The 72,089-nt window shown below is 40.3% G+C and overlaps 3 protein-coding genes across 5 annotated transcripts in view; 1 reads left to right on the forward strand and 2 right to left on the reverse strand.

Annotated features, from left to right (window-relative positions):
* The first annotated feature begins 2,238 nt into the window (after positions 1-2,238).
* On the forward strand, positions 2,239-36,847 carry LOC139449659 (thiol S-methyltransferase TMT1A-like). The gene is made up of 2 exons (XM_071231140.1): positions 2,239-3,394; positions 35,892-36,847. The coding sequence occupies exons 1-2, from the start codon at positions 2,915-2,917 to the stop codon at positions 36,135-36,137; spliced, it is 726 nt and encodes a 241-aa protein (XP_071087241.1). The 5' UTR covers positions 2,239-2,914; the 3' UTR covers positions 36,138-36,847.
* A 10,750-nt stretch (positions 36,848-47,597) lies between these two features.
* On the reverse strand, positions 47,598-52,742 carry LOC139451056 (uncharacterized). Its single transcript, XM_071232858.1, has one exon. The coding sequence runs from the start codon at positions 52,740-52,742 to the stop codon at positions 47,598-47,600; it is 5,145 nt and encodes a 1,714-aa protein (XP_071088959.1).
* A 2,278-nt stretch (positions 52,743-55,020) lies between these two features.
* Positions 55,021-72,089, reverse strand: part of LOC139450616 (uncharacterized) — a 24,527-nt gene continuing 7,458 nt past the window's right edge. Inside the window, exons 4-10 of one of the 3 annotated variants that reach the window (XM_071232399.1) lie at positions 71,416-71,594; positions 69,430-70,347; positions 67,208-68,650; positions 66,520-66,656; positions 64,471-64,598; positions 61,237-61,314; positions 55,021-60,017 (exon numbers count right to left, since the gene is read on the reverse strand). In XM_071232399.1, the coding sequence (XP_071088500.1) occupies positions 59,857-60,017; positions 61,237-61,314; positions 64,471-64,598; positions 66,520-66,656; positions 67,208-68,650; positions 69,430-70,347; positions 71,416-71,594 (3,044 nt within the window). In that variant the 3' untranslated portion in view covers positions 55,021-59,856. Of the gene's footprint in view, positions 60,018-61,236; positions 61,315-64,470; positions 64,599-66,519; positions 66,657-67,207; positions 68,675-69,429; positions 70,348-71,415; positions 71,595-72,089 lie in introns of all 3 variants that reach the window. The other 2 variants (XM_071232398.1, XM_071232400.1) reach the window with 2 other exon arrangements.

Here is a 72,089-nt window from a genome sequence, read left to right on the forward strand (position 1 = left end):
CCATGCTATGGACACGTGCCGCAAACGTATATACACCCTGACTGAGGTATGGGACCATTAACCCTGCATGATGCAGATGTACACGACAGTGCTTAGCACAACACACTAGGGTATCTCATGATCTAGTGCATATGAAGGATGCTGCATCAGTATATGGTGTTGCACATTATCATGCCTGTTGAACGGAGCGCAATAGCTCGATGAGTGTGTGAGATGGGTTTAAGGCCGCTTTGAACACGGCGTGTCAATGGGGGAGGAATGCTGAAGTGGTGCACGTCTTAGAGGTCACAGTGACTTGATATTTAACGCCGAAACTGCAGTGTTCCAGACATATAGTAGTTAGTATTACGACTTGACTTCCATACTGTTATTACAGCACGAAAAACCATATAGTAACATGTTGTTCCAATGAATGCGTATACATATACATGTATACGGGCATGACGACACAGTGCGATAAAAGAGACAATTCCCTTCCCATCTGTAAACGAAATCTCTACCAAAAGCAGCGTCGAGTGTACGATTCCGACATAGCGTTAGAATAGTGATGATACTAGATGTTCTAGAAAAGGTGAGATTGCCCTGACCCACCGGCGCCCCGTCACAAACACATGGCAATGCAAGTCAATTATTCACCTAAAATACACGGAGACATAGCGTAGGAGTCCAAATAGGGAATTGCATCGGACATCATTTTTGTTACCGCTGCGTCATATGACTCATATTTTTTACTGTGTCCTTGAATGTTGTAACCTTGATCAATCAACTTGTGAGCAAGAGTCATATGACGCTCTTTTTAAATCCTGAAAAAATCAAGCTCGACTGTACCTAAAAAAATGTAAAATATAAACACCAAAGGCTGGAGATGCAAGGGTTATTGCTCGATAAAATAAGTCTTGTGGACAGTGTTTTGTCACACTGGCTTCTTATCCACAGATATAAATATGAAACGGATGAGGCGGTCTCACTTGTCTCTGTTATTTTCCTTCAGGTGGGTAAATCAGTGGAAGGGAACTGGCTATTGGATGATGATTGTACGATATACCTAAAGCTGTAGTTACCCGCCTTGGCCAAATTATCTTTAGACCATGCCAATCTCAGCAGAAATTCTTTTCAAACGCATAAAGGAACAGTTCCACAAAAAGGGGAGCACAGTTGGTGCCCATTTGGATGCCTACATCTTGCCTAATTATCCTACCCCCAAATTTTACTTTGACGGTATCGTACAAGGTTGTATATTTTATTGCTGAGCGGCATTTCATAATATTCCAATAACCGCGCATATACATGACCAAGGTCATGGTGACTTAATGCAACGCATTTAGACATTGAAGGCTGCTTCTTCCCTGAACGGTATGTCGTATAGGTGCATATTGTTCCAATAAACCCGCACATGCGTGTAAAGGGATGGCGACATAATGCTCACGTTTTGCAGAAGATTGCCAAAAAGATTATAACGACGCTTTGTGTAATTCAGTAACATGTTGTGCAGATACAGGTGCAGGTAGAGATGATATGGCCTCAGGGCAAGACATGGAAGAAACAATAGGGCGTTGTGCCATTGAGACATGAACAAGTTTTACCGATCTTTCACCACCTCATGGTTAATCTCACACTTAAAACTGGAACCGCTGTACCCATTTCCCTTTCATATATATTGGAGGTAACGTGAGGCAACGTGCATGCAAGTGTGTGTGTGTGTGTGTGTGTGTGTGTGTGTGTGTGTGTGTGTGTGTGAGAGAGAGAGAGAGAGAGAGAGAGAGAGAGAGAGAGTAGTCCGGACTAATGTTGATTTTTTAGTGCTAGCCCACTGAGATACAATGCCGCAGTTTAACATGAATACCCCTCTCAGACACAGTATACTGACTCCGAGCCGACTAGCCCTTGTATCAGCCCCTTAATACCGAGCGCCAGGCAGGGTAACAACAAGTACCATCTTTTAACTTCTTTTGGTATGACGCGGCCGGTGATCGAACCCCGGACCGTCCGCTCTCCGGGCTGACGCTCTACCACTAGACCACGGAGGCGGTCTTGGACAACGAATAAAGTATTCACGAATAATACCTTCATAGGAATCAACTTATGAATAGATTTTGTAATATGTGTACTTTAATGGCTATGGGTTGTACAATTGTGAGCATGTGCAATATGTTTTTGTTACAACATACACGGAGATCCTTGCCTTCCTCTTTAATGTCTAACAGCACGTCATCATCAAACAACGGGCGTTGTCGACAACCCTCAGGAAATTGCAACGCGATGTCGGTGCGCAGCCAAAATACTTGAGCAGGGCTAAATGATAAAGTGCCACAACTCCATTATGTGGTTCGCGCCACTATATTCCACTATAAGCTGATACAAGAACACTGTTCTGTTCTTGACTGGAAAGAACTCTCCTAATAAGAAACATGACATCGGTAAGACATCACTGCGGTAACCACCATCGGCTGATTGAGTGAGATCACCATATCAAAGGGAGGGAAGCGAATGTGGAAGGCATCAGTTGGCCTTCTCAGCACAAGAAGAAGACCCGCACACACGCGCACGGAGCAGCAGGAGGGACGGGGCAGAGGTGGCGATCAAATTTCTCCGATTTCGATAAGCCCACAGAACGCCGGCTAGCTAGCAATATATATTTTCCTTAGGCCGAGAAACCCAGGGTGCACGTGTGTGTGTGTGTTTCTCGGAGCAAGTCTCGCTACTTCTTGACAAGCGAGATCGTGAGGCACCTGGCAGCAGAGGTCTCAAAACCAGGGTGTTTGACGGGAGTAACTAGAGATACAGTTCTCTACAGATTTCGATAGGCGTTTTCTGGCTGGAGTGTTGTTTTTCGTTCACATATCCCGTCACCCGCAGCTAAAGGTAATATCCAGAACGAGCCGCCCTTGACTTTGGATTAAACGATCCAGGCAAGATGGTTTCCGTAGCAGGGAAGATTTTCATAATAATCCTTTTTATTATAGGATTTCTTGTATGGTATAAAAAGTACAAGACAAGTCCCTGGTATCTCAACAGGTTGTGGAAGACAATGGACGATAATTTAAGGAACACTAAGATTCTATTATTTGCAAGCCTTCACCAAATGAGAGAGAATCTCAACAGAGACCTATTGATCCTCGAGGTGGGGTCTGGAGGGGGGACGAACTTCAGGTACTACCCTGACGGAACCAGAGTCGTCTGTCTCGACATCAACGCAGAATACTTTAAATTTGTTGACGAGAATCTTAAATCTCAAAATACACAAGTGGATGTGAAGGATGTTATATGTTGTAATGCCGAAAACCTAAGCCAGTTTGCGGATAATACATTCGACGCCGTAGTTTCCACGTTTGTGCTGAGCTCCGTACGCAAGTCCACGAGCGCTGTAGAGGAAATCAGGAGAGTTCTCAACAAGGTAAGTTAAACACCTAGTAATGACTAAACCTAGAATTGAGGGGCTGTTTTGTTGTTGTTGTTGTTGTTGTTATTGTTGTTGTTGATGATGTTCAACGTTGCACTGAGCAATGTCCCAGCTATATGATGGCTTTCTGTTGACGAACACCTGGTGTCATCACTGATTTGATAATGTTAATGTGATATGGATGTGAGGACATGCTTATCTTTTCAAAAACACCTGGTGTCACCACCGAATTGATAATGCTAATGTGAGTTGGATGTGAGGACATGCTTATCTTTTCGAGAACACCTGGTGTCACAACCGAATTGATAATGCTGATGTGATATGGATGGGAGGACATGCTTATCTTTTTAAAAACACCTGGTGTCACCACCGAATTGATAATGCTAATGTGAGTTGGATGTGAGGACAATCATGCTTATCTTTTCACGAACAACTGGTGTCATCACTTCAGTTATCCATTCATATGATTGTCACGACAGTTTTGCGATTTACTTCAAAAGATGGGCGGTTAAAGCGTTCGCTCGTCACGCCGAAGACCCGGGTTCGATTCCCGACATGGCTACAATGTGTGAAGCCCATTTTTGATGTCCCCCGCCGTGATATTGCTGGAATATTGCTAAAAGCGGCGTAAAACCATACTCACTCACTCACTACTAAAGAAACCTGCTTCGTCGGATAACGGTTATTCTCTGGCATTGACGTCTTATATTTCCAGGTAAGACTTACCACGTTATCAACTAACAATCACGTTACGTGTGCACCAGGATTGTAACTATTTTAGTATTCATCGTTAATGTATGCCCCCCACAGCATAATGCACTTATATTATTGATAGCCTTGCCATGTAATATCGATGTAAATTAACGAGGATAGTAGTTTATTTTTTTACTGTCGTAAATCATGCTATTAGATGGTCATGTTTGACCATCGGATTATTGATATTTTTCTGGACCCCAATGAACAGTCACGTTTCTTCCACGACATCCGGTATGGATGTCCCAAGAACCCATGCGTGTTGTATGCGTAAGAGGCATCTAAGTGAAACGGGTGGTCAGGCTTGATGGCTGGGTTGAATACATGTCATAGTAACCCGACTTCATAGGGTGCTGCTCATAACATCAACCACTTGTTTGTCTGGTCCACGGTAATGACGTGATTTAACTTGAATATTGCTGACTGTGGAATAATCAGTGTTTTTTCACTCACTTACTTAACAGCAAAATCACAATGATATTCCCACGTTCTGTGAGATGGACGTTCTTCAGCGAAACAGTATATGTAGTTACGTGAGAAGCTTTTAATTGGTCGCACTGCTTCGAGGGGCCACGGGTGGCCGAATCGTCTAAGGCGCCGCGATTCACTGTGCAGAGTTGCGTCCCTTGGGCACGCCAGAAACCTATGATTGTGAGTTCGAATTCCGGTTCGCCCCGATTATGTTTCAAGGTTTGTCAGCACCATACCCGTGCTCGTGGGTTTCACCAAAGTGGTAAACGTCTGAGACCTGCATCACTTCGGGCTTTCATCCCACATTAAGCTGACACGCCTTGACATAACTAGAATACTGTTAAAAGCGGCGTTAAACCCGACTCACTCATTCACTCATGCACTGCTTCGAGACATACCTTTGTTTTCTCTAAAATCAATTTCAGGACTTCAATGGAGCAGTTATTGTTTTGTGTACATCTGGAGGCAAACGTATTAACTGAAATATTTTCTAGAAAACAAATCGCTGCTCCATAAGATTAAACGTAAATGTATTATTATAATAATTAAGTAAGGATAAGAATAATGTTTCAGTGTAGGGTCCAACACCGTTTTCAAGATTGCTTGATAACGGTGTTAGTAACTACACCGAAACGTCGCCCTTAATTGTAATAAAGAAGTTGTTCATCCATAAATTCTTATCCTTACTTAGTACTCCAACTTCTGAATGCCTATAAAAAACTATAATAATTATCTGGATGAGTTACAGCACTCTAAGTACGTATGACACTTTTCATCATAACAAAAGCGTAAAACAAATAAAGACATAAGCAATTCTATCTTTTAAAAAGGTAAATGTACTTTCAATTGTATGCTAAAGTTACACGACATAGGTTAGCCCTCTGTGACGCTTATATATCCCTCTATATCACTACCAGCTCCGAACAGCTTACATAGCTCACCGGTACATTGGCGAGGCTTTGACATTTACCGGCAGATAACTGAAAGAGCATTGTCTGCCGTACTTGTATAGATGACGCAGTGAGGAGCTCGGCTCTCTGGCACTGGGCTTGGCATATCTCCTTCACCATCAGTAGAAGGGACAGATTGCTATCGCTACAGGAACCACCTATCATTCCGGAATCCGGGTTTCTAATAAAAGTAAGCCAGTATTGTCTTACGACTGTGTGTAAGGTGTATGTCCTTATGATCTTCATGTACCTGTGTATGGTACAGAATTGGTTTTATCTTGCCGAGTGTATATAACAGTCAATGAATTCTTTGGGTTTGTAGGGAAAGTATTGTTAAAACTATCAGAATGACTTTGTCGAAATTTATTATATGACAAAGCCGTGAAATTTATAAGGACATACTATTATAAAACTTATGACCTTTATTGACACTTGGGGGGCACGGTGGCCCAGACTTCTTAGGCGCTGCAATTCGCTGTTCATAGTTTCGTACCAAGAGTACGCAAGAAACCTATGCTTGTGGGTTCGAATCCCGGTTCGCTCCCATTATGTTTCTAGGTTTGGCAGCACCTTCCCCGTAACTGTCTGTTTCGTCAAAGGGGTAAACGTTTGAGACCAACTTCACTTCGGGCTTCCTAAAAATATATATATAATGCAGTAAAATATGGTTATAACGAACTCAAAGAGGCCACTACCTTTAGTTCGTTATAACAAGTTATAACATTTAATAAGTTTGTTATAAACATATGTATAGCATATATACAGTTAATGGCCGGGACAAAAAAATAAGTTCGTCATATCCGTCAGTTTGTTATGGGCGTGTTCGTTATAAACATAGTTTACAGTATATTATAACTGGACTACTGAAACCCAACTCGCTCATTATATAACGTTTGAGTTATTGTGTAGTTTGTAGTTATGGCCGGTTCCAATGACATTTCTGTCATGGCCTAATGTCACATCATTGAAGTTAGTTCCATTCAAATTCTATGTTTGTTTCGTTGGACGTAAAAACAAAACAGAACAGTTTTCACTTGGCCATCCTGACATTTTTGTTATACCGTTTTTACTGTGATTTTGACCGTTATGTTCTTGGACATTTTTACATATGGTCCTATTGACTTGCCATCCGAAAAAAGCCAAGACTATCGGAATGCAAATACCTTTTGGTGTCCCAGCGCCAAGATCACTTGCCGTGATGGTTGTTCAGACACAGAAATATGTCGTGTTGTTTGTGTTTCGGAACATCTAGAGGTACTCAAGGGTCGTATATATGTCTGTTGGAAGAGCCGGAAGGCATAGTAGATGAATGATAACGCACTTCGTTGTACTCGCGAGATAGACGATCATCTTCATGAGACATGTACACGTATATTGATGCACTCTGCTGATGTCTTCTGCTGGCAGGTCATCGACATGAGACAAGCATGGTTACGCTCTTCGTTGTACTCGCGAGTTGGACGATCATCTAATAAGACGTGTACATGAATACTGACGCACTCCGCGGAAATCTTTATGTGTTAGGATGTCATCAACATGAGACATGCATGGTAACGATCTTGACAACTTGAGATCAGTATTTCGCAGCACTTCGCTGTTCTCGAGGGTGGTGAGCAGTTTTCACTTGGCCATTCTGACATTTATATTATACAGTTTTTTCTGTGATTTTGACCGTTTATGTTCGTGGACATTTTAACATCTGGCCCTATTGCCTTCCTTCTGGCCGAAAAAGCCCAGACTATTAGAATCTAGTTCCGGGATGTCATCGACATGATACAAACATGTTAACGCTCTTCGTTGTACTCGCGAGTTGGACAATCCTCTCCAATAGACGTGTACATGGATATTGATGCATTCCGCTAAAATGTTTATGTGTTAGGATGTCATAGACAAGAGACATGCATGGTAACGATCTTGACAACTTGAGATCAGTATTTCGCAGCACTTCGCTGTTCTCGAGTGTGGTGAGGTTATAGATATGAGACTTGTATGTTGCTGCGCTCCGCTGTTCTTGAGTGTGGTAAGGTTGTAGAGTTGTTGCTGTATTGCGCTGTTGGCGTGTCATCACTTACCCGCGGCATCCAGTACAGGACGTATGTAATTACTGCAGGTATTTCCCGGCTTCGTTACATGCTAGTTACCAGTCAGTGTTTCAGTCAGGGCAAGATTAACGACCCCAGCCCTAGGGGAATCAACAATGCCATGTCACTGTTGTCAGGGTTACTAACCTGCATTTTCGTAGTACTTGCAGCATCTAGTTTGTTGCAGTGTTTTAAACATGTTGCAGTTGGATTTTAAAGCTTGCAGTGGTGTATCAAAGATATGACGTTGCATATTTTGCATTTGAATCAACACGACTCTTGGGATTTGTTAAAGAAATTAATTTTACAATATTTAGTGCAATGGTTTTCACGGAGGGTCTTGCATAGATATTATTGTATGAGTGTCATACACAAGCTACAAAACGAGTATGAGAAGGTTTACATTTTCAGATCGAGAACGGACAAATACTTCCGTGTTTAACTTTATATCAGCATGGTAGACAAAAGAATGTAGACATGTTTCCACCCACACTTTTACAATCAAACGTGGTGAAGAAAATGTCAGAAATACGTTTGCATGTAGGGCGCGTTAATCATTACTACATATGTGCTTCGCATGCATTTTTACCTCGCTTTTCTTGTCGGTGATAAATGGTAGTGTCAAGGAAAGCGTAATTTTCTCATTGACAATACAGGCGCTAAATGATCAAAGGTAGTACTACGTTCTTATGATTTGTTTTACGTGTAAGTGTCATCGTCTCATGCATCCTATGGAAACAGTTCTCAAACAGTACATCCAGGACCAAGACACCTTTCAGACAGCAGGTTCATATCTTTTGAATAATCTACCTTTGCACATTCGCTAAGTTCAGGAACTTGCAACCTTTAAGAATAATCTGAGAACATGAAGTGTAGATACTTGTGTATGACATTACTCGGACTCAAAGTGCTGTTGAGCTGTATTTTTCTGGATATTAGCGATATCTAAATGTATAGTCATCATCATCATCATCATTATTAATATTAATATGTACAGGTTAAAATACATAATGCAGCAAAGAGGGTTCGACAATCGAAATCAAAACGGTACTTGAGACCATCTCGAAAAATATATGCAGTGTTTTGTTCCAACATCTTAGGGGGCGGTCGGGTAGCCTAGTGGTTGAAGCGTTAGTTCGTCACGCCGAAGACCTGGGTCCGATTCCCGACATGGGTGCAATGTGTGAAGCCCATTTCCGATGTCCGCCGTGATATTGCTGGAATATTGCTAAAAGCGGCGTAAAAACACACTCACCAACTCACTCACTTCAACATCGGTGGTATCTCAGACATTAATCAAACAATAGGTACTTCCAAAGAACGGGTAATGTTTATCTTTTTGTTAGTGTATATATTATATTGGATGGTTACCTCTAATTCTTTTAAAGATCTTGTAAGATGATACTTTCATATTTTATCAACAACATCTTTGCAAACCGTTTCGGAATACACTTTCTTGAAAAGATTCGAGAAAAACATCTCTGGAGCAACTCACTGCGAGTGTTTGGACACACGTGGCCTGGTTGTTTATGGCGCAGAAATTCGCTTATTAGAGGTTTTTTTTCCCTTGGAGTACAAGCATAAGCTGGTTGTATTTTTTACGAAAGTGGTCAGGTCAATGACCTGTGCCATATTGTCTCTTTCCGCCAATTTAAAGCTTTCACGTCCTGCCTGAGAATAATTTTCAAATTGGCAATGAAGCCTAATCACTTAGTCACAATATAAGCGATCATTTAAGCACATAATTCATTTCTCCATGTGACATGCTGTCAATTAATTGTCAATCCGTCAATATTCTGTTACCCCTTCTCTGCGAAAATATTCTGTGACCCTTTCTCTGCGAACAAATTCTAGACACACCGTGTGTTGAAATCTCGAACTTGCTTAGATCCAAAGTAGACGAATGTTATCTTAAAAGTGAACGCAATATCAGAAATGGAAACCATGGCATTTCCAGAGGAACCCTATATAGGTTGTGTGAAGGGATTGTTGATATTGGCGAACAATGTGTTCCGTTTATTGACATTTCTTTGTGTTCTCATGGACGATGAACAGTCTAGTCTTTTATGCGCGTATTATGTTGATTGTAACAGAAACACAATAATATGGTAACACGGCAACCCTGTCACCTTCAGAACTATAAATTCTTTCATGATGGTCGGTTGTCTCTTCATAAGTCGTGACCTCACCCTGTATGATCAGGGTTATACCCAACCACGGCATTTACATGCAAGTGCCTTGCTATGAAAGATTACATTATGCATCAAGATATTATACATCAAGACATCTTTGCCAAGAAGCACGTCGCTCTTGCATGACACTGATAGCACTAAAGGTCATCCACATTCAACAAGCCAGCTTCAGCCGCCGCTCTCTGTGTAAGTTCCATGGCTTGCTACACGTGTACAACACTCTGGTAACCTCCCATGCATACCATCAACGTCACAGTATTGTGCCGTTAGCTATTTTCTTTGGCCAACAGTTTGTTCAGCGAGTTTGGATGTTCTCCTTAGTCATAGCTGTTATGCAACCACGCTGACCTTCCTGCTGGAACAACGAGTTAAAATATCATAACATCTCTTTTGCTAGTGCAAAACATAAAATAACAGTGTTTTGCTTTAACGACAGTACCTGCTACAACATATTTAGAATCAATTTTCCTATCTAATTAACTGTAATCCCTGCACCACACATGCTGAATCCCATGAATCTCACTCAGGTACACAAACGCCAACTGCAGCTGGCTCAAGATCATCCATGCCTTCCCCAAAACAGACGATGAACAAACGTTTTACATTCTTGTAAAAATACAATCTTGCTTTGGATGCATCAACATATGGTTTTATTTATGAATTATGTTTGTTGTGAACAAATTGTTTCTTTGAATTTCCCGTTAAGCATGAATAATAAACTCGGCAGAGCATGTTGGTCTAATTGCCTAAGCACAGTTCAGTTTCACATAGTTCATGTTTGAACCTACCAACTTCCTGTGTCAAATTGGAATCTCTGAACTCCAAACATAGTCATCCCAATCCACCATTAAGTTATCTCACACGCATCACATGTCACCTTCACACCCACTCCTACTATGTAGAGGGTATTCACGATTCAAGGATATTATCTGTCTATGTGTTGACAATCACGTTGGATTTACTTCAAGTGTGTACAGTCCGTCTGCAGATGTACTTTCACACATGCACACCAATTAACTCTCAATATATGGTACAGTCCATGTGCAAATTCATACATACCCATCATGTTCCAACATTGTCTAAACAACATCACACACCATACTCCCACTCACTCCCAGTATAAAGGTGTCAAATTGATAACTGGTAATACACTTTTCATAATATTAAGAAATCTCTCGTCCATTGAACGATTCCGACAATTTCATGAACCTGATATGTGGTCGCGTATTGGAAAGTCAAAATGATCCCTGTTGTCTTTTACATGGTTTATTTTGTCACTGTGAATGTTTACGCACAGATGTAAATATGAAACAGATAAGGCTGCTGCATTGGTCTCTTTTATTCCTAGTTCAGATGGGTAAATTAGTGGAAGGGATCTTGATATTTGATCATTATTTAATCAGATCATCGATATGCCCGAAGCCTTATTTCAAACTCCTTGACCAAATCCCCTTTTTCATTTTGTCAATCCGGGAATAAATTCTGACTCGTATGCATTGAGAAACAGATCAGCAAGGTAGGGCTCACAGTTGGTGACCACGAGCATGGCCACGTCGTTTCGAATATCCTCAGTCAAATTTTACGTGATGTTATCTGTGAAGAAGACCATCATTTAACATTTTGTTTTCTCAGGAAACTTCAGATAACTTTTGCTTCCAGTTGTCCTGCACCTTTGGAGATAGAGATGCAGCTGTACATATGGTCACCATGTGTAGTGACAATTGCCATGTGGATCAAGGAATGAAGTTTTCCCATAACTTTGTCGTATGGGATGGTGCTGTACAAAGTTGAAAATTCATATGTCTTTACATAATTGAACTTGGTTCTTTTCTGAGATTGCAAAACATCGAGAAATCTTTTGATGTCTGAGAATCCACATGGTATTCATTTCACTTGTCTCAAATAATTTCTCTAACTGACAAGAACGTCTTTCACGATTGTATTTAGGATTATGGTTAATATTTGAGATATGGATTTGGTGGTACATTTGATGGACCCAGCAATATACCTCTCTTTGTGCGTTTCTTTGGAATCAAGAAATCAGTAGAAGAGAGGAATTGGCACGTCTTCAGGGTTTTAAGTCAAATGCTGATGGTACTGTTCCATGTGTGCATCAATTAACACACTGGACTTATAAGTTGTATTATTTTATATGACACTTAAAACATGTTCTGTGATACAAAGAACTAATGCTGTGATGCTTGCATACAATGGTTATGTTACTCGAGGCCTTGCCAGTGGGAACGACTCCATTTGTTTCATGTAGGGCAGACATACCTTGGAAGGCGGCTGGCTGGCACAGACTGAGTTTATTCCAATGCTGTTTCCTTTTTTTCGAATTTTTGCATTCTACCAACATCACCCTCCTGCCACTCAGTACAAACCACACCCATACTCCAATTCTATACCTACTGTCTGTGTGAACCTGCACTTCCTGTACCACTATTCCCACACTACCTTTCACTCAATGCAAACATACTTAATCTCTCACGCACTAAGCTCCCTCTCACTCCAGCTATAATAATGTAAACCTGCAAACTCTTAGTATACAAAAGCACTCCAACTATAAACACACAATGCCATTTTGAAAGTGGTCAAATGTAACAAATGTTATTTTGGGGATAACACTTTCTGAACCCACACTGCCAGATTGAGGCACCTCATCGCCTGCACACAAAGTCAGCGATCTAACCGATTCAGCCACCGAGGCTTCCACAAACATAAAAGTCCGACAACTGGTAGTCTAGATCACGTACTTTGTGTACCCCTCTGACAAGTGTAATCCCGGACGGGACTCAACCTCCATAATTACGAGAATCTGTACTTTACTCAGAAGGAGTTACCTTAGATATAACATTTGTTACACTCCAACTATATCGATGTATTTGGAACTCTCACTTACCACATTCCCGTTAGGCCATGTCGAGCCTTCACTCATCACGCTCAAACCATGTCGAGCCCTCACGCTTCGTTTCACAAATCACGGTCCCACGACAAAAGGTCCGTTTGTCTCCAAATGAGAACGATGCATTGCCAAATAATTCAACATCAGGAATGCTCTATTAAATGTCAATACAGTACATAAACATGGGCTCAGGTACGTTAGAATGGGTGATTTCATAGAGTTGTGGTTTGTAGCCCTGGAAGGAAAGGTCATATTCATCCGTTACAGTTACGTCACCATATCTCCTTTAAGGCTTATAGACGTCGGGGCCTTACTGTCTGGACCCTGCATACTGTGATATGGTGGGTTGTCCATGATAATTAGGGACTTGGCAGCCAAAGCAGGGACGATGTATTTTTCATTCACTGACGAGCACAGCCAGCATGGAGAACGATAAGTCTTTCGCCTCTTCCAACTGATAACCTTCTCCCAGATTCCTAGCAGGTGGTTGGTTGGTTTGTTGTTTTACCCGCACTCAGCAATATTCCAGCTATATGACGGCGGTCTGTAAATTATCGAGTCTGGACCAGACAATCCAGTCATAGATATCATGAACATCGATCCATGCAATTGGGATCGATGACATGCATCAACCAAGTCATCGAGTCTGACAACCCGATCCCGTAAGTCGCCTCATACGACAAGCATAGTCGCCTTATTTCGGCAAGCATGGGTTGCTGAAGACCTATTCTACCCCGGATCTTCACGGCTGTCCTAGCAGTACCCACTGGGTACCCACTGCTGGCTGTGTGAGACTCATTTACCAACGTCTCATCAAGGAAAACAGACTCATCCTTCTTCACGTTTCTGCTTGATGGTTCGGAGATGATAATTTCGGAGACGAAGGACGTCAGATCGTTTACATAACACAAACGTATTTGCACCACTCATCTTTTTGTATCTGTAACCAAATATATGCAAACATTGTCTCTAGTTTGTATTTCGTAACAATTAAATCATCTTTCATGGTATTTCTTTAAGAGCCTTATAATGACATGCACTTATTTTGTTCATGCAGTTTAACAATTGCACGTTTCAGGTATTTATTAATGGCATAAAATGGACTTCCTCTTTCTGCCTCATTTAAAAGAAATCATACACATTAAAAATTAGCTCCCGCTATAACCAAGCCTCACACACCACACTGCCACTACAACCAAGCCTCACACACCACACTCCCGCTATAACCAAGCCTCACACACCACACTCCGACTACAACCAAGCCTCACACCACCACGCTCCCACTATAACAAAGCTTCTCACACAACGCTCTCACTACAACCAAGCCTCACACACCATACTCCCACTACAACCAAGCCTTACACACCACACTCCCACTACAACCAAGCCTCACACACCACACTCCCACTATAACCAAGCCTCACACACCACGCTCCCACTATAACAATATGAAAGGTACTGTCTATGTGAACTTTACACACACTCAACCCCAGCATCTATTGAGGACCTACGATCATGTAATCTCCACACATTATTACCACCATCTGTTAACTCTATTTCTGTTCCTCCAGACTGACCCCGGAGGTAGATCAAAGAATATGAAGTGCTTCTATATATGCGCCAGTCAATTTTGCATGAGAAATAGAAGATAGATATTGGGCACCGCATTGTCAGATATATAGATTATAGCTTCCACATGACAGGCCTTTGGTTCTGTCTGAATACATATGTCGGAACTACACAGCCACGAATACGGCTTATCATAACAGATAGACAGAGCCAAGTATTTCCGCTTGTAAAAACACGACAACTGACGGGATGAAAATAAGCTATTTCAGAAGCTATTGGCCGTGGCACTTCTCTATCCATGTGCTGTCACTCTGATTATAGAGACGAAGTGTTGTTGAGAAACTTGATCACCGTATGATGTAGATATAGCTTTCTGTCAGATCCCTTGTAAAAACGTGCCCCTACCACATTCCGCCCTCAAGGTTTCATGTCGTTATTGCACGGAAACGTACCATTGATGGTCTTCTTTTTTTGGAAATCGTGGTGTTCCTGGTGCTACGGGTACGACAGGACATGCTTATTGTTTTCGCGAACACGTGGTGTACGTCATCAATGATTGTCAGTGATCCATTCAGACTGTTTTCACCGTTATTGGCCCTTTGCGTTCAATGAAATCTGTTTCGGCAAACAGTCGAGGATGATCAGTCTCTAGCGTTGATGTTATCTATTTTAGTTTAGTATTAAAGTTTAGTAGCTTGGCTACTGTAATATGTGATAGATGATGCTTCATTAAGCAGTTGTTTCACATTCGTATCCTCCTTCCTTCCCTCTGTCCCTCCCTCCTTCAATTATATTTGTTGGTTTGTTGTTTAACGCCGCACTCAGCAATATTACAGCTATATGACAGCGGTCTGTAAATAATCGAGTCTGGTCTAGATAAAGACATCATGAGCATCGATCTACACAATTGGGAAACGATGACATGCATCAACCAAGTCAGCGAGCCTGACCCACACGATCCCGTTAGTCGCCCCTTACGACAAGCATGGGTTGCTGACGGCTAATCATAAGATACTCTATATGATATAAATAAATGTAACATCACACGCAGCTGTTAGATATTCCATCACATTACAGTCACATATTTTTTGCAAAGACGTGTAGGTAATATTTGATTTTCGCTCTATTTCTACTATCATTCAAAATTACGGGGTGTTACTTTGGAATGCAGTAACGTTATTATGCAAGGATGGCACTATGTGTTTCAGTGTCATTTGAATCACTTTGTTGAATGTAGAATGCAAAGAAAATGTACATAAGCAATGATTTCAAAAAGCACCACTCGAATGCAGAATGCAGAGATAATTGGAAACAGTATGACAACGATATATTTTTTCGCTGAATGCCATCTTTTACAATTTACAATTACAAACTGTAAATTTTGAGGGAAGCATATTCCATGCTCTCTTTATCTCAGTAAATCAAAGATGAGGAGGGTTGAAACGAGTTTTAACGTCACGTTCCAGTGAATCATAGTTTTCATACAGATTTTGCAGTTTTCACTTAAACACTTTTTGTGTTACTAATAAGTAACATCTGCCTATATGCCATGGTAATGAATGATTAGCACGGCTCGTTTTTGAGTGTATCAGATATAACTACAATTTCCAAGGTATTGGCATCTATAGCAAAGTACGGTTCTTTCCACACTAGTAATTTCAGGTATATAATTAGGGACAAGATGTAGATGTACACCAGCATTACCCAGTGAAAGTGATAGTCTCTATATCCTCATGAAAGTGTTTCGTGAAAAACGAGAAACACATGACTCATTCTGCAGTGTTTGTGTTCCTACGTTAACCCCCATGAACTCAGGTTGCACACATCTGTTTTCATGTTAACCCTTGTGAGTGTACCAAGTAGCTGTTGTAAGCTGAAATGTCCTGACGCCGATGATCGAGATCACTCACTAATTGACAGCCATGGTACCTCTTCCAGCTGTTTGTTGGTTCTCTGATTTCGGAGAAAAACAAGCCTACAGTGTGTCCAATGTAGGTTGAATACCTGTAAACCTACTTCGGACGACCGTGAGCGGGACGTTTGGAATTAAGTTCTTACAGGTTTCAAATCGGAAAATTCAGTTGGCTTTAATTACCTTAATTCAACCTCGATCAAATGAAAAAGCTAATTGAAATAATTGTGTGTTTTTTGTGTGCAAAATAATATTTCCTCCTCTTCTGTTGGAATCAATGGCAACAGACATGTTTTTTTTGATTTATTAAGAATACTACACTCATTCGCGTTAGATACCACATTATCAAAAGTAGTGGACTTTCTATGATATCTGAACTCACATTCGCTCGGTCAGACAAATAGAAAGTTTTCAAGTTTCATGAAAATGGTATCTGACGAGACTGAGTGTGGTATTTTATTTATTACTCACGTAAAATATGTATTTAAGTGTACATACATAACAATTTTCGTTCGTTGACATTTCTATGAATAGGCATTAACAAAATGTTCATGCTGTTGGGTGTCTAAACATGACAGCAGCAACGCTTAAGATATTTCTTTAACAATTTCTTCAACTTATAGCAATTCAAGCGAATTGTTATCAGTACGCAAGACAGCTGTCAGAAAACTTTGAACATCGGAACAACAAACCGAACATCGGTCACTCAAAGCGCCGGAATCTCGGCTGAACAATCAAAACTGGTTTCCTTGATCTATCAGCTGAATTAATATCGTGTCCGCACCATTTTGGAAGAGGGATATCAGAGTGCTAGCAAAAGACGTTCATGTTAACTGTTCGACCCTATACTGAAGAAGTATAAACCAACGAACTCGAGTCTGCTTGTTTGGCGATGACGAAGGGTAAGGTCACCATCAGAATAAGAAAGACAACAGTGATCCTCTCACAACGTTTTACGCTAGAGATCAATATGGAATGTTATTGTTCATATGTACATTAATGATGTTTTGGCACCAAAATAAGAAGCCAGGCACACTTCCACGGCGTTTGCGAATGATTTGTATCTGAACTGTTCACTTTGAGAGATCTGATCGTGCAGTCGTGTACGTCCATTCCAAACCAAACACCATCGGAAACAGTGCATAGGTTTCGGAGGTGATACTGATGGCACAAGTGAAGCATCCAACGTAAGTCTAGATATCTGTCGAGATAGTTTAAACTCACTTCATTTCGGCACACTCAACGTTTTACATTAAACCTGCATATCAAGTGTTGGGGTGCATCACGCTCAAAGGGACCCCTGATCTATCGGTGGGCGTACCTGGCAAATGTAGATACAGCTCGATTACATAATGTATGTAGTAGATAGATGCAAAACTAATGTAATATACAATGCTAATGTTGAAACAAAGTGTTTGTAAATGGTTCTTGTTTTCATGAGATTCCTTCTGTTTTGCCTCTGAGCGGTAAACAGTATTGTAAAATCGAATGACGTTTCATGATTTTTTTATGAATGAAAAAGGTAGTTCCAGTATGACAGAGGTCACGGTTACTCCATTAAAACGAATAATACGAGGTCAACCTTGTACGACACACGCACGACGTACGAATCTCACACCTTTGTCGTCACCAGAGAGTAATATAAAAAAGACCTACACCTAGGCTTTTAGTTAAAATACTATAAAATCATATAAATTTCACAGTTATGGCGCAAGACCAGTTATAGCGATGTAACATCAAATGGATCTTATCATAGCTGTAGGCTGAATGGTCTAATTCAGGGATCAATGTATTACACTTAAGTCACAATTACACCGGGTGGTCGTTCTTTGATGGGATTCCAAGCTGTAATACCACCTTGATGGCGTCGTGGCTGACATCAATGATATCAACCTAGAATGTGATGTTTTTCGCTGCCTCTACGATTGCTAGTCATGTATCACTTCTATATTGTCAGCTATGATATCATTTCAAGAAGTCAGCTGCCTCTGTGATTGTCAGCTATGATATCTAATCAGGTAGTTTGGAATTTCGCTGCCTCTTTAAGCGTTAGCTATGAGGTGAGGTGAGGTGAAATGGGGTTTAACGTTGCGTCCAAGATTATTGCACTTATATAGCGACTGCATGTACGTGTTTGTGTGGCTGCTTGTACTAGTCCGGACTGATGCCGATTTATAGTGCTAGCTCACTGAGATACTATGCCGCAGTTTAACATAATTACCCCACTCAGACACACTATACTGACTCCGAGCCGATCAGTCCTTGTTTTAGCCCCTTAATGCCGAGCGCCAGACAGGGTAACAACAAGTACCATCTTTTAACGTCTTTTGGTATGACGCGGCCGGGGATCGAACCCCGGACCTTCCGCTCTCCGGGCGGACGCTCTACCACTAGACCACGGAGGCGGTCCGTTAGCTATGATATCCCTCCCGGAGTTTGCCAGTAAGCATTGTTAATCTATGACATTTTAGAGTCCGGGGACATGCTTACCCTTTTCGCTAACACCTGGTATCATCACTGATTTTCGGTGATCCATTCATATAATTTTCACGGCTGTTTTGCCATTTCGCGCAATGGAATCTGTTTCGCTGGATACTCGAGATTGGGCTATTCTCTTGCGTTGGCGTTGTACATTTATCTGATTGTTAGCTATGATATAAGACCAAGGTGTGATAATATGGTATGCAATAGTGTTAAATTCGACGTTAAAGTCTACTACGTTCTTAATAACAACCTACCGAATGGAATCGTTTATTCAATCATTTGGAAGTTATTTAAAAGTGTTCCTATCGTGCAGAGGTAGACCATTTATGTTGTGGCTGGCTATACAACATCACATTTATGACTGACGGGAAGTGTTTGTAACATAAATTTCACCTGTCTTGGATTCGCTGACCAATGGTCTTGTGGACTTTACACGAACAATCACTGATTTTCAATGAATCATTGATTCATGTAATTATAATATTCACCTCTGTTTTGCCTTTTATGGACAGTGGGATCTATTTCGGCGGATAATCGTGACTGGTTATTTTCTGGCGTTGGCGTTAAATATTTACTTTGCTATGGGCATTTTCTGGACTTTCATTAACATGTTTCTGTGTCAGTTCAGTATGAATCTTGATAATGGCTGATAATGTATGTACGTCAAGACATTGAAATGGTCCTAATTCTTCCTGGTACAGTAAATGCCAAACCCACTGTTGCAATTTTCGTTCCAGAACAGTTGTTGATAACACTATAAGGTCAAATCGCCAAACAAGAGGCCCTCGAATAATTATCCCCCACACTGACACGACCTCACGCTCTGTACAATTGACCTTTTAGCACGGAGAACTTGTGGTTGATACGCTGAACGTTGTTACCTAGATACCGTTCGTCAAGTACATGCGTGGGCCAAGCGTAGTGGCCGTGGTCAACTCTATACTAAACTCTAACCTTTAATCAATTGGCTCCAGATGCCTACAATCAATCATCTCAAGACAGGTCATCCTTAACACAGCCTTTTCTTTAAACCCTGGAAAATGGACAAAGCTTCTCTGTATCCCGATTTGTGCTTCCAAGGCCAATTAACAGGGTTCAAATGGCAATACCTGGGTCAAGAGATGATAGATCTGGAATTGATAAACAAATTCCGATGTGACTTACATTTTTATTGTTAAGGGATGTCTTGCTTTATTTTTTTGCAGGAAATGTAATTGATTTTTAGTTAGAAGTTAGAACGGCGGGCAACCGATTCATACAAAATAAAAACAATGTTATAAAATGTCACTTGGAACAAATGAATTAAACACGTGGGCCTAGTATCTAGGCGAGGAAATATTTCATATTGCTACAAAGTGTAAATGTTCCTGAATCTCATTATCCTAAATTAAGTTACATTATGCATTTGAGGAGTTATAAATATAAGCTTTTGAATATTTGTGAAAGCCAGGGTGCCGATTTACTTAAATTGTTGATTTCTTAATTTGCAACTCGTTTGAAATTTCTTAATAAATAAAAAGAATTGTGTTGAATATTATTAATCAGTTGTAAAATTTGGATAAGGTTACTCGGCAATGCCTCGCTTCCGCTGTAACTCACGTGCTTAACATATGGAAACTAGTAACTAGCCACTAGTCACCCTCCCAGAGACCAGAGGTTTTGTAATATATGTATAACATACGCAATGTGGAGAACCTACATATATTGTTATTTTGTAACGCATATGATATCCTACAACAACAGTGTATTCCCTAAAGGTTTAATTTCCATCGCACACTATCTAAGTTTAATATTTTAATATTCTAACCGAAACAAATGGTTAATTAGAAATACAGCCATGTTTGTGCATTATGCATTATGCTGTCTCCATACTGGTCGAACCATGGGCCATAAGCCTACACAAGTACTGAATAAGGATTACAACACGTGGGCCTGGTTAGGAGTAAAATTATGTTCTGCACTGACACATCCAGAGGAGGAGATGATGCTTGATTGCCTTCTTAATGTGTAACATACAACCTTTATCACACAAAGAATCATTCTTGGCAAAAAGGTGTTCCAAAGGGACTCTACGCGTGAAAACAGACGTTCCCTGCACTCGCCAAATCTTTAGGATGCTCACATTTCTCAGCGATAAACACACAAAACGGTGTTCGTTCTATACTTAGACAGGGAAGAAATCCCCGCTTTTCTAGATGTGTTTTTCCTGTGTTTTTTAGCGTAACATAAATATGCATTTTGTCGTGAATTATTAAGCTAACTAAGAACTTCGACACATCGTACATAGCGTTATGGGTGGGCCCTGTATTTCCAATGTTGTCTGTTAGGATTTGTATTGCTTGGTGTAACACAAGCTGCAACCCTCTGGCGTCTGGTGTCAGTAACTCAGCTCTGCTGTCAGAGTTTCCACTCTGGCGTCTGTTAGTGTTTCTCGTCTGGCGTCTGACTGTCAGTGTTTTTTGTCCAGCGTCTGACTATCAGTGTTTCCTCTGTCAGTGTTTCCACTCTGGCGTCTGTTAGTATTTCTCGTCTGGCGTCTGACTGTCAGTGTTCCTTTTCCATCGTCTGACTATCAATGTTTCCTCTGTCAGTGTTTCCTCCTTTGGCGTCTGTGTGTCAGTATTTCCACTCTGGCGTCTGTTCGTCAGTATTTCTACTCTGGCGTCTGTTCGTCAGTATTTCCACTCTGGCGTCTGAGCGTCAGTATTTCTACTCTGGCGTCTGTTTGTCAGTATTTCTACTCCGGCGTCTGACTGTCAGTATGTCAACTCTGGCGTCTGTTAGTATTTCTCGTCTGGCGTCTGACTGTCAGTGTTCCTTTTCCATCGTCTGACTATCAATGTTTCCTCTGTCAGTGTTTCCTCCTTTGGCGTCTGTGTGTCAGTATTTCCACTCTGGCGTCTGTTCGTCAGTATTTCCACTCTGGCGTCTGAGCGTCAGTATTTCTACTCTGGTGTCTGAGTGTCAGGAGGTCCACCCTGGCGTCTGACTATCAGTATTTCCACTCTGGCGTCTGAGTGTCAGTATTTTTTGTAGCGTCTGTTTGTCAATGGTTCGACTCTGGCGTCTGACTGTCAGTATGTACACTGTGGAGTCTGACTGTCAGTATGACTGTCCACTCTGGCGTCTGAGCGTCAGTATTTTTTTGTGGCGTCTGTTTGTCAATGGTTCGACTCTGGCGTCTGACTGTCAGTATTTCCACTCTGGCGTCTGACTGTCAGTATGTCCACTCTGGCGTTAGTTTGTCAGTATTTCTACTCTGGTGTCTGAGCGTCAGTATGTCCACTCTGGCGTTTGTTTGTCAGTATTTCTACTCTGGTGTCTGAGTGTCAGTATGTCCACTCTGGCGTCTGAGCGTCAGTATTTCTACTCTGGCGTCTGACTGTCAGTATGTCCACTCTGGCGTCTGTTTGTCAATGGTTCCACTCTGGCGTCTGACTGTCAGTATGTCCACTCTGGCGTCTGACTGTCAGTATTTCCACTCTGGCGTCTGACTGTCAGTATTTCTACTCTGGCGTCTGTTTCCAGTATTTCTACTCTGGCGCCTGAGTGTCAGTATTTCTTTGTGACGTCTGACTGTCAGTATTTCCTCTGTGGCATCTGACTGTCAGTATTTACTCTGTGGCATCTGAGTGTCAGTATTTCTTTGTGGCATCTGAGTGTCAGTATTTACTCTGTGGCATCTGAGTGTCAGTATTTCTTTATGGCATCTGACTGTCAGTATTTACTCTGTGGCGTCTGACTGTCAGTATTTCCTTTGTGGCGTCTGACTGTCAGTATTTCCTCTGTGGCATCTGACTGTCAGTATTTACTCTGTGGCATCTGAGTGTCAGTATTTCTTTATGGCATCTGACTGTCAGTATTTACTCTGTGGCGTCTGACTGTCAGTATTTCCTCTGTGGCGTCTGACTGTCAGTATTTCCTCTGTGGCGTCTGACTGTCAGTATTTCCTCTGTGGCGTCTGACTGTCAGTATTTCCTCTGTGGTGTCTGACTGTCAGTATTTCCTCTGTGGCATCTGACTGTCAGTATTTCCTCTGTGGCGTCTGACTGTCAGTATTTCCTCTGTGGCGTCTGACTGTCAGTATTTCCTCTGTGGCGTCTGACTGTCAGTATTTCCTCTGTGGCGTCTGACTGTCAGTATTTCTTTGTGGCATCTGACTGTCAGTATTTCTTTGTGGCATCTGAGTGTCAGTATTTCTTTGTGGCATCTGACTGTCAGTATTTCTTTGTGGCATCTGACTGTCAGTATTTCCTCTGTGGCGTCTGACTGTCATTATTTCTTTGTGGCATCTGACTGTCAGTATTTCTTTGTGGCATCTGACTGTCAGTATTTCCTCTGTGGCGTCTGAGTGTCAGTATTTCTTTGTGGCATCTGAGTGTCAGTATTTCTTTGTGGCATCTGACTGTCAGTATTTCCTCTGTGGCGTCTGACTGTCAGTATTTCTTTGTGGCGTCTGACTGTCAGTATTTCCTCTGTGGCGTCTGACTGTCAGTATTTCTTTGTGGCATCTGAGTGTCAGTATTTCTTTGTGGCATCTGAGTGTCAGTATTTCTTTGTGGCGTCTGACTGTCAGTATTTCTTTGTGGCATCTGAGTGTCAGTATTTCTTTGTGGCATCTGACTGTCAGTATTTCCTCTGTGGCGTCTGACTGTCAGTATTTCTTTGTGGCGTCTGACTGTCAGTATTTCTTTGTGGCATCTGAGTGTCAGTATTTCTTTGTGGCATCTGAGTGTCAGTATTTCTTTATGGCATCTGACTGTCAGTATTTACTCTGTGGCGTCTGACTGTCAGTATTTCCTTTGTGGCGTCTGACTGTCAGTATTTCCTCTGTGGCATCTGACTGTCAGTATTTACTCTGTGGCATCTGAGTGTCAGTATTTCTTTATGGCATCTGACTGTCAGTATTTACTCTGTGGCGTCTGACTGTCAGTATTTCCTCTGTGGCGTCTGACTGTCAGTATTTCCTCTGTGGCGTCTGACTGTCAGTATTTACTCTGTGGCGTCTGAGTGTCAGTATTTCCTCTGTGGTGTCTGACTGTCAGTATTTCCTCTGTGGCATCTGACTGTCAGTATTTCCTCTGTGGCGTCTGAGTGTCAGTATTTCCTCTGTGGCGTCTGACTGTCAGTATTTCCTCTGTGGCGTCTGACTGTCAGTATTTCCTCTGTGGCGTCTGACTGTCAGTATTTCTTTGTGGCATCTGACTGTCAGTATTTCTTTGTGGCATCTGAGTGTCAGTATTTCTTTGTGGCATCTGACTGTCAGTATTTCTTTGTGGCATCTGACTGTCAGTATTTCCTCTGTGGCGTCTGACTGTCATTATTTCTTTGTGGCATCTGACTGTCAGTATTTCTTTGTGGCATCTGACTGTCAGTATTTCCTCTGTGGCGTCTGAGTGTCAGTATTTCTTTGTGGCATCTGAGTGTCAGTATTTCTTTGTGGCATCTGACTGTCAGTATTTCCTCTGTGGCGTCTGACTGTCAGTATTTCTTTGTGGCATCTGAGTGTCAGTATTTCTTTGTGGCATCTGAGTGTCAGTATTTCTTTGTGGCGTCTGACTGTCAGTATTTCTTTGTGGCATCTGAGTGTCAGTATTTCTTTGTGGCATCTGACTGTCAGTATTTCCTCTGTGGCGTCTGACTGTCAGTATTTCTTTGTGGCATCTGACTGTCAGTATTTCTTTGTGGCATCTGAGTGTCAGTATTTCTTTGTGGCATCTGAGTGTCAGTATTTCTTTGTGGCATCTGAGTGTCAGTATTTCCTCTGTGGCATCTGACTGTCAGTATTTCTTTGTGGCATCTGACTGTCAGTATTTCCTCTGTGGCGTCTGACTGTCAGTATTTCCTCTGTGGCGTCTGACTGTCAGTATTTCTTTGTGGCGTCTGACTGTCAGTATTTCCTCTGTGGCGTCTGACTGTCAGTATTTCTTTGTGGCATCTGAGTGTCAGTATTTCTTTGTGGCGTCTGACTGTCAGTATTTCTTTGTGGCGTCTGACTGTCAGTATTTCTTTGTGGCATCTGAGTGTCAGTATTTCTTTGTGGCATCTGAGTGTCAGTATTTCTTTGTGGCATCTGAGTGTCAGTATTTCCTCTGTGGCATCTGACTGTCAGTATTTCCTCTGTGGCATCTGAGTGTCAGTATTTCTTTATGGCATCTGACTGTCAGTATTTCCTCTGTGGCGTCTGACTGTCAGTATTTCCTCTGTGGCGTCTGACTGTCAGTATTTCCTCTGTGGCGTCTGACTGTCAGTATTTCTTTGTGGCGTCTGACTGTCAGTATTTCTACTCTGGCGTCTGACTGTCAGTATTTCCTCTGTGGCGTCTGTTTATCAGTATTTCTACTCTGGCATCTGAGTGTCAGTATTTCTTTGTGGCATCTGAGTGTCAGTATTTCTTTGTGGCATCTGAGTGTCAGTATTTCCTCTGTGGCGTCTGACTGTCAGTATTTCCTCTGTGGCGTCTGACTGTCAGTATTTCTTTGTGGCGTCTGACTGTCAGTATTTCTACTCTGGCGTCTGACTGTCAGTATTTCCTCTGTGGCGTCTGTTTATCATTATTTCTACTCTGGCATCTGAGTGTCAGTATTTCTTTGTGGCATCTGAGTGTCAGTATTTCTTTGTGGCATCTGAGTGTCAGTATTTCTTTGTGGCGTCTGACTGTCAGTATTTCTTTGTGGCGTCTGACTGTCAGTATTTCTACTCTGGCGTCTGATTGTCAGTATTTCCTCTGTGGCGTCTGTTTATCAGTATTTCTACTCTGGCATCTGAGTGTCAGTATTTCTTTGTGGCATCTGAGTGTCAGTATTTCTTTGTGGCATCTGACTGTCAGTATTTCTTTGTGGCATCTGAGTGTCAGTATTTCTTTGTGGCATCTGACTGTCAGTATTTACTCTCTAGCGTCTGACTGTCAGTATTTCTACTCTGGCATCTGAGTGTCAGTATTTTTTTGTGGCGACTGTTTGTCAGTGTTTCCTCTGTGGCGTCTGTTTTTCAGTGTTTCGACTCCGATGTCTGACTGTCAGTGATTCCTCTCTGAGTCTGATTTTCCGTGTTTCTGCTCTGGTGTGTCACTGTCAGTCATAGCCATTTTGGTGTATGGCTTCCAGTCACTCACAACTGGTGTATTTCTGTCAATGATTTCATGTTGCTGTAAGTGACACCACTCTGGGGTCTGTCTGTCAGACACTTCACGTTTGTGTGAAGCTGGTGTCAATAACAACATTCATGGAACTTTCTTTATCTGTTCTCAGCGATATCCCTGTCAACAATATTGCAGGTGCGTCGTTAAGCAATATTCACTGACCCACTTCCTGTCAGTGACTTTTTTAACGTTCGACCGTCTTGTACTGTAGGGTACTTGTACTATAGGGTACTTGTACTGTATGGTACTTGTACTGTATGGTACTTGTACTATAGGGTACTTGTACTGTAGGGTACTTGTACTGTAGGGTACTTGTACTGTAGGGTACTTGTGCTGTAAGGTACTTGTACTATAGGGTACTTGTACTGTAGGTACTTGTACTGTAGGGTACTTGTACTGTAGGGTACTTGTGCTGTAAGGTACTTGTACTGCAGGGTACTTGTACTGTAGGGTACTTGTACTGTATGGTACTTGTACTGTATGGTACTTGTACTGTAGGTACTTGTACTGTATGGTACTTGTACTGTATGGTACTTGTACTGTAAGGTACTTGTACTGTAGGGTACTTGTATTGTAGGGTACGTGTACTGTATGGTACTTGTACGGTATGGTACTTGTACTGTATGGTACTTGTACTGTAGGGTACTTGTACTGTAGGGTACTTGTACTCTAGGGTACTTGTACTGTAGGGTACTTGTACTGTACTGTATGGTACTTGTACTGTATGCGACCTGTTGACATGCCGTCACTGATTTTCGGCTGTCAGTGTCGTGCCTCTGGTGTAATGGTGTTAATGACTTACGGTGACCGTCTGACTTGCACTGTTCTCTGGTACTCTGGTACTCTGTCTGTAACAAGACCAGATATCATGCCATGACGCTGGTATTCAGCTGTATCTTTACCCTAGGCCTGGTGTCATGGTGTGGATGACTTTACCGGCTGTCGCAAATGATACGTCTTTTTCGCTTTGACTTACTGATGAATGTTCTGCGTTCACTGCAGAAACAATGTCTATATTGTAACTGTGTAGTTGGCACTCTGAGAAAAGGCAATTTTTTTCTGATTGTTCGCCTGTTCGCAGGCGATAAATGGTCGGAAACCGATCAGGCGTTTTTGGCTTAAATTGTAGAACAACATCTGAATGTATCCGCAGCCGATAATGATGTGTTTTGTATAAAAGGGAAAGGTAAAGCTGATGCAGCAGCAAAAGCTGCTTCTGGGCAAACAGTAACACTCACTGCTGATTGTAAGCCAGTTATTAGGCAATATGTTAATCAATGATGGCTGTCATATTATTCAACCAATCATAAGTCTTAACAATATCAGTGTCACCTGTCGTAGAGGTGATGACGTTTTAAACGGATACTGTATATGACATTCACATTTTTTCTCATGCTTTCCTTTTAAAGGGAGATGATTCTCCCATGTGTATTCCTTGTAAATGTCAAGTTACCCTGAAAACACATTCTGTTAGACTGTGTGGATACTGCATGAATACGTCAGACGTATTTGAATGTTTGTACTTTGTAACAACGTTTTGCTCAAGTCAATACCCAAAGATTATAGCTTTTTTTTTAAAGAAATCCATTGTTAAGACAAGCTATAGGTTTAAGCCAAAATGTTCTTATTTTCGTCTTTTTCTATGATATTCATTGTATGACGGATATTTTTTGTGATCTTTGATAACATACTTTTAAGATTGTTCTTTATATGCATAATTTATAACTGGTTCTCGCCGCGACTAGTTGGAAAATTTATGATGCGGCGTAAAACAATATTCATTCATTCATTCATATCATGTGTGCCAAGTCAGCATTACCTTCGCTAAAGTGTCACTATGTCAGTGACGCCGGATCGGCTATGGTGTCTGGTGTTCACGGACTTCTCTCCCGCAATGCATGAATACCCAATACGAACGTAATCTGTGTGCTTTATCCAACGTTAGTTACAGGTGTTGGCTATGATAAGGAAATCTAAATAATTTATTTTCCTTCTCAACAATGTTTGTTTTTCCAGTTTCCGTTATTTGTTTTTAAACATTTCCTGATTTATCTCCTGTATGCTAATATTAAAATTAACTATCGTTTACAATTAAACTTATCAGCAAGTAAATAACGCATTGGCAGCTGCGGGGTGCTTCTATATATAACTTACATGCCGCAGCTGGCTACGTCAAGTCTCGGATCATTACCGTTTCCAGAGACCATGCGAACTTTCATCCATCATTTCAAGTTCCGTACTTGAACAGGCATTTCGAATGTGGAACACTCACCTCTTTCCCCGTCAGATTCCTATACACTCACTCCCTGTGTTGTTATCGTGAGTGAGTGAGTGAGTGAGTGAGTTAATATTTAAAGTCACATCGGCAATTTTCCAGCCATATGGTGACTAAATCAAGTTAAATATTAATACATATAGACATTAAAATCTGTCGACAAAGGACAATAAAACCACTAGACTATCACAGATGTAGATTTAAAACTAGCATATCATAATAAAATTCAGAACAATTCAGAACAGTACACAATAAAAATGGGCTATAGATCACCAATAGCCAAAGGTAGGACACCATACTAGGTACCATGGGGACTTACGGTACATCTGCTTCCTGTAAGGTACCCCAGCAGGATTTACACCATCTCTCTGGCTACTGGCGATTGTTAGATATGTCAAGGTGTTATTATCGTGAAATTTGTTATTTACTTATCACATGCAAAAGAACAGAATATTAGAGTGAGTTTAGGACATAGTATGTATTGCTGTACACCACTTTGGACTCCTTTGCATCATAATAGGACTATGATTTATTCGTTAAAATTTAAGGTTATATTGTCAAAAAGGTATACAAATGTTACGCATCTTATCTCCAGTGGAAAGCTCTTAGGGGACATATTCAAGAATCGATGTCAAGAGACGATATTAGATATAATGTTGAGAAAGACAACGAATGGTCCGAAGCAGATATATGTTGTGGCCGTAGGAAGCCGTAGTATAAAGTATGGAGACTGCAATACCAGATTTAAACGTGTTTATTCATTCAAAGCGACTCTTCAGTGATAGTACATTTTAAGCAAGTAATAAATAACTGGGAAGATCATGGTTATGTTGGTACTTATGTAGTCTTCAGTGGTCTGATTGGAAATACTCAATTAAATAAAGTTCTTTTTCTGAAAAATGAAGAAAAATAAAAAACGTTAGCAATAACACCGATAGTTGATACTTTGTTCATGCTAAGTTTAGAGGCTTCATGCTTGTCGTCGGCACCCAAAATATAGCACTGTATAAAAAGATGGGATTGTATTGATGTTTGTTTACAAAACAATATTGTTTACATTGTAATATCACAGGCAGACTATATTAATACAGAGCCAATTGATATTTAGCACATTTAAAACCTTTCTAAGGAAGCCACACATTCTTAAGAATGACTTCAAATATCACTACGTATAACACTGAACACGCAGCAACCACGTGAACAGGATTGTCCACATGAATGTACTCGTACGCGACACTGTTTTGGTGCTGTTGTTTCTACTGGTTGTGCTACAGACTGGATCGTTCGGCAGTAATTGTCAGTGGATTCTACTACACAGAAGTGAAGGCTCCTCCTGGTGATGTTAAAGGTGATCAACGGCAGAAATGACGTCATAATCATTTGCATAATACTTGCCAGACAGGTCATTATTCACGGTTGGGAAGAATCTAAAGCCACAGTCATGAATTGCAGGCATGTCGACAACGAAAAAGTACACAAGCGCATTGTCTTGGTGGAACACAACCCCTGAGTTTTCGACGACGTTTTGCCTTAGTATTCTTCCGCAGTGGCCTCAGCAGATAAGCTTAATCCATTAATGGTCTGAATTTTCGAGAGGTAAGGTCCCTTTAGACGCCCAGGAGTCCGTAGCCAGGTGATGGTCCAGACTTTGCCTTCTTCGGAGGAGACATTCGATGTTTCCACTGCTTTGATCGTTGTTTAGTCTCTGGCTGATAGGGAGAACAGAAGATTCATCCATGGTTACAAATCGCTGTACAAAATCAGCTGGGTCCACTTCAAAACGATGTATATTCTCACGAGAGATGATGAATCTGGTGCTGAAACCTTTGTCATGCCCAGTTCATCCCTCAGAGCGTTTTAAACTCTCCCATGTTTGTTTGTGGTGTGTGATGAGCCTTTGATCTTCCTTTTTCACATCATTGACAAGCATTTTATCAACATTGGCAGTTGAATAATTCCTGATCTTGGATCATCTTCGTGGCTCTTACTTTCCCTTGAACTCCGCTGCCCATCACTTAGCAGTGGCAAAGGAAGGAGCACACCATACCCCTTTCAGCTGGAGATTCGTGGTGACAGCGCGGTAGCCAATGTTATCCGTTTCCATCAGAGAATATCTAGTCACTTCCATGCCTTCAGAATATGCTGCCTAGTTGTGTTTTTTGTTCAAACGGAGCCTGCACCCATGGGCGTTCCAATTGACATGTGTAAAATGCTAAGCGTGTAATGTACATCCTCGTAGTCAGGCTCAGAACATATTCAGACCCCTATATCTGAGGCTCGGTTATATTATATTGAAAGTACATTGAACTTGTCTTATTACGGGCTGCGTTTTCGTTTTTTGGGCTGAGGCATAACAAAAGTAGGTGTGTGGGTAGATAGTATTTAATCTCATGATATCTGTTCCATGTTTTGCGATATTTACATTTTGATCTGTACATTTGCATGCTCTTTAATTTAAAAGAACACTTTTGATTCTGTGAGCAACATTTCCTTTGACAAGGATGTACCGATGAAGTTTAATCCTACCATCCCGTGACGATCCTGGGAAGAATAGGTCTTCCAGCATCCCATGCTTTCCGTAAAAGGCGACTATGCTTGTCGTAAGAGGCGACTAACGGGATCGAGTGGTCAGGCTCGCTGACTTGGTTGCTGTATGTCATCGTATCCCAATTGCGTGGATCGATGCGCATGATGTTAATCACTGGATTGTCTGGTCCAGACTCGAGTATTGCCAGACTGCAGTCATATAGCTGGAACATTGCAGAGTGCGGCGTTAAGCAACAAACAAACAAATAAACTACACATATCCTTTATTATGAAGACAACATATTATTCAGATTCTCTCCATTCTATTGTTTGTCTTTTGTTAAATATATTTTTAAAATTATATTTCAGAAAAGGTTTAAATATAATATTCTAGACCCACAATGCGTACAAACGTGTGAATGGATGAGGCTAGACGAAGACGTAAGCTTGTTCATGGCTTCACGATTGGCAATTAATTTCGATTTTACAAATAAAATGTTATTCCCATGTTTTTATTTATAGAACCACATTGGCTTAATTTCGGTTTTGACGATTGCTTCCATTATAACGTTTAAGTGTTATTAAATCAACAATTTAATGGTTTGATATATTGTGGGTTTATGTAGATATATACAAATGGTATAATGTCACTGTAGAACACATATAAAACTGTGCTGATACATGCGTGAAAATATACCTCAAGCTTTCTCTGAAAACGTACGACCCGTGAAGATGCGGGGTAGAATAGGTCTACAGCAACCCATGCTTGCCGTAAAAGGCGACTATGCTTGTCGTAAGAGGCGACAAACGGGATCGGGTGGTCAGGCTCGCTGACTTGGTTGATGCATGTCATCGATCCGAATTTTGCTCATGATGTTAATCACTGGATTGTCTGGTCCAGACTCGATTATATACAGACTGCCGTCATATAGCTGGAATATTGGTGAGTGCAGCGTTAAACAACAAACCAACCAACCAACTGAAAACATACAGATGACATTGTTCCTCCGTAGGACCATGCAACAACAAATATAAAATTGATCGTTGTTATACAATTCCATACATAATACAGTTACTCTACGAAACTACGGGGGCACCGATGGCCCAGTCGTCTAAGTCGCCGCCATTCGGTGTACAGAGTTGCGTCCCTTGGGCACGCCAGAAACCTATGATTGTGGGTTTGAATCCCGGTTTGCCCCGATTGTTTCTAGGTTTGTCAGCACCATACCCGTGCTCGTTGGTTTTACCGAAGTGGTAAACGTCTGAGACCTGCATCACTTGGGGCTTTCCTCCCACACTAAGATGACACGCCCCGATATAACTGGAATACTGTTAAAAGCGGCGTTAAACCCAACACACACTACAAAACTACAAAAGTAGTTGTGGAATGTATGGAAATAGATCATGCAACAACAAATATTAAATGGATACCCTGTTATGAAGATGCAAACATCAAACACTTCCTCGGGAAACAAAACGCTCCCTGAAGAACACTGATCATGGATTATGAAATAACAACACAGTATGTGTTCACGCTGACGAAGTAAAAGCCATTATCAAAAGAAACATTTGTAATCTAACGTCTATCAAAACGTCACACAACCAGTTTAACTCATCTCCTAGGGGCAGTTCTTATACATAACGAAATCTCTTTTCAAGGTGCATATTTGATCAACGAGAAGTCAGTTCAAAGCATAAAATATGCTCGTGAGCGTGTAGAGACGCCCAAAGGAAGTTAATAAGCAATGTTACCAGGGCCGGAATTGCTCTACCGTCGTGCCAATACTGTAACTTGATTGAAACCTCATAAAAAAGTTGTCTATTTGACATTTCATCTGCACATGTTGCGCGTTTGCATGCACGTGCCACAACAGTCAGAGGAAACATGTGTGCTCAGGCGCCCTAGGTCTACTACAATGCCTGTCATTTGCTGTCTAAATATCAGCATTTCACTCCAATGGCAGCTGGAACTGGCGTATACATTGTTATATGGAGGAAGTCCCACTGTTATGCTTCCTCCATCATTGTATATTAATATCATTGGAATTACTTATGTTTCAACTCAGATATGCCACCTGTGGTTCTTAGGAAGAACATCGTTTTAATGGTGCGGTTTACTGCAGACACCGTTTAGGTCGTGCACAGCAAGTTGGTTAAATGTTTTATATGCTTTCCATAAATAATGTAATTGGTATTCCAAAATGAGACTAAATGACTTAAATGTGTCGGCAAGTGCATGTTATGCTGACTCAAGGGATACCATAACATTTTACCTGTGTGGTACGACTCATTTTACATGTTTAGGCATTAAATATCATTATCATGTACATTTGCCATCGTGTACAGTTACCTGTGTGGTATGACTCATCTTACATGTTTAGGCATTAAATATCATTATCGTGTACATTTTGCCTGTGTGGTATGACTCATTTTACATGTTTAGGCATTAAATATCATTATCGTGTACATTTTGCCTGTGTGGTATGACTCATTTTACATGTTTAGGCATTAAATATCATTATCGTGTTCATTTTGCCTGTGTGGTATGACTCATTTTACATGTTTAGGCATTAAATATCATTAACGTGTACATTTTGCCTGTGTGGTATGACTCATTTTACATGTTTAGGCATTAAATATCATTATCGTGTACATTTTGCCTGTGTGGTATGACTCATTTTACATGTTTAGGCATTAAATATCATTATCGTGTTCATTTTGCCTGTGTGGTATGACTCATTTTACATGTTTAGGCATTAAATATCATTAACGTGTACATTTTGCCTGTGTGGTATGACTCATTTTACATGTTTAGGCATTAAATATCATTATCGTGTACATTTTGCCTGTGTGGTATGACTCATTTTACATGTTTAAGCATTAAATATCATTATCGTGTACATTTTGCCATGAGTACTAGGATACAGTCTGTGCCATAGAATATGTGTGACAATAGTGTGTGAGGTTGCTTCATCGCCGCTTTGAACAATATTTCAGTTATATTGCGGCGTACCAGCTTGATCTTTTAGGGAAGCCTGGTGCAATGGAGATCTTTTTCACTTGACGAAAACATCGAGCTTAGGTATATTGCTAACAAACTGAGAAATATTATCAAGCAATTCGAACCCACGACTATGCATGTAGTTTTCGGTTATGCATTAGAGGCGCAACTCTGCGAAGCGAATTCCGGCGACTGAGACGGCTGGGCCATCCGTTATCCATATCTGTCACTAATACTGCATGAAAATTCCAAAGTATGTACGGCTTGTCAATGTAAACATCATCTGGCCTGCGTATGTATAGTTAACGTTATCATGTAGGCAATACTTGCCTATGATCTATAACAGAACTCTGATATTGCGTAGATATATTCACCGCTCCGAGGTATTCACGACCTCCATGTATAGTATCTATATTGGCATTACCAATCTAGCCTGCGTAGCCATGGCTCATAAAACTCATGTAGATATAGTTAATGTTCCCATGTAGATGTCACTATAAGGTTGTGTAGGCAAAGGACATATTGCCTGTTTAAATGTGCATAGAAGTTCATTTGGTGTATGAGTACACATCTGACTTGACGATTGGTTGTTGGTTGGTTTGTTGTTTAACGCCGCACTCGGCAATATTCCAGCTATATGACGGCGGTCTGGAAATAATCGAGTCTGGACCAGATCGATCCACGCAATTGGGATAGATGACATGCATCAACGAAGTCAGCGAGCCTGACCACCCGACCCCGTTAGTCGCCTCTTACGACAAGCATAGTCACCTTTTACGGCAAGCATGGGTTGCTGAAGACCTATTCTACCCCGAAATCTTCACGGGTCTCTGACTTGACGAGCCGTGACGCTTCTGAGTTGTATAGGCAACATGTTGAAAATTTATTGAGGCATAATGGTTACTCAGGAGTTAGTGATCATGAGTGAGTGAGTAAGCGAATGAGTGAGTGAGTGAGCTGACTATATTTCCGCTTAATGTGCGAGATAAGCCCAATGTGATGCAGATCACATAGATGAAATCTTCAAGTGCGAATCTGGTGTTGAGAAACAAATATAAGAGTCAGGATGAATTTTGGACTCGAACTCACGATCATAAGATTCTGGCAGGGCTAAGGGACGCAACTTTGAACGCAAAATTAAATTACCACTGAGCAATCCGTGCTCCAAACAATTTAAGCATCTTTCAACTCGATGGAAACCTCAGCGAAGTACAAGTATGACTTCTAGTAGATGCCGCGGTCTACCATTTTAATATCAATTCGGCTGGCTATATTTGCCCAGATGTTAAGACCCTACCGACCGACCTTGACCCACTTTCACAGGTGGTTATCACGCCACGAACATCTCTGCTGTAGTGGTGATGTTCTTCGCCAAGCTGGCCACCTTTATGCAATACATTCGGCGTTGGCAAAGACGGGGCTGATACCAAGGGTATATATTTCTAATTTATACACTGCTGTGGCATTTCCACTCGGCTTCCAACACACCTAGGCAATGTGCTGACAAGACAGATCTGTCCCGCAATTTTTATATTACCCCGGCCACACTATCGGCTTTATCGTTGCATACACCTTTGCCTCTATATCGGGGGTACCCCTAAATGCTTGGTCAATGTGTTTTTTTAAGTGTTCTCTATAGTTTCTGGGAGGGACGATAACGTTTGTGTTTACACGTGCAGTCCGGGTACACAACGTTTCACGGACTATTAAGGAAGGGAACTTAATTGTATAGAAATAGCAGGTATTGACTTCACCCACGATAGACGTAACAGAAAACACATGAGGTTACTATAACAAGCCAGGATAATGAGTATAAGATGCATTTACAAAGTTAGTGCACACCGTGGAATCGATTCGTGATGGCATTTTCCTCTTACAACATAGACATCTTTTAAAACAAACTTCCCCTGTGACTTCAGGAAACTGCTACAAGGGTTATGAGTATGAGGTCATGCGTTTTAATTGAAGACACAAGCTTGCCTAGAATAAGGCGACATGTTTTTGTTTTTTTCTGTGAACACCCCACCCCGTTCGATTAAAACGTTGCTTACTAAACTGTGTCGGGTGGTCAGGCTAGATGACAGGTTGATTGCATGCCATCGTAACCCATGGGTGTTTCTCATAATATCTAATCTTCCAATGTGTGGACATGCATAACACAGAATTCACTCACGTACTAACTATGAACAATGTATTTCAAATCAACATTAATCTGGTTTGTCTGTTTCCAGGAAGGCGCATTCTTCTTCATCGAGAACGTGTTTGGAAAGATAGGCGACAAGGCGAGGGTGGTTCAGCGTGTCCTGGCTCCCTTCTACCCCTTCCTCTTCGACGGCATAAAACTCATGGTCAACACCGACGAGGTTATCACCAACTGCGGCTTCTCCAAGGTTGACTTCAAGCGGATCGAGTTCGAACCCCCAATTCCGCTCCTGTTCCCTCTCAGATCCGCCATTTGTGGATCGGCCACAAAGTGAAGTCGTTGATGCTCGGAGGCGTTACGTTCCATCATGTTACGTCATTCGTGACCTACTTTCATGTCAGCTCAAGAAGAACGACCTGGTGGTAATTTCTCGTGCCAAGGTCATGGTCGAGGTCAAGGTCAAGGTCGAAGACTGAGTTTGATGAGTTTGAATCCAGATACGTGTTAGAAGGACTGCACTATTTGGTGTTCATGGTGAATGTGTCTTCCTCCCCGTGTTTCCCCCCATTTGAAGGATCCCCGTGCGAGTAAACGAAGCATTAACTCGACTGAGACAGGAGTACGTTACGGATACACACCCATTGCTCCAGTATACCATTCAACCTATCACATTTCCTATTGGAGTTTCTATAGCATTTATGCTGCAGTGTAGTAGGGCTTTTACTGTTGTGTTGTGCTAAAGAGGAGGTTCAACATACTCTAGGATGGTTGGCTGCTTATTACAGTTCTTCCCAATACCAGAATATATATTACCACTGACAAGTCATGTATATATGTTCCAGATATGTGCTTAAGGCTTGCTTTTATGAATCTGGGGCTCAGAGGTTTGAAGATCATAAATGAAAGCTATGAAAGGTGATATGGATGAACACTAACTTGGCGCCAACAAAACAAACAATTGCTGTATTGATATGAGTTTGAGTTTTTTGTAGTTTTTGTTCAGGAGACTGTTGTATTACCTGGAATAAAACCCCATGTTCATCAGTATGTACTTATCTCTATAACGCCCGTTCCACGAAGCGATCTTAGCGCTAAGATGATCGTAACTCCAATAATTCAAGACATGCTTACTATTATCGTAGCGCTAAGAACACTTTGTCGAACGAGACCCAGGTTGTTCTCGTTTTTTTAGGTGACAATTGACTTGCCTTTGCATGTGTTTGTGAAAGGTGCCACCGGTGGAGCAGGATGCGTTCACATTTTTTTTGTGAACGCCTTGTGTCATCACTATTTGATGGTGCTTCATTGACACATTCGGATGACATCGTCAAAATCGTACAGTGCTTTTGACAGAGATGTTTTATGATTACGGAAATGTTTCTTGTCGTTTTTACTAATTGTTTTTGTCCATCCTGAATCAGCAGCGTTAAACTCACATCATTACAATATGTATGCAGATCTTTACAGTTAGCATCACAGTGGAGCTTCGTTCCAAATGACAACCGAGGTTTGACATGAAGAGCGAAGAAGAATGTATAGGGTGTGCATAAGCTCATGCCCAATCTGTATTGCCTAAAACAGTATACTCTTTGTCAGCGTTGAAATATCAGTACAATTGCAATAGAATGTTTAATAGCCGAGGTTTAACATTGAGGGCGAAGAGGAATATATGGTAAAGATGAGATCATAACTTCGAGATATCACATATCGATTTTAGAGACTTTGAGATAGCGAGAATCGACCTTTTGTTTTGAAAAAGTACACGTTCTATTTTGCCCGATCTCTGTATCATGATCCTTAATCATGTGGGTATCATGACGATATACTCCTCTCCTGGAAGGTCGCGCTTCTGGCTAGATGCCCGGAACGGGATGGAATGGATGGATGGATGATAGTGTATCCAACAAGATAAAACACTACACAGGATCAATTGAAAGAATACCACTGCCCAAACGTGTTGGACAGTGTGTGTGTGCGTCTGCTTTTACTAGTCCGGGCTGATGCCTTCCGATTTATAGTGCTAGCTCACTGACATACAATGCCGCAGTTCATCATGAATACCCCACGCAGACACAGTATACTTACTCCGAGCCGAGCAGTCCTTGTTTTAGCCTCTTAATGCCGAGCATCAGACAGGGTAACAACAGGTACCATCTTTTAACGTCTTTTGGTATGACGCGTCCAGGGATCGAACCCCGGACCTTCCGCTCTCCGGACGCTCTACCACTAAACCACGGAGGCGGTCACGAACATATGGGTTACAATTAGTATGAACGAACAATCCGTATTTTCGTTGCAAATAGTAAGATGAAATATATAAATCGCTACAAGGCATTACCAGCGAGAAAAAGTTACATGCTTAACAAAAGCTATACGCTCGACACTGAAGTTCTCACATATGTAGCTGCCTTTTCAAGAGTTCCTATGTTTATATCGACTCTAGCAGTTCATCAAACTTCTCTTTACCCTCTCTTATTGCCTGGTTTATTTACTTACAGATGAGATCAGCAGGTGGAGATCTGTGTAGCTCGTTAATGCCGTTTCATAGGCCAGCTAATGTGAAGGTCCGGAGAATGTAGATCCCTGAGATGGTTGTGGATCATGTAATTACCTAAAATATTCTCACTTCTTACGTTTTGCCACAATTTCTAGCATTCAGGTATGAATCCTTTGTACACAACACACGAGAGTCTGGGAAATTTAACAGCCGGGGTTATTACATATCACAATTTATCACCAACTAATTCCTTCAATCGTACGTTCCAGTTCTGTAAAGTTCTATATAACTGTATCGACACAGGTTTTGCCGATTCTTTGTCAGGTTGCATTGCGTCGGAATGCAATCTTTCCCTTCATCAGTCAAATACATTTGCTTTTGAGATCCATAGAACAACCGTAATTCAATACGTAATATAGGTAACAGAGCAGCGAGAGAAACACTGACAGGAGCTCCATGATTTCAGCATAGGCAAAATTAACTGCAGGCACGAATGGGGTATTCTCTCTTGACATGGTTCACTGACACGTTTTGTATGGAAGTATGGAAGTGTCAAGTGTCAGGAAGTAAAAACAACGTCCGATAATCCAGGAGGGGAATAAAAAATCTAATAGAGAAGACAACCATTCGATCTGTTAACTCGGTGGTCCAAGGTCATCGCAACCACATGAATTATTCAAATTTGAGACTAACGATGTTTCGATATAACCTATTTTTGTAATGACACCGACAAGGCACTATTATGCTTGCTTGAAGTGGATTAATTGAATACAAGGCTTGTCAAAGTAAACCCATATGAATCCACTGTAGTTTTAAGTAAGGATAAGAATTTATGGATGAACAACTTCTTTATTACAATTAAGAGCGACGTTTCGGTTTCCTTACTTAGTACTCCAACTTCTAAATGCATATCAAAGAAGTCACTGTAGTTTTGTTTAACCGTATGTAAGTCATCATCTTTGGTATTCCTTCAGTCCTAAGACACCGATATACCAGTTGTGTCGAATCTGTTTGATAGCTATGCCCGGACCTCCTGTGCGTGGGAGAGTCTTCATTATGTTGACCCATTCGTACCAGAATCCATTGTGTCCACCCAATGCTCATTTACTCACCTCACATGTCAGGCATGAGTGGGAATAGAATTGCCCTGTGAATTTTAAGACTTGTTTATCAATTAAGTTTCCGTGGTTAATTAACTGTGGTCTTCAAAAGCATCTCTGTCAAATCGGAAAGTGAGACTGCAATTTAAGAACTATCTTGGGTAATTGCAATCTGGTCCTGGTTGATAGAGCAATATCTGATATGCTAATTCCCAGACATTTTGAATAGAAAGCCATTGATTCGACACATAAACTACCTAAATATACGCTCTGTTGTGGTACATCTAGAGCGAAAAAGTTTGAATATTCGAAATAAAAAACATAATATACATATATAGCAACAACTCATATGCGTATCGAACAGGCAAGGTCAGTTTCAAAGTTATGCTTAGCAATAGACAGCTTTGAAATTACCTGTGTCAGCATTTCTTTTGAATAGGAGATTGCACATAACTTAATATCAATGGAATTATATATATATATATATATATATATATATATACTTGCCGCGGACTGCTATAAAACTTATATATAGGGCTAGCTGTATAGTAACCTCGATCTTCTTGGAAGCTGTCAATGGAGTCCGTTCTCACTCGTTCTCGAAAACATTTGGAGCAATCTCTTCATTCGTTAGTATACGTTTCTATGATTTGGTTGGCTGGTTTGTTGTTTAACGCCACGCTCAGCAATATTCCAGCTATATGACGGCGGTCTGTAAATAATCGAGTCTGGACCAGACAATCCAGTGATTAATATCATGAGCATCGATCCACGCAATTGGGATCGATGACATGTATCAACCAAGTCAGCGAGCCTGACCACCCGTTTCTATGAATAACAGAGGTATGAGTCTAATATCTCTAATGCTTTGGACGTTTCGATAATGTCTTTAGCTTTTCTTTCTTCCAATATACGCAAACCATAGGTACTCTGGACTGACAATTGCCGAAAAAATAGTTCTTGAAGTCATTTACAATGTATTCTCTCGTCTTTTAAATCGGCGTCATCATGCAGCAGTGGATCATTCTCCAATAAACGTCTCATTTTCACATACCTTACATTATGTCCTGAAGCTTGGCTAACTGGGCATCAGGCCATGGGGCATGTCGCCTCGTTGAACATGGGTTGAAAGGGCATGGTCATTGATCCTACAAGGTAGGTAGTGAATCTTTAGTTACTGCTTTGTCATGCTTTCTACTAATGGTAAAAATGGTAATGGTAAAAAATAACTTTCACAGATTAACCAGTTGTCATTATTAGTTCGTCAGCATCCCACCCGTGCTCGAAAGACAGCTTTAAGTTGCCACTTTGGTAGCATAATTATTTATTTTTTTTATTGAAATTTCGAGAATATTCTTCGTTTTTTCAATTTTGTAATATTTCTCGAAATTTCGATTTTTCTCTCGATTCTTTTCAAGTAATTTCGATTATTTTCTCGTTATTTCAATTCTATTTTTTTAAACTCGAAATTTTGAATTTTGCCTCGTTACTTCGATTATGTTCTCGTCTTTTCAAGATTTAGAAACAAATTGGAATAACGAGAAAATAAACAAAGAAGTGAATAAAGAAGTGAAATTTCGATTTAAAAAAAATAATTATGCTACCGAGATGGCACCATTGGGCTTTCGTTTGCTCGATTTCTGCAAAGAAGTAAATGTTTAAAACCTGAAAGTTGTCGACGTTAAACCTAACCCGCTCACTCGTAAGTAGTCTTTCGGAAGTAGCACCTAATACCATTGACAAACTAAAGGTATGTGTTTTTGTCATTGTTTTCTTCACTCCAGGTGTCAATCAAAGAGTGTGTTGTTGTCTCTCTTTTTCTTTGCCGCCGGTTATTTCCACTGAGCTCTTCCTCAGACATCTTATGGGGAAGTCATACCACCTACACAGAACACATGCCAACTTTCCGCAACGTTTGAAGGCTCAGTGTTTCTAAACATAGGATCATTAACGGAACTCTCTTCGTGCACAGCCACTGGACATGTGGCAACCCTTAACAAGAGATTTGTAGCCTGTTAATCGTTTGCGATTAGACATCCCACTCTCCTTCCAAATCTATCTCTTAAAACGGACCTTTTGTCAAACGAGAAAACCCGACACCGGGTCAGTTTCTGTACGCTTTGCCGGATTATTGTTGGTTGGTTGGTTGTTTCAATATTCCAGCTATATGACGGAAGTCTGTAAATAATCGAGTCTGGACCAGACAATCCGTTGATTAATATCAAGAGCATCGATCCACGCAATTGGGATCGATGACATGCATCAACCAAGTCAGCGAGCCTGACCACCCGATCCCGTTAGTCGCCTTTAACGACAAGCATGGGTTGCTGAAGATGAGTTCTACCCCGGAATCTTCACGGGTCTGCCGGATTATGACTCTGGGTCCTGCGGAACAATACCTATGGTCATAGTTCAGCCAAATGGAAAACAGCCATGAACTGTTCACTTTAGGAATTAAGCTGGCACGCCCTGGTTTGACTCACAAACTATTCAATGCGTTTTTTAAGCCACGTTACCCACTCACATATTCAGTAAAAAACGGGAAGATACGGGTTAGAATTGGTCTTCAGCAACCTATGCTTGATTTAAGAGGCGACTATGCTTGTCGTTAGAGGCGACGAACGGGATCGGGTGGTCAGGCTCCCAATTGCGTGGATCGACGCTCATGATATCAAGCACTGGATTGTCTGGTCCAAACTCGATTATATACAGACATCCGTCATACATGTATTGATGGAATATTGCTGAGTGTGGCGTTAAACAGCAAACAAACAAACAAACAGATATTCAGTAAAAGTATGTAGCTGGATGTACAATCGTGGATGTATGATGCCTTGAACAACTTCAGATTATCTGATGACATCATGCAACGAATTATATGTGCTTAGGGAATTACGTTAACGGCTATGGCAATTCTAGCAGGGATCAGCCAGTATTCCTCAACACCAGGGCCCACTTGCACAAAGCGATCTTTGCGCTAAGACTATCGTAAGCCTATGTTAAAGTATGGGGGTTAAGATCATCTTAGCGCTAAGATCGCTTTGTGCAAGTGGGCCCAGATGCCATCTAGAGAATATATGTTATTGAAATGTCTGCGTTTGATTGTGCATATACAATTTGTTCTATTATAATATATACTTCAGTCTGAAAGGCTGAGTTTTCCGAAATTGAGAAAAGTGATATTGTCTTTGCTGTGAACATAACATTTGATATATCACTGCAGTGAACATAACACTTCGGCAGAACTATTGTCATACAAGAGTTGTCTCCCATCAAATTGTCTTCATTTATCGCAAGTGTCTGGCCCGTACACAAACTGTTGTCTTCCCTTTTACGTTAGTTCCATTGACAAGGCGGGTGGTCATTTATGGGGTTAATATCGCTTCTTGCAGTTTGTGATTCTCTTGAAAATGTTTCGTTATAAACTGTACATTTCTCATTGAACTCGACAATCGAGAGTTTCGCAAAGCGTTATTTTTGTCACTTGACCAGCGTGTATTCCTAGCTTCCAAACAGCGGTCCCGTAGGTTTCAAGAATATTTTCTGTTGCAGTTGATTTTGTATATCATCATATCCAAATGTATGATAAAGAATTTTAGTGACCTCAAATATTTTTCATCGCTTTTGTTTATATTTATTAAGAGCTCGGGGGTGGTGAAAGGTCTCTCCTTGTTAGGTAGGGAGAATTTACGTTTCAAGGTTTCACATTTCTAAAAAATAATTTTCCGGTAAACAACTACACAAAAAGTATATAATAAATAGGATATTCCATGTGTGAAATATCATGTTTTTCTCATGAAAATATCTCCTTTCTCCCCGTCACTCGATGAGAGAAACATGCTATTTCACTCGACACGTGAAATATACTCTATTATTTGTGAAGATCAAGTTCCATCTTTGTCCGTTTGCAGATGATTAACAAAGCTTAAATCACGGCAGGCTGGATGAACGTATACCTGATATAATATCAGAGCGGCGTCAATACACACACGTTTTCACTCCAGAAAAGAGCATCCTATGCTAAAGCTGCACAATAAGCTTATGCGCCTTTCGTTTATGAAGTGGTACATGTATGTATGGGTAGGTCACCTCTTAGAGAAACGATCACTTTAATCGAAGTAAACAACGGAGATGTCCATGGCCACCCGAAACCCGTCACCTAGGTGGCAACCCAACGGGTTCCGAAGTCTTAAAAAAATTAACTGTTACAACTAAAAACAACAACTCACAGGTGTGTTGTTTTTTTTTTTAAAAAGATACCTATATTGTAGCGTCAAAGATATTGTTGCAGTAACGAATTGGATTAAATGGACCACATAAAAAACAAATGGTGTTGAAACGGGTGCTGATATGCACAAAATTGGGCAAAACCATTAAACCTTGGTTTGCCCACCCAAGTGTAGTGTCAATATATCACGGGTGGGACACAGCATGATCATATCGGGAACACCTTATATCACCAATCATGTTTTACGGTGCCATTTCACAATAACGAGAAAGAAAACCCTGAAACATTAATTTAACATTCACTTGTAGAAAGACACTATATGCTACATATCATTACAATTTAGGCCCTGTGTGTGGGTTGAGGTGTGTGTGTGTGTGTGTGTGTGTGTGTGTGTGTGTTGTTTTATGACATCCTCGATTATCAAGTGTAATATATCTCCTTTCTACTATATAGAGGATATTTCATGTGTCGAGTGAAATATCATGTTTCTCTCATCGAGTGACGGGGGAAAAGGAGATGAGAGAAACATATTTCACGAGACACATGAAATATCCTATTTATAATATAACTTTTGTATAGTTTTCTCCCGGATAATAAATTATTTTATTACAAATGTAAAACCTTGAACAGTAAATTCTCCCTACCTAACACTGAAGTAGTAGTTTTGTGTTCGCAAAATCTTAAAAAATCTAAACAAAAGTATAAAAAAATATTTAGGGTCACGAAAATTCTTTGTCGTACATTTCGATATGATTATATACAAAATCAACTTTAACAAAAAATATTCTTGAAAACTAAGAGACCGCTGTTGGAAGGGAAAGAATACACGCTTGTCAAGCAACAAAAATGGTGCTTTGCGAAACGGACACTCTCGATTGACGAGTTAAATGAGAAATTTACAGTTTATATCGATACATTTTCGAGAGAATACCAAACGTCAAGAAGTGATATTAACTCTATAAATGACGATCTGTCATTATTTTGCCTTGTCAATGTGGAACTAACGTGAAAAGGACGTCAACAGCTTGTGTACGGGCTTGACACTTACGATAAAGGAAGACATTTTAAGAGGAGTTAACTCTTGTATGGCAATACATCCGTCAAAGTGTTAAGTTCACTGCAGTGAAATATTAAGTGTTATGTTCACTGCAGTGAAATATCAAATATTATGTTCACTGCAAAGAAAATATCGTTTTTCTCAACTTTAGACACCTCAGTCTTTCACAGTGAACCCATTCACTTCAACAATAGCTTCCGTCCGATTCGAATCACACGGTTCTAAAATAGCCTTCTAATAATGGTACTATGGATTCCGACTATGCTTGTCGTAAAAGGCGCCTAACGGTATCCCAATTGCGTGGATCCATGCTCATGATATTAATCACTGGATTGTCTGGTCCAGACTCGATTGTTTACAGACCGCCGTCATAAAGCTAGAATATTGGTGAGTCACTATAAATTTACCAAGGGCGGTGGTAGCCTTCTGTTAAAGCGTTTCGCTCGTCACGCCAAAGGCCCGGCTCCAATTCCCCACAAGGTTACCATATGTGAAGCCCATTTCTTGTGTAGCCTTCTATGATGAAGCTCGAACATTGCTAAACGCGGTGTAAAACGATACTCACTCACTTTAATTTACAATTATTATGACTTGGCCTATTTTTTGTGAATTTAAAATTCGTTTGATTATGATTTCACCTGCAAATAATGTTTTCCTCTAGCAACTTCCGACATGGGTAATTATATATCTACTTTTTAAAAGATTAATTTAACTCAGCTAACTAGCTTATTGTGCAGCTTTAGCATAGGATGCTCTTTTCTTGAGTGAACATGTGAGTGTATTGACGCCGCTCTGATATGATATCAGGTATACGTTCATCCAGCCTGCTGTAGGCTTTGTTAATCATCTGCAAACGGACAAAGATGGAACTTGATCTTCACAAATAATAGAGGATATTTCACGTGTCGAGTGAAATAGCATGTTTCTCTCATCGAGTGACGGGGAGAAAGGAGATATTTTCATGAGAAAAACATGATATTTGATGAGACATATGGAATATCCTATTTAGTATATACTTTTTGTGTAGTTGTTTACCGGAAAATTATTATTTTTAAATGTGACACCTTGAAACGTAAATTCTCCCTGCCTAACAAGGAGAGACCTTTCACCACTTCCGAGTTCTTAATAAATATAAACAAAAGTAATAAAAATATTTGAGATCACTAAAATTCTTTATCATACATTTGGATATGATGATATACAAAATCAACTGCAACAGAAAATTCTCTAGAAACCTACGAGACCGCTGTTTGGAAGCTAGGAATACACGCTGGTCAAGTAACAAAAATGACGCTTTGCGAAACTCTCGATTGTCGAGTTCAATGAGAAATGTACAGTTTATACCGAAACATTTTCAAGAGAATCACAAACTGCAAGAAGCGATATTAACCCCATAAATGACCACCTGCCTTGTCAATGCGGAACTGACGTAAAAGGGAAGACAACAGTTTGTGTACGGGCCAGACACTTGCGATAAATGAAGACATTTTGATGGGAGACAACTCTTGTATAACAATAGTTCTGCCGAAGTGTTATGTTCACTGCAGTGATATATCAAATGTTATGTTCACAGCAATGACAATATCACTTTTCTCAACTTCGGAAAACTCCGCCTTTCATGCTGAAGTATACATTATAAGAACCAATTGTATATGCACCATCAAACGCAGACATTTCAATAACATATATATTCTCTAGATGGCATCTGGTGTTGAGGAATCCTGGCTGATCCCTGCTAGAATTGCCATAGCCGTTAACGTAATTCCTCAAGCAAATGTAATTCGTTGCATGATCTCATCAAATAATATGAAGCTGTTCAAGGCATCATACATCCACGTTTGTACATCCAGCTACATACTTTTACTGAATATCTGTTTGTTTGTTTGCTGTTTAACGCCGCACTCAGCAATATTCCATCAATACATGTATGACGGATGTCTGTAAATAATCGAGTTTGGACCAGACAATCCAGTGCTTGATATCATGAGCGTCGATCCCGTTCGTCGCCTCTAACGACAAGCATAGTCGCCTCTTAAATCAAGCATAGGTTGCTGAAGACCAATTCTAACCCGTATTATCCCGTTTTTTATTGAATGTGTGAGTGAGTAACGTGGCTTAAAACACACATTGAATAGTTTGTGAGTCAAACCAGGGCGTGCCAGCTTAATTCCTAAAGTGAACAGTTCATGGCTGTTTTCCATTTGGTTGAACCAAGACTATAGATATTGTTCCGCAGGACCCAGAGTCATAATCCGGCAGACCCGTGAAGATTCCGGGGTAGAATAGGACTTCAGCAACCCATGCTTGCCGTAAAAGGTGACTGGCGAGGTAAAGGAACAAATCGAAGGGGTCTTGAATGTTTCTTGTTTATTCAAGTCTGAAGCAGTGAAGACACAAGCATGATAAAATAACTTCCTGTCCATACAGCGCCGAATAAGGCGTATTTATCTGCTACATACATGTATGAATAAACGCTAACTGTAATGAGTCATCATCAATAATGATTTACATCAGCTGTAACTTACAAATTTTCCCCTTCATTAGCAAAGAAAACCGGCATTATGCCCACCACGCAAGTACGGTTATCGCGCTTGCTCACAAAGAACCACAACTCTAATTGACTGTTCATTAATGACGTCGTGAATGTCAACATGCACGCAACACTGGTTCGAGTCGCACCCATACAACGCAACCTAAACATACTTTTCTTTTCCCTTTTTTCACATGTTTTACATGCATTACAAACATCAAAATATTCAACACCTCTAATATAAGAAAGTACTTCCTTAAGTACATGAAAATCAACACAGCATCAACTCAGAAGCCCATACAAAGTAAATATGTGTACATTAATGTTGTAAGTGCAACACTCTCCCCACCATGCGAAGGATTCGCATCAAAATGCACATTAATCATTCCTCGTCAAAACCCTCAGATGGATACAACACGGCAATCTTTGTGACTGGTCTTTGGAACTCTCCTTTGACTGTCCTTACTTTGACATTTCGGACCCGTCCATCTGCCCCTGGGTACACTTCCACAATCCTTCCCAACTTCCACTGTCCACGAACTGCATTAGGATCAGCCATAACTATGACGTCATTGACGCTCACATTTCTTCTGTGTACATTCCACTTCTTCCTTGGAACAAGCGTTGGAAAGACATCCCTGATCCATCTCTTCCAGAAAACATCAGCGATTCTCTGAACAAACTTAAACCTGTGGTGTGGATTCCTTGTTTCTTGAAAGGGACCTTGTGGAACTCTACTTGTAGCACGTCCTAAAAGAAGATCATTTGGACATACATATGATCCGTCATCTGGGTCATTGGGAATTCTTCCAATGGGTCTTTGGTTGACAAGATTAGCCACCTCCTGCAAACATGTGTACAACTCAAATGGTGTTAGAAGCTGAGATCCTACAGCCTTCTTCAGGCCTTGCTTGCAGCTCTTCACTAAAGCTTCTGCACATCCATTCTGATGAGGTGCTAATGGTGTTACAAACTTCCAGTGTACCTGTTTCTCAGCACAGTATTCCTTCAGCTCGTCCTTGCCCCAACCTTGAATCATCTGTCTTAGCTGTCTCTGAGTACCAACAAACTGTGTACCGTTGTCACTTTGTATTTGACATGGATAACCTCTGACTGCAAAGAACCTTCTCAACACTTGCAGAAACTCCTGAGTAGAACAGTCAACTGCCAGCTCCAAATGCACTGCTCTTGTGTTTAAACAAGTGAAGATGACGCCATAGTGTTTTGTTGTCTTGTTTCGGCCAACTTTAACATCAATCGGTCCAAAATAATCCACTGCAGTGTAAAAGAAAGGTGGTGAAAAGGGTTTCACTCTTTCCATGGGCAAATCACTCATCCATTGTTGCTCAAGTTTATGTTCAAAGGCTCTGCATCTTGCACATCTATGCTTGATTTTCTTCACCAACTTTGTTACTCCAATGATCCAGTATCGCCTCCTCACCCTGGCTGCTGTCGAGGCAACACCATAATGACCTGTCTCGTGAACATGTTTTGCAATCAGGTATGAAATATGATGACTTTGTGGCAAGAGTGCTGGATAAGCTGTATCATATGACAGCCTCTGATTGTTGGTCCTTCCACCAACATAAACAATCTGATCTTCAACAAAAGGACTCAGAGTTTTGTAAGCGTCAAGTGACTTGAGCTCCGTTTGAGCTTGGAGGATCCAATATTTCTCAGATGCAGATAGTTCCTCAACTGTAAGTGGACCCGTAATAGCTTGATCCTTTCTTCTGCAGTTGTTGATGAATCTCTGCAAATAAGATGTAACTCTAATCAGTCTTCTCCACCTTGAGAACTTTCTTGCATCAATCACTCGTTCAGTCTCTGAAACTATTAATACTGTTTTCTCTCTCTTACGTTCTTTTTCAACCTTATCGCAATCAGCTTTGGGATTTGACTTTGGCCATTGCTCTTTAGGCATCTGTAGGAATATGGGGCCATCTCTCCAATCCCCTGTCAAATCACCAATTGGCACACCCCGTGACACTTTGTCTGCTACATTGTATTCACCTGGAATGTGAAACCAATCAGTAGGATCACTTTGGCTCTGAATTTCAGCAACTCTGTTGGCGACAAATGACTTCCACTGACGTGACTGACCTCTTATCCAACTCAAGACAATAACGCTGTCAGACAAGAAAAACACTTGATCAAAGGATACTGTCATTTCCTGCTTTACAGTTGTCGCGAGTCGAGATGCTAACACAGCTGCTTGTAACTCAAGTCTAGGCAGTGTCAAGGCTTTCAAAGGCGCAACTCTTGCCTTTGCTGCAACAAATCTTACACCTACAGTTCCATCAACCGTTATCCATCTGGTATAACAAACAGCACCAAATGCCTTCTCAGAAGCGTCACAGAATGTCACTAACTGACGTGTCTCTGCAGTTGGCTCCGGGATGAGACATCTGTCAAAGCTGACTCCCTGAAGCTCTTTAAGCTCAGAAAAAAAGTTGATCCAACTGACTGTCTCCCTTTCACCAAGTTCCTCATCCCAGGAAACTCCACTTGACCATAGTTGCTGCATCATAACCTTTCCTTTGATGAGATATGCTCCAGCAAATCCGATCGGATCATACACCTTTGACAACTCACTGAGAACAATTCTCTTGGTCAGGTTTGATCCCTTTAAGTCAGGTTGTTTGACCTTGTATTTCAACACATCATCCTTTGGATCCCATACCACTCCCAGGATCTTCTGTTCCTCTGTCCACATGATATTCTCTTTGTACTCGCTATTCTTGAACTTGCCTCCGTTTGAAGTCCAACTTTTAACCTTGAATCCGCCAGATGCCAGGACTGCATCAATATCCTCACTCAACTCCTTCTCATTCACATCAGTTGGTACTGATGAACATATGTCGTCCATGTATGTATCTTTAAGTAAGGTTTGTGCTGCTTTTGGATGTTCTGATTCTGCTTCCTTAGCTGTCTTCCTCAAAGCAGTTATTGCCAAAGCCGGTGCAGGCTTGTCTCCTGGGGTTACCACTTGAAGAACATATGTATCAGGAGGTCTCCTTTCAAAGTTCCGCCAGAGAAACCTGTGTACGTGTTGATCGCGCTCTGATATCCTCACTTGATAGTACATCTTACTGATGTCTCCAGCGATGGCTGTCTGATACTGTCTAAATCTTAGAGTAACACCTACGAGACTCTGAAGCAAATCTGGTCCTTTGTCCCAATAGTCGTTGATGCAGCCTCCTTGGTACTTACTTGATGAGTTGAAGACTATTCTGATCGGTGTACTCTTACTCTCCTTTCTAATGACTGCATGATGAGGTAGATAATACACTGGACCCTTGTATTCACGGATCTCTTCTTCGTTCAATCTTCTTGCAAATTGTCTGTCAACCAACTCTTGTATTGCGTCATTGTACACTTTGGCTGAATCTGCACTCTTCTTCAACCTTGACTCAGTTGCTTTCATCTGAGAGAAGCACTGATTCCGATTGTCAGGTAACTGGTCTGGTGACTTTATCCATGGATATGTAACCTCCCAGTGATTATCAACTCTTTGACATGAATCCCACATTTCATGAGCTTGTGAACTCTCTTCTTTTGCCATGCATCTTACTCCCATTTCTTCAGTACTCCAGAACTGACTCAAATCAACTGGTTTCGCTAGCTGTGCAACGAGAACTTGACTGTTGGATGCACCTCCTTCACTTGATCCAAAAACAACCCAACCAAGTGGTGATTTGCGGGCAACAAATCCATCAGCTTCTCTGATCTCTCCAACATGCATTCGAGCATTGTTCACACCAATCAGCAGATCTATAGGTCCTCCTCTTCTGTGTATAGGTTCTCCAAGATATTGTTCAAACTTCTGTTTCACGCTCAAACTCATTTCTGGTACTTCAGTTATCTCTGGAACCCCTACTGCAATGACAGAAAATATCTGCTGGTTTGCTGATTTCAGTTTAACTTTGTATGCTCTGGTGTTATGCATATGGACCTCTCCACCAACAGTTCCTATCTCTACTTGTACTGGGTGACTCTCAAATTCGCAATCCTTGGCAACCTCCTCTCTGATAAGAGTGATGCTAGCTCCTGAATCAAATACGGCGTTACATGTCCTCCTCCCAATTTCAACACTGATGACTGGCAACATTCCATTTTCATTTTCACTGCAGACTAAGGCTTGTTGAGTATGTGGTCCGGACTCAACATGCAGAAGTCTATGATGGACAGCATCACAATTTGGGCATTGCCGTCGCCGAGTACATGTTGTTGCTTTGTGACCTTTACCAGCTATCTTCAAACACGAAAAACACACACGTTTTTCAGTTGCTCTCTTAAGCCTCTCAGATGGTGATAGATTTTGGAAAACAGGACATTCATCAGGCCAATGATCATCAGGACAGTTCCAACACTTGTTTCTTGATGTCCCTCTCAACATTAGAACTCTGCTGCGATTACCAGGGTTTTCCCTTGACTGAGTCAGTGTCTGTTGACGATCAACCATCCCGAATACAGGATCATTCACTTCTATAGCAGCTGCTCTGACAAATCTTGTCAAGTCCTGCAAGGCTGGCATGTTTCCATTCATCCTCAGTTTGTAAACCTCTCTAGCCCACCTCTGTTGTAGAAATCTTGGTAATTTCTCAACAATACTCTTCAATGTTGCTTGATTGTTCATCTCATTCAGATACCCGAGTGCTTTCAGAGCTTGATGACAATTGTCCAAATCATCTGCATATTCTTCCAGTTTCCCCACTTCAACTCTTGCACGGCGGACTGTTACTTTTCTCACCCAGGCCTGGACAACCACTCCATTTGTACCAAATCTCTCCTTCAGAGTGAGCAATGCTGATCGCAATCCTTCATCTGAGGGTTTCAACAAGCAATGATCTGTACAGTCAAGGGCTCTACCTACACACAATGATCTCAGCAAATTGAGTTTTACACCATCATCATAGATATATTTTACACTGTTTTCATAAGATGCAACAAATGCATGATAATGCAAAGGATCACCATCAAACCTTTTTGCCTGTGCCCTAGGCAAAGCCATGGCCTGCATCATTCCAACCATTGGATTCGTTGCATTACTACAAACATCTGTGGCAACATTGCCAATCTTTTCTTTTACATTTTGTTCATCAATGTCTGATACACTTTGATTATCATTACTACCACTTTCATCATCACTGTGAACAATTACATTATCATTTTCAGCATTTACATTCTGATCTTGAACATTACGTTTGGGCTTTCTTGAACTTTCATCATCAGTCTCTTTCAACAACATTCTTGCCCGCCTTACAGTTTCCCTGTAGTCACTGGTCACCCTTTCCATCCATCCCTGCTCTTTGGCATATTCCTCGTCAGACTCGATAACATCAGACAGTCTATCGTGAGCCTCTTCCACAGATTCCATCCTTTGATCAACCTTTAACATCAGTCTTCGCAGTTCAGTCACGTCTGTCTGTTCCTGTCGCACCTCGTCGATCAGTTCTTTCATGGCCAGCGTCAGTTTTCCTTTCCGGTTTCGTCTCGCCCTCTCAAGCTGTTCCTTTTCCTCCATGGTTGACTGTAGATCGAGGAATTTACTTGAATTGTGGCGAGGTAAAGGAACAAATCGAAGGGGTCTTGAATGTTTCTTGTTTATTCAAGTCTGAAGCAGTGAAGACACAAGCATGATAAAATAACTTCCTGTCCATACAGCGCCGAATAAGGCGTATTTATCTGCTACATACATGTATGAATAAACGCTAACTGTAATGAGTCATCATCAATAATGATTTACATCAGCTGTAACTTACAAATTTTCCCCTTCATTAGCAAAGAAAACCGGCATTATGCCCACCACGCAAGTACGGTTATCGCGCTTGCTCACAAAGAACCACAACTCTAATTGACTGTTCATTAATGACGTCGTGAATGTCAACATGCACGCAACACTGGTTCGAGTCGCACCCATACAACGCAACCTAAACATACTTTTCTTTTCCCTTTTTTCACATGTTTTACATGCATTACAAACATCAAAATATTCAACACCTCTAATATAAGAAAGTACTTCCTTAAGTACATGAAAATCAACACAGCATCAACTCAGAAGCCCATACAAAGTAAATATGTGTACATTAATGTTGTAAGTGCAACAGTGACTATGCTTGTCGTAAAAGGCGACTAAACGGGATCGGGTGGTCAGGCTCGCTGACTTGGTTGATACATGTCATCGTATCCCAATTGCGTGGATCCATGCGCATGATATTAATCACTGGATTGTCTGGTCCAGACTCGATTGTTTACAGACCGTCGTCATAAAGCTAGAATATTGCTGAGTGCGGCGTTAACCAACCAACCAACCAACCAACCAACTATGGAATCCGAGTCGTACGCTAAGAGCTTCGTCACTATAAATTTACCAAGGGCGGTGGTAGCCTTGTGTTAAAGCGTTTCGCTCCTCACGCCTAAGGCCCGGCTTCAATTCCCCACAAGGTTACCATATGTGAAGCCCATTTCTGGTGTAGCCTCCTATGATGAAGCTCGAACATTGTAAACGCGGTGTAAAACGATTCTCGCTCACTTTAATTTACAATTATTATGACTTGGCCTATTTTTGTGAATTTAAAATTCGTTTGATTATGATTTCACCTGCAAACAATGTTTTCCACTTGGAAATTCCGACATGGGTAAATATATATCTATTTTTAAAAAGATTAATTTAACTCCGCTCAAGTGTGTCACGCGGATATCGCCATGAATAGCCAACGTTAGAGTTGGTTCAAAGATTGTGATAAAGGCACATTCAAGTTTCAGATTTCTCACAGCTCGTTAATCAATAACGTGGGAACTGACTTCTGAAGTGTGCAGGACGAACGAAGGGAAGTAACTCCTGTCAGTGCATCACGGGAGACGAAAATTATAGATTTAACTCTCCAATGGGTTGGGTTTCTTTTAGGTTTTCAAAACTCTTCGAAAGGATATCATAACTGGCAATACATTCAATTTCAAAATTTCTTTCTTTATTTAATTACATTTTGCTTATTCCTGTATATGATCCTAATGCATGTCTCACTTATAGCGTTATGTGTGAAAGTCGAAGTATGCATACAAGTGTAATATACCCCATAACTACACATGTAAGATACGCCATGTAGATAGATACCTGTCAGACGCATGAAACTAACACAAGTAAGATGTAGCATATCTATGTGTGAAAGTCGAAGTATGCATACAAGTGTAATATACCCCATGACTACACATGTAAGATACGCTATGTAGATACCTGTCAGACGCATCAAACTAACACAAGTAAGATGTAGCATATCTATGTGTGAAAGTCGAAGTATGCATACAAGTGTAATATACCCCATGACTACACATGTTAGATACGCTATGTAGATACCTGTCAGACGCATGACACTAACACAGGTAAAATGTATCATATTTATGTGTGAAAGACATATTATGCATACAAGTGAATTGAAACCCATGGCATGACACTAACACATCTATATATACAGACAATATAAAAATTACCATTCAAGCATGGGCACCGTATAGAATATACACAGGCAAAAATAAATAATTATAGATGTTCAAATACTCAGGTTTTCTCTGATCATGGCTATGGAAGATTAACAATATCCATTCATTAATGATTCCTAACCTAGATAAAAGCGATGATGTAACGTATGTCCAGATAGAACCTGTCGCCTTAGTGATCCAAATATAGCGATACAACTATACATTGAATGGCTCTATTACATAGCCTTAATTCGTCGGTAATACAGTGTCATTGTAATATGGCATATATAAAATATAAAATATTCAAAAAACAAAAGTTTTTTTTGTAAATGGCAACTTTTCATTTGTATGATTTACTGAGGCCGGTGTCCCACAGGGCTAAGTCGCAGGGCCCTTCTTGTTTTGGGTTTACATGAATGATCTTGCTGATAATCTAGAGAATTCTGCTCGTCTTTTCTCAGACGCTACTTCAATGGGCACATCAAATACAAATGATAAAGTTACACTGATTCAGAGCCTCTCAACAACCCGGCTTATACGAGGGCTGGTCAAAAGCGTAATTAATTACTAAATGAAATATGTTTACATTATACAATATATGAATGCTTGTGGTTACCATTCGTGCGTCCTGAGATCAACATACACATCTTTTTCTCAGCAACATAATGCGGGAGCTAAAGAACAAGCTACAGGCGTATCTTTTACAATATATGCACAAACTGGACATTTAGAGATACTTTACTATGGCTACTGTAATAGCAGTGTGTTGGTCGCCCACAGATTTCAATATAGATGAAGCTTTAAGTATTCAATTCTGATTGTGGGTCACAATCATGATCAATAGTCGGTCAGTAAGTAAAATGTATTAAGGGTGGGGTGGTCGAACACACAGATGTATGAGTTGCTTCCCTTATGCTTTCCCGTGAGACAGGGTGTTTTTTTGAAAATCCTGTTCTTCACTGGCGATGCTTTGCAAGCAAATTCAAGCACTTTTCGTGATCTAAGCAGCCGCTTAGGTAAACTAGTTTGCAAGTTATTAAATGAAAGAATAAGGAAACAAATGGAAAACAAAACTCTATGACAAGATCACTGCGTCTGGATTTAGAGGGACCTACCGAATATCAGATAATGTATTTGTTCTTTAAACATTGATATATTCTACAAAAAGTAAAAAGAAAAGACTATGCACTAACTTTGTAGACTTTTAAAAGGCATTTAATGAAGTTGACAGAACACTACTCCTAACAAAGCTATCATCAAATAAAATCTCAGGAAATGTATTAAAAATAATATCATCACTATGTACTGATATCTCTTATAATATGAAAACTGACAAGGGCATTTCACAATTCTTTATCTCCAACATCGGGGTAAGACAAGGAGGCATTTTGTCTCCCAGATTATTTAATATATTCATCAATGATCGTCCACGTTATCAAATCTGATAGTAATAATATCACACTTAATGTTTCAATCATTTGTCATTTGTTTTTTGCCGATGACTTAGTACTATTCGCCGATTAAAAGCAACACACTTCAAATGTAACTTGATGGTCTAAGGTTATTTGTGCAACAAATAACCTAACGATTAAATGTGACAAAACAAATATTGTAGTGTTTGGCAAATCAGGTGAAATAGAAGAAAGGAGTACTTGGAGCGTGGGTGATACACAATACTAGTTACGAATAAATATAACTATCTAGGTATTATATTAGAAGCAAATGGTAAACTTTAAAATCGCGCAAAACCTCTCCCTAATATATATATAGCCAAAGGCTCTTGCTTGCAAATTATTCAAAACATTAATCGAGCCAGTAATCCTATTTAATAGTGAAATTTGGGGTATAACATCAATCTTCCTGAACAACTCATTCATCCTCGAGAAACTGCAACTGTGATTTTGTAAATCCATGACTGAAGGATTTGCAAAGCATGTGTACCGCCAACTGGGCGTCGACAGATATTTTGCAAATCTATTCATGTTCTTAATCAAAGTGCTCAAATGACTTGATGCACTTGGCGAGGTAAGACCCGTTTTGCACAATGTAAAGTATTTTACATAATCTTATATGAAGCAAAACACTGCTCACTCATACACATACAATAAAAGCAGTCGTGGTAAATAGGGAACACTGCTCATAAACTGACATGCATGGTTTGTTCTGTCTTGTGTCGGTATGTCGCTGACAATTCTCAAGGCTCCTTTTCAATGTTTCTTTGTGCATCCCGCATCTCCAATACAATAAACCTCCTGCATTTAGCTTGACGATTGTATACATCAAATCACCATCGGGGCGGGGGTAGAAATCTCGAATGTAATGCACATAACTTCAGCAAATTATGTATCTAAATTAGGATATAGATGCAAGCAGCAATGGCTGGCTCTAAGTGACGAGAGTACAAACGTACCCAAAAATATTCGTCAATAATCAAATCCTCAAATAGTTTGCTTGTACCAGAGACCATATAATCTATTATATGGTCTCTGCTTGTACCGACGCCGTCAAAAGTTAGGCACCGTTTGCGGGACATCGCCGCTACAAAATTGGCGTGTGCCCGAGCGTCCCTTGTTGTTATTAACCCATTTCAGACCTCGTCCATATTCAAGAAAACTTCAAAGTGCACCGCGATTCGCCTTTATGTGAATACCTTAAATTAAAAAGTCGCCCTCGTGCAAAGACCCCTATACAACATGTGGCTGTAAAGGCCTTGGAAAACCTTGGCGCTTTGGTACAAGATGGCGCCCTAGCGTCAAGCTTTTCGGCAGTGAAGGAGAGCAGCGCTCCTGGTCGGAATTATGTATTCGTCTTGATTTGGTGCCGCCATTTTGTTTGACACAGCTGCACGTGATATGAGCGGTGGAATCTGATTGGCCAATAGGAGGGACATAGAAGGGAATACCTCGCAATTGGGGTCGCTACGATCGAGCCTGTAAATGCATGCCTGTCTCAAGTGGGGAGTGAGTGAGTGAGTTTGGTTTTACGCCGCTTTTAGCAATATTCCAGCAATATCACGGCTGGGGACACCAGAAATGGGAAGTCGGGAATCGAACCCGGGTCTTCGGCGTGACGAGCGAACGCTTTAACCACTAGGCTACCCGACCGCCCCTTTTCAAGTGTGGAAACTTGTGTGGACTTTTATAGTCAGTTAACGCCCTTGCCTCGGGAAGATGTAAAATAAAAACAAAATACAGAATGCTATTGCTGAAAGTACATCTTTGGTGAATTAACAAATAGGATTGGTATACCAACTCAATCCATTCTTATAAAAACATTATATTTTAAGTAATTCAGATTTTCTATCACCAACATTCAAAGAGACAATAAAGTCTAAATTAGACTCTCTCTTCACGGAAACTCTTCAGACGCTAATGCAACTAAACGCACAGGACACAAACTTAGGACATATAGAATAGTTGTTAAAGATGAAACAAAATAAGAACCTTATCTCAGTCACTGTAAAATATGAAAATATAGAGAACACTTTTCTAAACTAAGATTAAGTAACCATAGATTAACTACAGAAATTGGAAGACATACAAAACCACCGACCCCACTACATCAGAGACTATGCTTTACATGTTCAACCATTGATGATAAAAAAAACACTACCCACTTCACTGTACCAAACACACTCAAGAAAGAAATATGCTCTTTGGAAAATTATACAAACAAAATGTTTATGTCCACAATAAAGAAATAATTTATTTTGCCACATCCTCTCAATTACATATCTACACATTCAAGCAATTAATACCCAATGATCATAATCAACCAATGACATTACAAACATGTAATATTGATATTTTCTTGGTATTTCTTGTGATTCCTTTGTGTTTACGTGTTTGTATGTCTGTATTGTGTATATATAAATCATAATGTCTTTTTCATTTAGATATTGCTTCTGTTCCGTAATGGAATGTTTTCAGCAATAAATATTATCGTATCTTATCTATCTTATCATATACCAAGTACCTACATGGCGAATAGCACAAAAAACGGCAGTACGTGGACGAAAGGGTGTTTCAAAGTTTGTTTGTAATTATGAGCGAGGTAAAGAAACCAGGAGACATAGACATCAAGTACAATTAGGCAAAAGAATGTTCACATATGAACAAATATAACTTTGTTATTTCTTTGCTTTTTCTCAAGATAAGATAAAATGTTTTCTATCCTATCTGTTATTGTTTAATGTTAGTTATCTGTTAAACTACTTAGTGAACCACTTACCTAGTAACCTATATCATCATTGTCTGCATGTGATACAGTGTCTGAGCCAGGGGGTTATGTGGGTCAAGCAATTGGGAAAACCTTGTATGCTTATAGTAACCTGATACATTCTGTGGCTAGTTCCATACTGAGAGAAATTTCATGTGGATGGAAGGTGCCATACAAGTTACTGGATAACACTGTTACTGCTTCATTGATATCCTAAAAGATAGGCACATTTTTTGCATTTGGCCTAGGACTATATTGCTCTATAAGTGTCATAGCACACCGCCGTAAATAACAAGTGGTCATGGATGGGAGGTCACTAATCATTTCGACAGGTGACACATTACTATAAGTGATCATAACCCATCTCCGTAGGTAGTCAAAGACTAACCAATATGAGGTGATAACCAATCTCTGTACAGGTGGTCAGAAAACCCAAACATATAAGTGGTCCTAACACATTTCTAAAGGTGGTCATAACACATACCTCTTAATGGCCATGGGTAGTCAAACTACGATTCGATAGGTACACAGAACCAATACATGTAAGTGGTCCTAACACATTTCTAAAGGTGGTCATAACACATACCATAAACCATCACTCGTCTCACTACAGCCATAATTCCCCGATCATGACGTAACAATACATATCAAATAAGAATATTCTCATATTGTGCATTTCAAAGCGGCATAGTGAATGAATATATGCATGTATGTAATATTGTATAGATATCTAGACATATGTGCTATCAATACGGACACATCATGGATCACTGTAAAATGTGTTTAGATCCAACACACAAACCTTAAAAACAGCTGATAAAGATATATATTCTATGATTTTGAATGAAAATGTACATTGAGAGTAGCGCACGGAAAATAGCACCGTGGGTTCTGCTCACTGACATCCGCATGGACGCATTGCGCAGTTTTTTTCACAACGACCTCTATGTTGTGCCTGCCTCGTCAATCTCATTGTTGTCATTCGCTGTTCCGGGAGAGTTTTCAGCTTCTTCTCGATCTGGTCTATGAACCGACCGACCTGGGAGCTCAGGGGTTCCAGGGATGGCCGTCAGGTAAGGATTTGGGATTGAATGTTCCCCTTGCACTGAAATGAGACAGTTATGATTGACACCGTTGGTAAATATGTGACGAAACCTGGTTTGTTAATTTGTTTGTTGTGTAACGCCGCGATCGGCAATATTCCAGCTAAATGACGGCGGTCTTGAAATAATCGAGTCTGGACCAGACAATCCAGTGATTGACATCATGCTCATCAATCCACGCAATTGGGATACAATGACATGAATCAACCAAGTCTGTGAGCCTGACCACCCGATCCCGTTAGTCGCCTCTTACGACAAGCATAGTCGATTTTTTAAGGCAAGCATGGGTTGCTGAAGACCTACTCTACCCCGGATCTTCATGGGTACGATGTCACCTGACACATCAAGAAAGAGAGTGAAAGAAGGCAATAGTTAAGTTGAAATACTTTATGTTAATAGTGGCTTGTTCAATAGCCGATTTAATTGGATCATGAAACTTGTGTTACTCGGGGGTCATTCCACAAAGCGAGCTTAGCTCTACGGCGATCGTACGTCGATGTTGATATTGTGAATTACGAAAGTTATAGAGTTGGGTTTGTGGCACCGGGTCGGGACTGGCAAAGATATATCCTTAAAGGCAGGATTAGAAACAGGTGCATGTGTGGTTTTATTTTGATCGTCAACGTGAGGTATGCACTGATCGTGGACTAGGCAATGTTGTCATATATCTCATGAATGATGCCACTGCAGGTATTAGAATTAAAGAGTGACATATGCCCCCTGGTCCAAAAGTGATCGGATTGAAAAGAAGTTACGACAGCCCTAGCAGTTAGACTGCTTAGTGGCACGGGTCCCCGAAACACACCTTACGTGTGCCCTGACACTGTAGCCTGAATGTCTATCGTGCAGAATAAGTGTATTAAAACAACAATACGTCTTCATCTAAATTAGATTGTATAAAACAAGTCTGACTGACATTTTATTAAAAAGTTTAAAGAAAAGATAAGATAGGTAAAGAAACAGATCTTAGATATCTTGGCTAACAATGTTTGAAAAGTGGTAGATGTCGCTTGTCAGTAATTCAAGAAGACATCGAGATATGATGTCTTGAAAGTATTTTGGAAATAATCACTGTCATGACTCAAATATTACGGATGTTGTAACATATGACTTATTAAAGTACATATTCGGAAAGTAAGGAATGGCCTGCTCATATTTGGCCCACGTGATGACACAATGGAACCCGAGGTCTCGCAGTCGATGTACATGTACAGCTCTTACTCGTACGGTCGTCTGGTGATGTCTTAGGAGCTGAATGATCAAGTTCATGGTAAACACCTTCTTGGTCACACCCCGATGCTGTAAAGTATTATGTTGAACAAATATCAATAAAAGCAACAATAATCACAAGACATCTCAAGGAAGATAATTTATGGATGTCAACTTCTTTATTATGAGGACCACAACGTTTCGGAGTGTATACCTACAACAGGTGAATGAAGGAGTAGGTATACACACCGAAACATTGTGTTCCTCACAATAAAGAAGTTGACATCCATAATTTCTTTTCATGTGTATCACTTCTATATTACCTTCAAAGACATTTACTAAAAGCAGAGTCCATTGAACGATTCTAATTACATCATAAGCATGCTTCTGATTCAATGGTAACTTTTTTTCATATGAAAACTATACGTTCTTCTGTAAGTCGTGTGGTCATCTTTTTCATATCTTTACAACATACATCACAAAATAAAGGAAAAACGCAAAAAGCCTTTTTCATGTTTTTGTTTTATTCACTACCAAATAGTGATGATACCAGGTTTTCGAAAAGATGATAGGTAAGCTTATCCTACTTCATCAGTCGCACCCGTCCCAGTAGCAAAGGCAAGACAATTGTTCACCTGAAAAAATATCATTTTTGTCTCTGAAGCGTCAGATTTGGAACTTTATTGTCCTCCACATGTCTACCATAACTCATTTTGAAAGCTTTACTAACGGCTTGAATGTTTACACAAGTTAATTACTTGAGGTAACAATTGTCACGATTTATCTAATAGTCTGTGATAGCACAAATTCTTGTCATAGGTACAAACTGATAACAGCTTACCATGTGATAGAACAGTGTTCGTTGTAACAGTCCTTCAGTTTGAATAGTTATAATTACACAATGTAGGGAGTGAATCTGTCCCGAATGAATTGATTCATTTGACAAAAATATTTTAATTTCAGATAAATCGTAAGGCCTGTTGTTTCTAAGGTCATCTAGTAATTTGTGTCGAAGCGATGGCATGACGTCACGTTGAAATGGTCCTCTTCGCAAACACTGAAAACAATGGCACAACTAACGCGACGACCAAACCAATCAGGATGATACATGGTTATAATGCTCAATGACTGACTATGCTTTTACTACGCCCATAGTAATATTCCAACCGGGGACACCAGAAATTGGTTGAACACATTGTACCTGTGTGGGGTAAATCGAACTCGGGCCTTCGGCGTGACGAGCGCGAACGATTGAACTACGGGGGCGCTTGAACTGGATCAAAACATGAAAATCCATCTGATCTATACGATATGGCATTCCAATATTCCAATATCAGTTTAACATTTATTCATTATTCATCCATTATTTATTATGCATGTTGTAAAGGTATACACATGTCTTCAAACAGTTGACAATTATCATCATCATGATGCTAATAGTGAAGAAAGAATATAGTTTCAGATATACCTGCCATAATTTACATTGCCATAAATATATTAATATTGTGCAAAGGTTGTGTTTTGAATGGACATTAGTTTCAGCACATGAATATATTATTTCTTTATATGATGTTTTTGTCCTTCATTATTCAAGATTGGTACAATACATACACATTTGCAGCAGGTCAAGTTTGCACTCGTAAGTTCAAAACGTATGTATGAAAATGTTGAGGGTGCTGTTAGTTTATGAATAACAATATATCTATAAGCTGTCTACACGGGTCCACATGAGGGCATTACATTGTAATGGATGCGAAAGAAAGATATGTAAATGTGTTTTTCAACTTAAATTAAGAAATCTTTTGAATCAGTCTATCACTGAAATTAAACAGAAATGAAGGTTCCGCTTTTAGGACTCACGAACGTATACTCGAAACAACTAAGACATATAATTAAAACGTCATATTCAAGTAAAGACTGTTCTTAGAGTGATAAACCCTTGCGCATGAAGAAATATGAAAAATGAAAACAGTCCAAGACCAAAGAATTGTTGTTGGAGTGATTTTGGTAAATATTCATAAACCCCTAACTGTTACATACACAAATGGGTCAGATTTCGTTACACAAGAACTAATAGCATGTCTCTCAAAAATACTGTAAATCGTGAAATTAATGCGTCTGTAAAAGAATGCGACCACTGGCCCCTAGCCAAAAATGCGACTCAATAAAATTATGAATGCGACAACCCCCTCCTCTCAAGCATCAGTGAAACATTGGCGACCAATTTCCTTTACTTACACTTCCGTAGTTATATTAAATATAGTAATATGAATACATCTTTTGATAATTGATATGGCTGAAATGAGTGCCGATATGACGTAAAATATCAACTCACTCACTCTTTTGATAATTAAGGACCATACACGTTTTACTCCTAGCATTTATATGTACGAGAAAGAACATGATTAATCTGTGATGTGATGTGACTGTGATGTGATGTGACTACACATGATCTTACTAAATACGTAGATTGTTACTACTTGTAGACTTTGGATTCGGTTGACTGACTATTTTTGTCAAGTTGGTAAAGGTTGTAGTCAAGGTGATATCAGATCACCGTACATTATTATTGTGCAGATATATTAGCGCTAATGAGAAGACAACTCTGACTTATAATAACTCTCTGGTTTCTTGATTTTCCCTTACGCCCATTATGTAAAGAATCAACAGAAACAGTTCACATTCTTTGACAAAAAAGATGTCCGATGCAATTACATATTTTGACTTGTACCATATGTCCCCGTGTTATTTCAGGTGAACAATTGACTTGCCCTTGTATGTGTTTGGGACGGTGCCATCAGTGGGAAAGGATACGCTCACCCTTTCGCGAATACCTGTTTGATAATGATTCATAAACAAATGCTTCTGATATGGTCGGAATCGAACAATGGACAAGAAAGAACAAGATCCGTTAGAACAAGATGTTTCGTATGATTATGGGAAGGGCTTTTTCGTTTATATTTTATTGATGTGAACGCATAAATGCTGTAAAGATATTGAAGGAGATGACTACATAACTTGGAAGTATGAAAGAACCTAATGTTTTATGAATAAATGTTACATTTGGATTTTAAGATAAAAAAACCCAATGCTTTGAATACTCAGTTAGCTGTCAAAGAAAACTGAAAATGAGATGTAGCTGAAATTATGTTAGGTATCAGGTTTTATGCTGTGTACACTAAGGAATGTTATATCAATCAATGTTAACAGATATGGGAAAATAAAAACATGATAAAAATATCTGACCGCCCCTCGAAGCAGCTGTCCGACATGTCTTGACCAACACAATGACGAGTACGAGGACAATGATGACCAGCACGGCCACAATCACACCAAGGACGATAGCTGGCACGGTGTCGCCGTCCACACGTCCGCTTTAAAGAATATAGAAAACAAACGTAAAAATGTGTATTCTAATAATGTCAGTGGTAAATTGTTATTCAGTACAACTCAAATTACTCTCCGAATGCGAGTGAGTGAGTGAGTTGGGTTTAACGCCGCTTTTAACAGTATTCCAGTTATATCGCGGCGTGTCAGCTTAATGTGGGAGGAAAGCCCGAAGTGACGCAGGTCTTTAGACGTTTACCACTTCGGTGAAACCCACGAGCACGGGTATGGTGCTGACAAACCTAGAAACATAATCGGGGCGAACCGGGATTCGAACCCACAATCATAGGTTTCTGGCGTGCCCAAGGGACACTACTCTGCACAGCGAATCGCGGCGCCTTAGACAACTGGGCCACCCGTGCCCCCTCTCCGAATGTGATATGTGTGTAGAAGAGAATGCTCAGATGTGACAGATGTGGAGGACAGAATACCAAACTGGTGACATATACAGGGTAGAATACCTTAATAATGGCAGATATGTAAGGCTGAATACCTTAACAATGACAGGTGTGTAAGGGGAATAGCCTAGAGATGACAGTTATAATGTAAGGCTGAATACCTTAACAATGACAGGTGTGTAAGGGGAATAGCCTAGAGATGACATTTATAATGTAAGGCTGAATACCTTAACAATGACAGGTGTGTAAGGGGAATAGCCTAGAGATGACAGTTATAATGTAAGGCAGAATACCCCAATACGGACAGTTGTGTTAGGCAAGAATACCCCAACATGACAGCTGTGAGATGCAGAATACCCTAAAAATCACAGTTATGTAAGATGGGGTACCCTAGTAATGACAGCTGTGTAAGGCACAATATCTTAATTATCACAGTTATGTAAGATGGGGTACCCTAGTAATGACAGCTGTGTAAGGCACAATATCTCAATAAACACAGTTATGTAAGAAGGGGTACCCTAGTAATGACAGCTGTGTAAGGCACAATATCTTAATTATCACAGTTATGTAAGATGGGGTACCCTAGTAATGACAGCTGTGTAAGGCACAATATCTCAATAATCACAGTTATGTAAGATGGGATACCCTAGTAATGACAGCTGTGGAAGGCACAATATTTCAATAATCACAGTTATGTAAGATGGGATACCCTAGTAATGACAGCTGTGGAAGGCACAATATCTCAATAATCACAGTTATGTAAGATTGGATATCCTAGTAATGACAGCTGTGTAGGGCACAATATCTCAAAAATCACAGTTATGTAAGATGGGATGCCCTAGTAATGACAGCTGTGTACGGCAAAATATCTCAATAATCACAGTTATGTAAGATGGGCTACCCTAGTAATGACAGCTGTGTAGGGCACAATATCTCAATAATTATAGTTATGTGAGATGGATGGGATACCCTAATAATGACAGCTGTGTAAGGCACAATATCTCAATAAACACAGTTATGTAAGAAGGGGTACCCTAGAAATGACAGCTGTGGAAGGCACAATATCTCAATAATCACAGTTATGTGAGATGGGATACCCTAATAATGACAGCTGTGTGAGGCACAATATCTCAATAAACACAGTTATGTAAGAAGGGGTACCCTAGAAATGACAGCTGTGGAAGGCACAATATCTCAATAATCACAGTTATGTGAGATGGGATACCCTAGTAATGACAGCTGTGTAAGGCACGATATCTCAATAATCACAGTTATGTAAGATTGGATACCCTAGTAATGACAGCTGTGTAAGGCACAATATTTCAATATTTGCAGTTATGCAAGATGGGGTACCCTAGAAATGACAGCTGTGTGAGGCATAATATCTCAATATTTACAGTTGTGTAAGAAGGGGTACACTAGAAATGACAGCTGCGTCTATTACTTGCCTAGTAATGACAGCTGGGAAGATGGAAACAACGAGATGCAAATAATTCAAATACGTCTTTACCTGGAAGCAGATTCATTGAATTGTTTGGAGCATCTGCCGCATTCCACGTCGTTTTGACAACTAGAAGAAAGGTCCACTTCAAACGACGTATCGAGGTTTGAAACCACAAGCTGCAGTCCATTTTCAGACGTTCCAATCTAGAGAGATAACCGTTCTGTAACTTGGTATAACATTATCAGCTATAATGATAAATGCTGCAGTCAATGTATAAAATTTGATTCACGTAGACAATTTTCAAAATGCCTAAATATTTAAGTGATTTTACAAATTGACTGAATAACAGTCCGATTATTTGACAGATTGTCTACAAATTATTAAGAAGTTCAAAAATAGTTTGAAACATCACAATAGACTAATTATGCTAGAAGCCAAACAAAATTAAAAAAAACATTGATTTTCGTTTTCTTTTAATCCTATTATGTTCAAGCCCTGGTGATGAAATTCAACATAAAAATGTTTGGAATTCGTTATTTGAATAATTAGTAAACTGACTAAATATTTAGGGGGTTTGTAGCTTTGTAGTTTGTAACAGACAAACAAATAAACAATAAATTAAACAAAACTGTTTCTCTCGCGTTTTTGAGAATATTTATTTCATTTATTGTAATTTTAATATTATTTTGTAAGGTTCCGTGGTGGGTTATATTAGAGAAAATTACCGACAAATCTTTATTATTCACTAACTCACCTTTTTGTAGCTGAGAGCAGTTCCTTCTCTGATAATCTGATAGATAGTGTATGCTACATTGCCTTCACCGTTGTCGTCGAATACACGAACATCTCTGCCATCGTAATAAACATCAAGGCGAATATTCTTAACTTTTTGTATTAATTTAGCTGTAGAATAATCGGGGCAATTTGGAAAAGAACCGAAGCAAGTGTCTTCAAGAATTTGATTAAATCCCATGATAAGGGCATATACACCATTCATGGCAAACGGTACCCATGTGTCTGTATAACGGTACTCGTTTAACGTTGAAGCGCTACATTGATTTGTGTGGGTCTTCTTAAAACTCAAAGGGTAATAACACTTGCTACGCTCTTCTAAGTAGCCCTGCAACCAAAGGTTTTCTGTTTGCTGTAAATCTATTTCATGATAGTGATCTCCAAAACCCACATTCCGTGGCAGATCTTGTCCAATGGTTAAACTGCCGCGTAATTTAAAGTTATTCATCAGGGCCTGTGGACGTTTCCCCCAACTTTCTCCACCAATGAACACGAACTCTCCATTGTCTACCTCCTTATTGAGTGCAGTCATTAGAATGGGTGTCACATGAGACCGCACAAAGACGATAACCATTTTAGCATCGCGAAATTGCCTCAACGCAGAAACGTAGCCAACAAAACTGGAAGCAACAGTTGTATCCTGGATCTTAAGAGATTGAGCGATGCAAACTTTTCGAGTCTTTGCGGACTTTTCTAGTGCTTCCTTTCCTGTTATGCCATACACTTCATCTGTGTACAATATTTGAACATACTTGGCGCCCAAAGTGTTAGCAAGATCCATAATAACATCAGCTTGTTTATTGTCAGGAGAACATGTTCTCATGAAGGTAGGATGCAAGGACTTGTCACTGAGAAGAGCGGAGGTTGCAGCATAAGCAATTAAAAGCTTATCTATTTCGGCCAAGAGAGTCGACACCGGGACAGAGATGGAGCTAGCGTATGGCCCAACGTATCCAAATATTTTATCAACAATAAGAGAACTGTTTAAATTTGACATCAATTTCAGTTCACCTCGATGCAACTGTATTATTTGTTCTCTAGCCCTAAACGGATTATTGCAAGTGTCAATCAGAACCAGGCCAACAGTTTTTTCCCCAAAAGCCGATCTGTACGTAGTTTTCTGCGAATTGGCTCTTTTAACTGCATAGGAAATACTTTCGGCAATATCAACACTGTCGGCTGTCCTCAGTTCACCACACTGTAGAAGGTCACCTTGTTTATTGTTGTGGATAGGGACAAGCCCCACTATGTAGTAGTCTCCGGGAATGTATAACACATCTACAGGGGTGATGATACGACTGCACATATCACATGTATACGTCGGTTGACACTGTGCTGCTACGGGCCCCATCACCTCATCACCAGCACTTGTGTAGGACCTTATGCTCTCCTTGGATACATTCACCTTTGAACCATTATAGTCTGCAACCTACAATGCAATGGTTCTTTGAGTGGCATTTAGAAGTTGGTGTGATGAAGTAAGACGAGTTCTATGGATGAACAACTTCTTTATTACAATTAGTGCGACGTTTCGATGTAGATCCTAACACCTTTATCAAGCAAGTCATCAGAGATGTCTTCTTTAAGTGGCATTTAGAAGTTGGTGTGATGAAGTAAGACAAGTTCTATGGATGAACAACTTCTTTATTACAATTAGTGCGACGTTTCGGTGTAGATCCTAACACCTTTATCAAGCAAGTGATGGATGGTGCTAAACAACAAGGATTGTTGATAGCTAAGATTGCCACGTCTCCATGTAGACGACGTATAATTTCTTTGAGTGGCATTTGTTTAGCACCATCCATCACTTGCTTGATAAAGGTGTTAGGATCTACACCGAAACGTCGCCCTAATTGTAATAAAGACGTTGTTCATCCATAGAACTCGTCTTACTTAATGCAATGGTTGTGAGTATTACTACACAGTCGGAATTGTTTCAATCCAAACTTGTGGAATCATTCTGAAACGGGTGTTTTAGTAACAAGATTTATATCCAGATTGATTGAAATACAGGGTGTATTTAGTTCATACGGATTTGTGGAACATCTTGCCTCGTATATGTATGGACAACTAACACATTTGATCACATTGGAACTTTTTAATTGTTTCAATCTTTACTTGATATGGGTCATTAAAATTTCAGTAATCTATCGCATAGGGCAATGCGCACATATTTTTTCTCACCTGTACATTGCAAAACCCAGTGTTGCATTTCTGGTAGTTGTATACGATGTAGGTCGAGTAGTTTCCACTTTCCTTATACAAAATCTCTCCGTTCTTGAATCCAAACTTTAACCGAAAGGGTGACAGCTCTGAAAACTCAGCGGCAGAGTTGACTTCTACTGAAGCCATTTCCTCAGTAAATTTGGCCTTGTTGGCGATATAATCCTCAAGCTCTTTACATATACCCATTTGTTGAGGACACTTCCTCTCATATAAGGTCTTGTACGTCTTTGCAAAGGCGGCTGCGGCCATCAGAGCGTAGTTGGTGTAGATGGAAATACGTGGTACTGAAGCTGTGGACTGTTGAAGACAGGTTAGTCGAACATCTGTTGCATTTGCCAAAGAGCACCCGCTTACTTGTTCCATGTATTTCAACAGCCAATCATTATTTTGTATGCTTTCTAACATTGCAGTAGCATCGGTGTGAATCGACTGCCAGTGTGATTTGAATAGCGTGACATCATAGTATGGAGGACTTGGGGTGAGAAGTCCCTTGGCTAATGGGTACACGCTTCCGTCGGACTTCATCAAATAAGATTCACTTTCACCAATAGACTCAGACACTATCATCTGGAAGTTGCTGAGCTTGATGTCAAGGAAATCAAACATCGTTTTTGCTGTTTCAGCATGGCCGAAAAAAGCCAAACCAAGGACTGGCGATTCTGATTCTTGTTCAAGCTTATCACCAATTGACTGAAAACGTTTTCGTTGTTCTTCGCTTCCGGATCCTGGAGATATAGAAACGTACACTGGTACGCATATACCCTGTCTCTCTGCCGCAGATTTCAGCGATTCGGCTCCTTCTCTGCCGTACGTGTCATTATCATACACGATGGCAATATAGTTCCACTCGAGTGACTTCATCAGCTGAACCATAATCTGGATAGAATAATGATCATACTTGTATATTCATTCAATTTGTGATATGTTCCTGACATGTAATTGTATTACAATTCCATCTACGTTGAATTATATATTAATCCGTTCATGATATAAAGTAATGGTATTGCACAAGTTTATTTAAAAAAATGTATTTATTTGCTTTCTGATTTGCGTTGACCTTTTTCATCTAATACATGTAAAACTGTCTCGTAAAGATTCAACCATTGTTGATATATAAGTGTCATCTGTTTACTCAGCGGATGGAGGGATAAGAGTGTTCCAGTGAATAAACGGTTTGTTATATAAACTGACAGCCAAAAACTTTACCTCAGTTTCAAATCACTCTGGTTTAAAACCACAAAAGATGGATGCATAAAGTAAAATGTATTGAAAAGGTCAAAATCTCAACGAAATCAACATATAAAATGAGAGTCATACAGCCTCTGATATTGTCATTACAGCTGCCCCAGACTTGGTTGATCCATGTCATCGTATCAGAATAACGTAGATCGATGCTCATGATGTCAATCACTGGATTGTCTGGTCTAGACACGCTTATTTACTGACCACCGTGATATAACTGGAATATTGCTGATCAAACAAGCAACAAGCAGTGGGAGAAAGTGGCACATTCATTATATCTTACTTATTACAACTGCATGCAGTATGACTTCAGCATGCCTACTGTAATTTTACAAACTGAAAAAATAACTCCGCGTCAGCAATATTCCGGATATATGACGGCGGTTAGTAAATCGAGTCTGGACCACCCGCCACCTCTTACGACATGTATGTATATATGTTGCTTACGATTTAACCCGGATCTTCACGGGTCACCTGTTATTGAATAAACGATAGGCGTGCCTTTGTGATTGTCTGTGTTTCAACATAACATCAGCACACTACGCTGAAATGTGACTAGACACCAAATCACCCAGTGATCGCTAAAATCATCGTTTCTCTGACCCAGTTTTGGTAGACACTCATACACCCTTTGCCTGTGTTGGAATACCATCCACCAGATTGACCCACTGTACAGTTTTTAAAACATGTTGGATCTCTTACGTCTACTTGTACATCATCCGTTTCTATGACCCGGTACAGGTTTTTGTAAATACTCTTGTCAGAGAGAATGGCGGCCGTGGCGGCGTAGCTGATCTGCGGCAGACGATCTTCCTCAGGTAGTGAACTCAGTAGACGAGACACGGACTGGGTTTCTGAACTGAATTCAGGCCCCGCAACACCTAAGAAAATGAATTTTGTTATCATGTATTATCGGGATACGTTAGTTACTATGAAATATGAGTGAGTATAGTTTTAGGCCTCTTTTAGCAATATTCCCGCAATTTCACGGCGGGGGACACCACCCATGTGGGAATCGAACTCGGGTCTTAAGCCTGACGAGTGAACGCTTTACCCTCTAGGCTACCCGACCGCCCCGCAATTATGAAACAGATACTGTCAATGTGCTATACATACAGGTATATTTACAAGTGTTTCATGGACGTGAATGGAGTGTTCATCTGTGTGCAAACACATCTTAATATCTCATATATGTTTTATATGTCATTACAAACAATGTGTATTATTATTTATTGCATATCATACATGTACATAACACCTGGGAAAATGTTTTGAAAACCTGAGTTTGCACTTCCCCTCCCCCTCCCCGGTCTTCAGATTTAAACCCAATCAAACATTTATTGATGCATTAGATCAACGACTGCGAGCATGTCAGC

Source organism: Haliotis cracherodii, unplaced genomic scaffold (assembly GCF_022045235.1).
Source record: "Haliotis cracherodii isolate W230 unplaced genomic scaffold, xgHalCrac1.p SCAF_8, whole genome shotgun sequence".
Lineage (NCBI taxonomy): Eukaryota > Metazoa > Mollusca > Gastropoda > Lepetellida > Haliotidae > Haliotis > Haliotis cracherodii.

Bases quoted from the DNA above. Each gene is read 5' to 3' on its own strand.
- LOC139449659 (XM_071231140.1), top strand. From the start codon at position 2,915: ATGGTTTCCGTAGCAGGGAAGATTTTCATAATAATCCTTTTTATTATA. The intron at 3,395-35,891 runs GTAAGTTAAACA...GTCTGTTTCCAG, and splicing joins TCAGGAGAGTTCTCAACAAG to GAAGGCGCATTCTTCTTCAT.
- LOC139451056 (XM_071232858.1), bottom strand. From the start codon at position 52,742: ATGGAGGAAAAGGAACAGCTTGAGAGGGCGAGACGAAACCGGAAAGGA.